Source organism: Ambystoma mexicanum, chromosome 12 (assembly GCF_040938575.1).
Source record: "Ambystoma mexicanum isolate Mex_15411 chromosome 12, UKY_AmexF1_1, whole genome shotgun sequence".
NCBI lineage: Eukaryota > Metazoa > Chordata > Amphibia > Caudata > Ambystomatidae > Ambystoma > Ambystoma mexicanum.
In genome coordinates this window covers 272,953,642-273,025,730 of record NC_090936.1, presented here as the reverse complement: position 1 = coordinate 273,025,730, position 72,089 = coordinate 272,953,642, and positions in this window count along the sequence as shown.

The window sequence follows — 72,089 nt, the reverse complement described above, 5'->3', positions numbered from 1 at the left end:
TTTTTTTGTTGGTCGGATGTTCTTTTTCTCGGTTTTCGGAAATTCGCAATGGTTAAGGCGTTCCTTTGGCCATTTTGTTTGATTAAAAATGCCACAGGAGAAGGGATTTTTCGTGGTTTGTCCTTTATTTTTATTCTGTTTCTCCGGTCCTGCTTTTGTTTTTTTTTAGATGTTCTCCTCTTCCCGGGAGATACATCCGTTTCCTTTCCCTGTTTTTTTTCCATTTGTTTTTTTGTCGTCTCTGTGGAGGATCCCTCCTGCGAGATTTTTGATCCACCCCTGCCAGGTTCTTTCAATGCTTGTTGATCGCATTTATTCACCGATCTATCTCGGGTCGCAGTCGCTTTTGGGGCGAGAAGTTCTTGCAGGCCTCCTAAATCTGTTTGCGTTCCAACTTCATTTGGAGCCTATTTTGCCTTGACTGGCTTCCTCGGAGTGGAGTTTTGTGATTCCCTGGAGTTTGCAACTTGGAATTGGCTTTGATTATATGTTGCAGTGGTTCCCCAACCTTTTGCCATTATGAAGCCTTCGAGGAAATGCATCTTAGTGTGCATCAATGCAGTCATCGTTGTTTGATCTTTTAGTCTATCATTAATGGCTTCATACAGTTTGCTGAATGGCGCTAGCGCAACTGTAACTGTTGCCATTATATTTAGGAGGTCGGGTTTTTTGCCCAGTGTGTCTTTCAACTGAGATGTCTCGCTTTGGCCACGTGTTTTCCTTTGTGGGGAAAATAGTTCATCTTGTCTGTGTAGAACTTGCTGAGCAATTCTCCCCAATGTTCTTGGCCCCAGAGCTGGGGTTAATGGCCGTCCCATTCTCTCCTCTTGAGCTCTAGGCCCTTTTGCCCTTGGATCCGGCAGAGGCCTTGTGTTTTGGGGTTTTATTGGCTCACCCCTTGTGGCGTCTAGGCCCCTCTGTGCTACGTTGCCATTTGAAGTAAGTTCTACTGGGGGATTTTCAAGTGCTATATGTAGTTCGTTTTGCAAAGTGGTCCCGCCTGCCGATGTAGCTATTTGCTCACTTAATGGGGTTGATTGTTCTTTTGGATTTATATAAATTGTGTGAGCCGTTTTCCTTGGATCTTGGCCAAAATGGCAGCTTATCGGGGTCGATGTTGAATGAAGTGTGTTTTCCTTCTGGGTCTCTTCTGGAAGTTTGGTGGCTGAGGTGTCTGGGGATATCTGGTGCATTTTATCTGGTGAGACACACGGTTGAGATATGTTGATATTCTCTAGGATGTCACTGTCTGAGATTTCATTTGCTGTTTTCTCCGATTCTAAACATTTTCTCTTAAAGAATTTTTCCAAAAGGTCATGGTTCGGGGGTTTTGATGTTATTGTTTTGCCTCCTCTTTTATTTTGATGTTTCTTGTTTTTTGCTTCCTTAAACCAATCAATTTCCTCCTTATCTTTCCTGTTTTTTTGATTTCCCGCCTTAGGTTTTTTTATCGGCTTGCTGAGGGATGGGTTTTCGTTCATTATACTTATTGAGGGGGAATTCTAATCTTCTTTGCTGTCCGAGCTCAATACTTCATATGAGCAGTTGGCATGTTTTTCTATTCCTGATGATGTAGTCAGCAAACTCTCTTTCTCTCTGCTCTCACTTGGAGCCAAGGACCACGTTTTATTCAACAATGGTGTTTCTATTTCTTCTCTCTCACTTTGGCTTTGAATTCCTTTTTCTGTGTATGAGAGTCCTGTTATTGGCTGTCCACTTGCCCTTTCAGGAATTGGGATTTTCAGATCTTCTGCTTCAGTTTGCGGATGTACATCGATCTGCACCTTTTTGCTGTGCTCAAGGTTTACTAATGCCGTGAGGTGGGGTGGAGGATTTTCAAGCACAGGGAAAGCGGGCTCTGAGGGCTCTGAGCCTGCTGAGACAGCTTTGATCGAATTTTCTTCCCACATGTGGGTGCACCCCTCAGTAGCCTCTGCCTTCTGGGCGAGTCCCACAGTTGAATCCCCGCCTCTGCCTCCCGCAACGTGCTCCTCCCACCCAGGACCTCCCTCGGTTTCCTCCCCCAGTGCTTCCTGCTGCTCAGAAGACGCCTCAGAAGCTGCTCTGGAAAACGACTGCAAGAAGACGTTGGCGCCCGCAGCAGGTAGGATGTTTTCAGTTGACCAGCTCACCTCCCCCTGCTCGATCAAAGTGGGGCTCCCCATGGGGATCTTCTGTCCTCCCTGCTGGGCTTGCTGGTTATGATGCAGACTAGCTGCATCTTGAATATGGGTCAGTTGGGATTGCAAGTTTGAATGGTCCGAGTGGAGGGGGCAGGTGACGTGAAGGACGCCTCATTCAGAACTTCACACGGAAGCGCGCTGGAGCTTGGGCTTGCATTGTTTTCTGCTAAGGGGGTCTGGACGGTTTTGATAGTTTCAGTAGTCAACATACCTGAATCCTCAGCCCATACCTGGGTTTACATACAAGTTGGATCAGATGTAAGCCGTTTGGCTACGTAGCTCCATGCCCAAATATTCCCGCGATGAACGGCAGCTCCGTAACCATCTGTCTGGTGGCTCACTCATTGTATGGTGGTCGCACCATCAGCGCACCTCACCCTTCTTGCCTTGATGTCTTGAAGCCGCAGACTGCCGCTGACTGCAATTTGCTCTGCAATTCACTCTGTGGACTGCTCCGTGGGAAAAACAGTCTTTAAAGGTTGCTTGTGGGTCCACCCACAACGATTACCACTGAAAGCAGACTCAGAGTCTGGGACTGCCGCTGACTGCAATTTGCTCCCACTATTGGCCATTCCCTTGTAATAAAAACGCAAGTTCTGTGCAGTGAAAGGTACACAATTATCAAGTGTGAGAGTAGAACTGTAAAAGGAGAGGGTAAGTTACATATAAAAGAAATGCAGGGGCACATGTACCTATACCTAAACTTAGGGGTAGGCTGAAGCATGGCAAATAGGCCTTACTGCATTGCAGAACACATGTTTGCTTTTTATTAATCAGCAACGAAGCTGCAGTTGCTGGTTACACATCGCAGGTCCCACAATCCAAGGCTGGTATGGTAAGAAGCAAACAATAGTTATTATTTTCTAGAGGTCACAGATTAGAACCCATGCGTCCCGCCAACAGGCAAGGAGGGCATAATCATTTAATAATTCAAAATTATTTGCATACGTGATTTTAAGATGGAGTAAAAATACCCACAGCGGTTTCAAATTGCCCCTTAGTACATTTTGCCTGGGAAGAAGTTCGAAGAGTTCTTAACATGCAACATTTGTATAGCAGTATGTCCGTGGTTCAAGGTTCTGACAGTGCCATGGTAGAGAGCGTTTCTCATGTGAACGTAGAAGGGATGACCGGGACAGATGAATAAAGTTCTGCTTGTCATTTCAAATGTTTCAATGAATTGTCCTTATAATGAGGGAAGTGGGGGTTGAATTGTGACATCACCTATTATAATTAAGGGCGGTGTGGGAAGGTTTGTGGACCCAATTACAGAACATAATATATGTTTTTCTATAAGTGTATACTGTGTGAGTACCAATCATCTTGGTGTGGGGAGATTTTTGAATGTTGCAAAGTTACTAATGTTAATTAGCTCAAGTGTTATAAATGTTTTAGATTTAGGGGCGTTTCTTTGACAGCGCCATTCATACAGTTCTCTTCGGCTATCTGTTTGAATATAGCTGTGCCAGCTGCGTCTGGGCCCTGAATAAACCTGTGTTACCTCTTGCCTGTGTACACTCCTTGACTACTTTTATAATTTTTTATTGGTGAGTCCCGAGGCGACCCACGACACACCATTCTGGTTTCTACTAAGGCCCAATAGAGACCCACAGACTAAAAAGACAGCACAAAGTTTTGCGTTTAGGCACCACGAAACCGAAATATTTTGCCATTCCACACAACACAAAAGGTTCCAGGTCCCGAAACATGCCGGTGCAGCGCCAAAAGGTTTTTGCGGGTGAAATCTGACGACAGGCAAGGGAATTCTCAGAACCCCAACCAAAACATGCCAGTCTACTAAACATCCCCAATACACCGGTGGCACACAAAATACATGAAAACCCACACAAAACCACCATAATTGAAATATTCTGTTTTGTGCACAAAATTGTGGTGACAGCAGAACCATTCTGCTAATGGTGGGGAACAAATGGATGCGGAAACCAGTGAGAATTTCACTAGCTTCACTTCGCTGGTGGATGTGTCCACCCAGCACTAATAGTTATAATGAAATAAAAAAAGTACTGTACAAATAGAATGTGCAATAACTGCCTTTGTAGTGCTATACGTCCAGCACAGTGCCCGGAACACTTTGTGAGTTGCACAGATGCAGACCTTGATACTGTGATCATGCCAACCAGTTCTCTCATGGGTTTTTTGCAGCAGCTCATCTATTGCCTATGGTTACCACATTACCATCAAACCAGGGCATCCTGTATCTATTTGAGTTGGCAGTGGTTCAAACATAGTGTTTCTTTTCAACTTTTAATTAACGTAAAATATTGGTAATTAGAACATTTTGTCACATATGACAGTCACTGCCCTGTGGCCGGTCTTTTTTGTGTTGTTTTGGAGAATCACAATCACATACTCAGCTAGTAAAAAGACAAGCACTGTCATACAAATACTGCAGGTACATGACAACTGCTCATGTGGAAGCACTGCATGTGTCATCTGACGAGCGAACCCAGATCATAGCGCGTCTTGATCTGGTCCACCACTCTCATGCATCTCAGTTAAGGGACTGTCTGCGGCCCTTGGGGAGTTGGATGGGCAATAAATGGCTTAAAGTGAATTGGGCTAAGTCAGAAATGATGGTGGTGGGTTCTGCTCCTTTTTCCTCTCTGTGGACCTCTTTCTTCTGGCCTTCCTCTATTGGTCCTCTTCTGTTGCCTGTGTTAAGTGTTAACAACCTAGCTGTTAAATACTCAGTCTCCCTTTCCATGCTCAGATTGGCACTGTTTGCCAGGTTGGCCATTTCCAGTTGAAGGTCCTAAGAAATATTTTGCAATTTATTCTAGACATCTGCATGCTCTGGTAGATGCTGCCTTAGTGTTAAGTCATATCCACTATTGTAATTCTTTGTACCTTGCGCAACCCACTTTTCTGATACAATGCTTGCAGATACTCCAGAACTCTGCAGCACAGCTGGCTACTGGCACCCCTTTCAGGGATCATATTTACCTGATTCTTTCTGCTCTTCATTGGCTTACAGTGTCCAAGCATGTGCATTATTTTTCTTTGTTCTTTGTACACAGGGCTTTTCATGCTGTTGGGCTGTAATATTTACAGTTGCACCCCTATGTTCTACCATCCCCTGCACTCTATGATCGATTTCTTATTTCTGTCCCAAGATTTTGTTATGTCCGAATTGATGGCCGGTATTTCTCAGTGGCCACCAAACTATAGAACTCCCTCCTGATTGCTCTGCGTTCCACTGCGGTTCATCTGCAGTTTTGTCATTTTCTTAAAACCTGGCTTATCTGATAATTCGTGCCGGAATGCTGCTGTCTGATCCGTGACTCTTTTTAGCACCAAACTGCCTTCTGGTGTAGGATATGCTGTACTTCCTGCACAAATGGGTAACATGATCGACCGGTTGGTAAAAATAGTAAGCATAGTTTGTTTATGATGAAGGCCATAGGCAGGACAAGGCTGCAGTGTTGAACGATGCAGGTTTCCTCTTTGGGCCCCTTTTTGCTTATTTACTGTACCTGTATTTTCTTTCTTCGACTACTGTTATTTGTACTGCCTACATCCATTTGTTTTTCACTCTTCTCCACATATTCCCTTTGATCACTGTTAATTATCCCTTTGATCGCTGTTCATTTATCTAGTCCTCGCTCTGCCTGGTTTTTCCCTGCTGTGCCCTTCTCTTTCAGGTTCCCTCATTCTGCTGTATACTTGTACTGCCTACTTCTTTATGTTTTTGTTCACGCCCTGCTTAGGTTCCCTTGATTGATCGTTCTGTTCCAGCCCCTGCTCTGCCTGGTTGTTCCCTTGCTGTGTCCTTTTACTTTCAGGTTCCCTCGTTCTCCTCTGTTACTGGTTTGTTTATACTTCTACTAGACTGCTCCTCTTTGTCCCTTGAGCCCATCATTCAGTAAACTTTATTTCACTAACGTGTTCTTGTCTTGTGTGTTCTCGTCTGCTTGCACCCCTCCTCTTGTGCCCTACTCTAGTGTCTCCCACTCCCCCTTACCTTGTCACCTCCCCTCTGCCTCATTCCTCCTTCCCCCACCTCTGCATCCTCTATGGTGCTCTCTGTTTCTCCTATCGTCCCTAACTACTTCTCTATAGACTACCCTGTCCTTCTCACTGAATCTCGTAGGAAGAAGTTCAAAAAGGATATCCTGGTCTCCAACCCAGGCATGCCGCTCGATGATACCTATACCAGCGCCTCCTCCAGACAGACCCTCACTGAAATCCTCTTTGTTGTACCTTCACCAGACCTATGGACTCCACATATGGTCTCTGTGCTCTCTCCTTTTTCTTCCTCTCCCATTAATGGTGGCACTCGGTGGGAGGTCCTCCTGGTCCCTTCCATTCCTCTAGGATCATATTTAATGTTTACTTAAATGGCACTGTCTTGGTCCAAGGCCCTCAGGTCAACCTCCTCCTCTTTGATAGATGCTTTCCGTGCCTTATCAACTTCCTTTCATCACCTGCTGTCCCTTCTCTCCCTTCTCCGGCTCCCTTGCCTCCTTCCTCTGCCAGCTCACTTGTGCCCTCTTCCTCCTCTTTTGCCCACCCTCGGGCTCCTTCTACAGTTCTGCAGGGAGTACCTGTGACTTGTACCCCTCCCCGGAAGACTTTCAAGGGTGGCAACCTTCTCCAAATTGCCACTCTCAACTCTCGCTGAACTGTCAAACACTCCTCTGACATCTACTGCCTCCTGGAAGAACTGTTACAGTGGGGGTGTAGCCTTGATCTTCCGGAGTGGATTCCTGCCTCCATCATTCCTATGCAGGTCTACTCCTCCTTTGAGTACCTGGTCTGCAGGCCCTCTCTTTCTCCTGGCTTTTCACTCACTGTGGCCACTATCTACCAACCACCTGGTCAGGTAACCTCCTTCCTCTCTGAGTGGGTGGACCTCTCCTCTTCCCTCCTGACCTCCACCACTCAACTCCTCCTCCTTGGAGACCTAACCATCCACCTGGAATCTTCCTGTCCCTCTTTTGGACTCTTTTGTGACCTCTGTAACTCTTTTTCTCTCTCTATTCTTCACTCGGGCCCAGCTCACGCTGCAGAGCACACTCTGGATTTTCCGATCTCCTCAGACCTCACCCTCTCACAACTCCTCTCACCTGGAGTGACCAATTTCTCCTCTCATGTCTCTCTACCCCTCAGGCTGTGCCTACCCCACACTTCCACCCACCTTCTCGGTCACCCGACCCATGAAGTGTGTGTCAGTTGAGGATTTCACCTCCACTTTCTCTCCCATTCCTGCACCTCTGGCTGACTCACATCCTGACACAGCTCTTTCCAGCCTCCAGTCTTCTATCTCTGACACTCTTGATGTACTTGACCCTGTCATAAGGATCCTATTGAAGCCCAAAGCCAAGTGCAACTTTTGGTATGACACAGACCACGTCACCCTTATACGCAGTGTAAGGTGGCTGAGAAGAAATGGCTGGCGTCTTGTGCATCCTCTGACAAACTGGTCTGCCACCTGCTCCAAAGGCAATACCGACTCTCTGTCATCACCAAGAAGAGAGCTCACATCCAAGCCTGCGTCTCTGCGGCATCTTACAACTCGGCTGAAATCTGCAAGAAGCTGTCCAATCCTGCAGCAGTATCTACCTCTCCAGTCCCCTCTCAGGCCCTCTGCACAACCTTGGCTCCACAATTCATCTCTAAAACCTAGGATATCCTGCCCACCCTCTCATCCTTTCCTCCTTCTCCCTTTACTTTCTCCTTTACCTCTGGCCACCCTGTGGCCACCTCTCCTCCTCCCTTCTCTGCCTTTCCTCAGTTCACCCCTGATGAGGTTTCCAGAAAAGTACGATCTATGAAAGTCTTGTCAAAAAAGGTTCTTCCCTGGTCATCCAAAACTATTAAGGACCACATTGACACCCTCCCTCCAGCCTTGAACGACATTTACAATCACTCTTTCACCACTGGAACCTTCCCTTCCCCCCTGAAGCACTCTCTTGTGCACCCTCGTCTTAAGAAACCCTCACCCGACCCCTCCTGTCTGGCTAACTATCGCCCGATCTCCATTACTCCTTTCCTGTGGAAACTGTTTGAAAAGCTGGCCATCTCCCAGTTTAATCTTCATAATGGTTCTGTTGGTTGTCTCCACGACCATCAGTCTGGCTTCAGAGCAGCCAGAAGCATGCAGACTGCTCTCCTGGACATCCCTGCAGACCTGCTCTCTAATCTCAATGCCAATCACCCCTCTGCCCTCATCTTACTCGAACTCTCCTCTGCATTTGACACAATCAACCATGCCATTGAGCTCAACCAGCTTCATGATAACCTGGGCATCATTGATCAGACCATGGCCTGGCTGACCTCTTTCATCTCTGATCGACCCTCCCAGGTCCAACTTGGGTCCTTTTTCTCCTCTATCTCACTCTCTACCTGTGGTGTTCCACAGGGATTTAACCTTTCTCCTTGGTTGTTCAACCAATACCTGGCACCTCTCACCCACCACATTGCTTCTCTCTGCTCAAATGTTCAGTGCAAGGCGGGTTACACTCAGCTTGCTTTCAGGCTCCCCTCAGCCGCCTCCTCTCCCTCTCTCATCCCGGGTTGTCTGTCTGCAATCCAGGAATGGTGTGCCGCTAATAATCACTGCCTTATTGCCAGTAAGACGTAGATGCTCTTAATTGGCACACCTGCAACTTCCTTTCCTGTCACTCTCTGGCCGTCCACTCTGGGCCCTCTTCCTGCTCCTGCCTGTGAGGCTAAGAACCTCAGGGTCTTGTACGACTCCAGACTCTCCTTCTCTCCTCGCATCTCTAACGTCTCTAACAAGTCAAACTACCAGCTGCACCTCCTCAGAGATATTCTTCATTTCCTCACCTTCCCCCAGAAGCTCACAGTCTCCAGAGCTCTGGTTCTTTCTAGGCTGGACTACTGCAACAGCCTCTTTCTAAATCTGCCTGCCTCTACTGTTCGTCCTCTGCAAATCATCCAGAACATGACTGCAAGACTTGTCCTTGGCCTCAAGCCTAGGGATCGTATCTCCCAAGCCCAGAAATCTCTCCATTGACTCCCAGTGGCTGCAAGGATCAAGTTCAAGACCCTCTGCATTGTCCACTAGGTCTTCTGGGTTGTGGGACCGCAATACCTCCACTCTCTCTTTGAAAATATCTTCCAATTTGAGCTCTTGGCTCCTCCACCTCCGACTCCTTGAGAGTCAGTCGCATCTCCAAGTAGTGAGTTCTTCGACTGGCGCCACCCTCTGGAATAGCCTCTCTGAAACTTGAGCACAACCATCTCCGGTTCCGGAATCATCTCAAGATCTTCCTCTTTGCTTCTGCATTCTCTCTTCCTATCACCTGCTGTTCCCTTGTCTGATACTGCAAGGGTGACCTGGCTACCCTCTGAACATGGGCCCAGATCCCTGCCTGCCCAGTTGCACTCCTGCACTGCCTCCTGGCAAACCCTGCAATTGTGGTCTGTATCTGTTACCCTACAGTCCCCTTACCTGCACCTAATGACACCTATTGTCTGCACTTTTTACACTCGCACTGCTACCTGTTTGCTGCACTACTTTTTCGTGATCCCGTGTCTGGCACTTGCCCCCCACCCCCACCCCGGCACTTCTCCCGTCCCCTCTCCCCTGCACTTGCGCGATCTCAATGTCACTAGGCCTAGTACGATCGTTGTTTTTGTGTTCCCTCTGTTTCCCCTCCCTTGCCTCGTCGCGCCTTGATACACATCTGTATAAGCACATTATAAATGCCATAGCATATCATATCATAGCAGGCCAACGTAAACTTGTCTTGGTGTTCGTCAATATTTTCTCTGGTGATACACAAACAATAACTGTAGATCTGCAGTGCTGTTAATTGAGCTTCTGAACATTTCAAATCACTATGTTAACTGAGATAGGATCTGTCAGGCTCATCTGAAACGCTAAATTTAACCGGCAACATATTCATAGCCCCTGCTAAAAGCAGGCGTTAAAGTGCCACCCACAAAGGGACCTCGTAATCAGGCGTTAAGGGTTTAACGGCGCCGCCACCTTTTACGGCGCCGTTAACCCCTTAACGCCTGGGTTGTAATGAGGGCCCATGTCTTGGGACTGGAATCGGTTCACTTGCATTTCTTGTCATACATATGTCATGTTATTAAAATTATTATATTGAAATACTCTACTTCTTTAGGGTGTTCAACACACCATGAAGGACACGTCTACTGTGTATGTGAAATGATTAAGGCCCTCATTACAACCCCGGTGCTAAACCATGGCGCTATTAGCACCATGGTTGGTGCCGGTGTTGTGTAACAGGTCAGCCATGGTGGAATGGGGAAATGCCGCCCAATTCCACGGTTGGAGGGGTGGTATTTCCCCATTTCACCATGACCCTTCCCCATTCCCATTTTTGCCCCATAGGGCTCAATGGGACTGGGGAAGGCGCTATGTACGGTACTGCAAATTGCAGTACCGTAATTAGCATCGAGGTCCCTTTGCAGTACCCTACTTTAATGGCTGGTAAAACCAGCCGCTAAGTTCGGGTCCCGCAAAGGGACCTCGTAATCAGGCGTTAAGGGTTTAACAGCGCCGACACCTTTTACGGAGCCGTTAAACTCTTAACGCCAGGGTCGTAATGACCCCCTAAGTCAATACAGTTCATAACATATTTCCAAACCACAGATAGGTCTGCACGTTGTCGCTGTGCCTTCTACTCACAGGCCATGGTGGCTGATGCAAAATGATCGTTGCAGTGCAGCCGCACTCATTATACATTAGTGCACTCATTCTCGCTGGCTCAGCACACGATTCCCGCAGTGCTGTGCAGTACAGAATCATTTCTCACTGACTGCAGGGGCAGAGGTCACGCAGGCCTTTACTTTGGGTGCTGCTCTAAGTGGAGTTCACAAAGGCATCTGTCTCTGTAGGCTGCAGGTGGTGCACGAGGTTACATTGCACAAGAAGTGACAGAGCTTCTATGCATAAGCTCTGCTAGCATCTCCGTGGGTTTTGTGGAGGATGGACTCAGGGAGGGAAGTGTGACAAGGGTCAATCAACTTTCCTCTCAGATTCTTACTTCTTGGGGGCTGTGTCTATGTTGGTGTCTAGAAGGATGAGGCACCATGTGCTAGATCATCTGAATTAGGTAAACATAAAACCCTAGTTGTGTATGTATGCCATCTGAATATGTGTGTCTGTGTGTGTGTATCCGTGTGCTTGTGTATCCGTGTGGTGTGTGTGTGTGTGTGTGTGTTTGCGTGCATGATATGATATAATAGGTTATTTAACCAGAGGTTTCTAAGCACGGACCCGGAAATCGAACCTGCGTTGCTCAGTGTCGTCTTGCTTCCAAGGGGAGCACGTTGCCCCTGAGCTATCCTCCCGAGACTGCAATTTTTATGTGGATATGCCAGTCAGTCAGTACATACACTTTTTATTTGACATAAAGCCCAAAAGATAACAATGAATATAAATTAGATTTTGATACATTTACAATAAGAATAAAAACAAGAAGTAAGTGAACAAATGCATAACATCTACAAATACATAAAATATGACCATGGCAATATACTTCTTCATAAAAACATATTTTAACAATGCACAGCTAGTGTCATGTAATAGCCATGCAATGGTAAATTAGAGATATGAAAGAGTAACTGACATCAAAGTGGAGAGAATACTCTCAGCCCCTTAAAATAAGCAGACCTAGTTCATGCAGTTTAGCCCACGGGCAAAGAAAATATAATCCTAAAATTCACTCAGCTATGTCCCATCTCTCCACCTCCCTAGGCCATTTTTATTTGTATTCCTCACAAGCCAGGCCCGAGGGATATATTTAGCTTCACTATGGACAGTAGCCAGATGCACAGTTCCTCTACAAAGTGCCAATGCTTCTAGCGTGGTTTGAATACCCGCTGTGTTTAGGATTATCTTTAAATAAAGGGTTCTCAGGGCACCTAACTGGATTCAGAAGAACATGAACTGGATCATCGTTTCCTAATTGAAGCCGCACAGGGGGCACATGCCCGTACTTTATTGCCCCATGATTTTGAAAATGACGCTATCCAATTCAAGATATATAGCTCGCTCATGGGGGTGCTTAACTGTGTCAAGAAACTTTTCAAACCCGAAATACGCTTTGCTTAAGAGGTAAATTAATCCCAGCTTCAAACTTTCGTGGGCTTTCTCCTTATTTTTCCAGATAGCGGTAATAATAGCTTTTAAAACTCTTTTAATGATAGCTTTGTTGATGTTAACAGGACAGACACAACCATAGTTCATGCTCATTCAAAGCAAATAGGGTTATTTTCACGTGTGTAACCCATGGAAGGCCCATTCTCAATGGGAAAGGAGTCCCACTGGCAGAACAATGGGCCTCATTACGAGCAAGGCGGTCCGGGAACTACGGTACCGGTAAGCATGCTGGTACCGTAGTTCCCGGACCGCCATACTATGTGCTCTGCTCGCTGGTGCCGTTTCACCCACCAGGTTTTTCCTGGGGGTATAACAGCACCCGTGAGCAGAGCATGTGGGATCCACCGGCACAACTCTGCATGTGCCAGTGCATCCAACGTCCCCATTCCCATTCAGCCCTATGGGGCATAATGGGGATGGGGAGTCCCATGTTACTGACACCCGCAAATGGGCAATTACAGGATCCGCCGAGCTCGGCATGACCTGGTTCTTGCCCATTCGCGGTGCTGGAAAAAATGCAACTCCAGCGGCAGACGTGGTATTTTTAACGGCACGGCTACCGCCAGAGTTGTAATGAGGCCCAATGTGTGCAAAGCAATTCCTGCTCAGAACGCTTATTGTCATGGCAGCAGGACACCTTACCCTGTCTGAATGGTAGAGGTGTTTATCAAAAAGGGCACCTGGTTGATGCCTTGCTCTACCCAGGTGGGTAGTCACGTATTCAAGAGCAAAATTGAGCAAGGTCATAGGATACCTGGCTGATTAACGAAGGGTGAACACACACCTATGGGGGTTGCACCTTGGTAAGTGTGTACAAGTAACTGTGAATGACTTCTGACAAAAATATATCAGGACAGTTCTGAGTACTGCAGTTAGATTTTTAATAAAACTGCAGTTTACGTGTTTTTAGATACACTTGATTGAGAGTAACACAAGATACAACAGTATTTACACATTTTGAAGGTATACTAACCAGTTTGTGAGTGACAAATTTCGAATATTTGTAACGTCTTTTCAATGCTAACACATCCACATAGTGGTCCTGAGTGACCCATATTATGCGCGGCAACAGGCCCTCAAGGAACGGCCACTTCTGGGACCTCGAAAATCCTCCAGTGTACTGCTGACACTGCCACTCCCTGAGCGACTGTGCTCCGCAGTTACGACCTCAAAAGATACTTCCCGCCTTGGAATATCTCGTCCTGATGAAGGCCACGCCATCAGAGCTCATCCAAGCTCACTTTCTGGCTGAAACACTGTCGTGTTGACTGTTATATTGTCTGTGTTGTCCTTGTTCAACCCCTCATTGTTTTGATGTATATGTGCTGACTATTACATGCTATCACCTCACTAAATCCACTGGTTTCCTTCCCAAGAACCACTCAGTGAATTTGTAAGCATTGAAAAGACGTTACAAATATTTGAAATTTGTCACTCACAAACTGGTTAATATACCTTCAAAATATGTAAATACTGTTGTATCTTGTGTTACTCTCAATCAAGTGTATCTAAAAACATGTAAACTGCAGTTTTATTAAAAATCTAACTGCAGTACTCAGAACTGTCCTGATATATTTTTGTCAGAAGTAATTCACAGTTACTTGTACACACTTACCAAGGTGTAACCCCCATAGGTGTGTGTTCACCCTTCGTTAATCAGCCAGGTATCCTATGACCTTGCTCAATTTTGCTCTTGAATACGTGAATGGTAGAGGTGTCCCGCTGCCAGGACAATGGGCCTCATTATAATGTTGGCGGTTACGGTGGGAATGGTGCCAGCAAGGCACCGGCACCGTTCATACCGTACCGCCGAATTACGAGTTTTGCTCGCGGGTGCCTGACAGCCGGCCAGGTCTGACCTGGCGGGCTGTGCGGCACCTGTGAGCATAACTTGTAATTGCACTGGCACCGTTATGAACGGTGCTGGTGCATCCATGCTCCCCACCCCCATTCTGCCCTTTGGGGCAGAATGGGGATGGGGAGCCTGACAATACCACCACCCGCGAATGGGCAATTACCAGCCCATTCAGCTCGTATTGGGCCAGTAATTGCCCATTTGTGGGTGGCGGAGCCGGTAGCAAGTTTGGCGGTAGCCGTACCTGTTTACAGCCACGGCTACCGCCAAGCTCGTAATGAGACCCAATGTCCCAAAGAGCTCCAGGAAGCAGAGGGTCCTCATGTTTCTCTGTGTCAACAGAGCATTACACTGTGCCCCTTAGGCACTGATGGGAGGGAGGGGGCGACTATTAGCAGGAACTTTTGCCCCTTTAGAAATGTGTATGGGAGGGAGTGATCAGAATTGAGAAGGATGCATAATGTTGCATGCTTTATGGAATAATGACTATGGCTTTAAAACCCAAGGCAGAAGCGTTAGGCTCTCGTTAATCTGCATGATACTTTTGTGACTTTGCACGCAGGAATGGGAGAATAAAACTAAAGCCATACTCTTATTCCTCAACACATTTCTCTTACAATGTATATAGTGTACAGGTAGTCTACTATGAAAGATTAGCTTATTATGAAATGGGGTTTGCTTCCAAGGCACTGCTATAATTATTTAAGCACATGAAATGTAAAGCAAAACTTAATAAATATCTATATCAGCTAAACCTGGGAAGATGTGGACAGTTGCTTAAAGGATAGTTCCGGGACTTTTTTTTGATTGTCTCTACGGTTCGGCCATGTGTTTTTAAGCATAACTCGGTAGATCGTAGAAAACTTTCCTATGGACCTTACCCGACTTTTCGTCCATTAACGCACTCGAAATCAGCCGCCATTTTCTGATAATCCTATAATTTCCCCCCATCGCCGTGGCTCACCTGCTTTTGCGGCACTAAATCAAATCCCCCGCCCCTGAAACAGACTTGATCAAAACATTCATATTCCCCGCCTCTATCCGTGACGTGACTGAGCTGCGTAGGCAAACGCGCCCAGGCGTCTTCTACGCGACTCCACACAGAACCCGGAAATCAACACAGATGAGCTCACACAACACAGCGCGCCACATTTGGGAATATGAAACTGTACTTTTAAATTAAACCGCAAGATTGTAAATTTGGTAAAGTACATTTATTTGACATCAAATGTTTTGAGAATATTCAGCGATTTTCATTTTTATTTGCTCACGTTCCAAAAAGTTCATTTTGAGGCACGCGATGTTCCTTTGCTGCACACAGGGTCTTAGATCATCTCACAATACAGCGCCACAATTCGGAATATGAAACTGTGGTTTAAAAGCAAACAGCAAGATTGTACATTTGGCAAAGTACATTTATTGGACATCAAATGTTTAGAGAATATTCAGCGATTTGCATTTATCTTTGCTCTCGATCCAAAATAGTTTGTCTTGAGGCAAGCGATGTTCGTGTGCAGTACACAGGGTGTTGGTTTACGATAAAATAAGCTCTTCGGTCGCACTGATAATCGCATGGCTGTTCCAACAACGAGGCACTAGGCCACCACAACGGTCTGTATGTTGCATCTAGCCGTTAGTACCGCGTAAGGGCATACTTGTACTTGGCGATCGTCCCAGAAAATGGTCAGGGTGGTAACGTTGTTCACGCGGAGAAGCAGCTGGTGGTTAAAAAAGCCATCCGCTGGTGTCTGGTACTCGTGACACATACAATAATGAAGGATGTACCTGTTTTAAAAACATAAAAAATGAAATTAGTCTCACCATCAGATCTTTATTAAAATTATTCATTTTATATATTAGGTCGGGAAATTATTTCATAGCTAGTACAGTGCAACTGGGTATTATACGTCAAGGGGGGGCTGTAGGATACTGAGACAGTCCCCCAGTGCAGGGGTTGACAGGGAGGCAGTGCAGGTGGAGAGTGGAAGGGCCCAGGACCGAGGTCGCAGACAGTGGACCAGTTGTAGCAGGGGAGAGGGAGAGAGAAAGCAGAAGCAAAGAGGAAGGTTTTGAGGTGCTTCCGTAAAAGGAGATGGTTCTCCTCAAGATAGTGCGTGGTACAAAACAATATGCCACATAGAACGAACAAGTACTACTTAACCCGTCTTTAAAGCTACTGTATAGTAATTAAATTGCGGTATAAACTCATCTAAAGAGTTACTTACATTATATTTGCATTTTCCATTGTGTCTGTGCGTAGGGCAGCCCCGAAATACCACTCCTTCTATGCCGCCGTTATTTCTTCTAATGAACAAACATTAAATGGCTTTCGTTTCTGAAATTATATTCATTATTGTTTCTTAGGTTATTGCCTCACACTCCCAAAAAGAAGTCTTTCGGGATGGTCCCGGCCTGTCAAGGTCAAATAACAATAGAACCTTATACTGAGTCGTGGGCCATTCCGGCACCCGAGCAAAAAATCAAAGCAGCTGACCTTCACTTTGAACGAGCACACATTCCTATTTAGCTACATTCAGTGTAAGGCCATCTCACAGGACTTGATATTTACACTCCATCTTTGCATTTTGTCTGCGTGCATTTGCAGCCCCAGAGAACCATAAATACGGAGACATTCTATATTTTTTGAAAAATGATTTATATTACTGTTTGGTTTAATTTAATGCGCAAATGAACAAGGTTGGATAGACACATTGCATGTACATTGATCAATCACTTTTATTTACACAATACATAGTTACACATATTCAATTGGCCTGCAACATGAGGAGACTCCAGAGCAAAGTCACAGGTGACACCCGGGTGGTTCGCACAACTGCACGGTGAAGGGAGGGGCAACGGTGGAGAGACACATTGCATGTACACTGAGCAATCACTTGTGTTTACACAATACATAGTTACACATATTCAATGGGCCTGCAACATGAGGAGACTCCAGAGCAAAGTCACAGGTGACACCCGGGTGGTTCGCACAAATGCACGGTGAAGGGAGGGGCAACAGTGGAGAGACACATTGCATGTACACTGAGCAATCACTTTTATTTACACATTACATAGATACACATATTCAATGGGCCTGCGACATGAGGAGACTCGAGAGAACAGACAATCAAATTACAATCATTTAAACCGTGATGTGTATTTCTCAATGAGCTCTTCTTTAGGTGGACATGGAACAGAGGCAATGTTGGGTGGCAATGCAGTTGTCCCCTGCACAGGTTCGTTCACAACTCCATGTATGTGCCTATCTAGGACATCAACAATAAGTCTCTCAATAAAGTCATATTGCATATCCTCAAACACTGGTTTGATAATCCATTGTTTACTTCTTTTAGTGAAGGCCTTATTGTAGCGAAGCGTCCCTAAAGTTCCGGTCGTCCTACTTTGTTGACGGCCAACATTATGGTTATGTGCCAAGACCGCTAGAAGAGTACGATTTATCATGCCCTCCATGCCAAAATGCAATCGTTTTGGCCTGTACTTTAGGCACATATTGTGGAACACCTCCAAATCTCCTGTGTGGCAGAATTCCATGAGTCCCCTCAAATCTCTTGTTATAGTTTTATCAAATACAATCTTTTCAATGGCTTTGTGAGTGGGTGATGAAGGAATCAACCACTTCTTCCGTGCCTCCTCTGTGGACAAATGGCCATGTTCACAATTGTGGAAATGTTGGTTTGTGTTCCAACGGTGAACGTTGCTACAGTGTAGCATTACTGACCGCCATTTTTCCAGTAGAATTTCCAAAGACCCTCCACATGTTTTTGAGCTCCACCAAAGATGGTTGCTGATTGACTTGGACCACTGTGAAATACCTTGCATATCTTTTTTTTTACCTGCAGCCGACATTTTTTTATTGATTGTTTTTGCAAGATGCCAAAAGTCAAATTGGTGATCTATATTTTTGTACTCTTCTCTCATTGTCTTGGCAATTGAAACGTGTCTGTCCGTGGCTATCAGGTCGATCACCATTCCCCGCGATTGTAGTTCTTGCAATGATGCTACAAAGCCAACTTTCTCCATGGCCACTGAGGATGTACTTTGTGACACCTGCACGACCACCGAACTCACAATTTTCTTACTTTCCATGTCCTGAAAGTGGTAGGTGCAGTACTTGGCTGAAAATCCTGGGCTGTCGCACTGTCCATCACCGGCTAGCCTGAACCGTTTGCCCGCGAATGTACTATCAATAGACATTTTTTCCATTCTCCAAGCTTCGCTAGTGGCTGGAAATAGATAATCGGTTTGGTATTTGTAGAACTGAGTTTTCGCAATGAAATGGATTCCCACAAACTGAAAGAAAGACTCTAACTTTTTAAAACTTGAACCACTAAAAAGTGCAGCCGCTGCACAAAGTAGATTGCCTGCTGGCAGTTGCCCCAGCATGGGTTGTGCAGACCATGAGAAAGGATGATATTTTGTACAGGTGGCATGTATTTTAAGGTTAGTGCCTTGAATTGCACGAGTCACATTAATCAATGGCTCCCCACATACTTCCCCACCAACCGAATGCCCACATTTCATCCGAATAATAATACCAATCAAACAACTATCGAATACAATGAATTTGGCCTCTTTCCTTATACTGTCACTCTGCATCCCAGCTGGTTCTGCCTGTAACGTTGAGGACATGTCACTCACATGAAAGGTAGAATCTCTGATATCGTCTTCCGCTATGTTCAGTGATATTGATGGTGTTTCATTGTCGTCCACTTCATTCTCTTCCACTGCAACATCTGTTCCTTCTCCAGCGATGGGTGTATAAAACAATTTCTTCAACTTTCTCGCGGTCTTAGTTTTTGCGGGTGTGGATTCTGTGAATTGATCTCCGACTGCATCCGAACTACCAGGAGGACATTCACTATCAATGGCTGGTGGTGGTATAGCTCCGTTGTCAATCACTTCATATTCTTCCCATTGGCACGATGCATCTCCAGTCTCAAGTCCCTGCCAAAAGGTTTGACAAGCAACATCTCTCGTTCGCTTCACTGTCTGTGTAGATCTAGTTCGTACACCCACTCGCAACTAGAGGACAGATTGGAAAAGGGATGTTCAGTTTAAACACAACTTACAGTATTGAACTATTAACAGTGAAAAACAACATAATATAGTGACCAGGACACTAACCTTCTTTTGCTTTCTTTTCTTTGAAACTTTCTTGCCTCGAACTTCAACATCAGGACGCTGTTGCTCCGACTCGTGTGTGCATGTCTCCACTTCCTCTTGCGCTGCAACGACTATATTTTCATGATAAGCACATCCATCACGCACTGACGCTCCATCGACTCCCTGAAACATAGAACTTTCATTAGTATGTATAATAATATCGAAAACACAAAATGTACTTGGGGACCAATACCCACGTACATCTCAATAGCAAAACACGAATGAACGCTTTGTGTAGAACATTCAAACGACAATTATTCACGCATAGTTGATCTAGTTAGATGGAACTGTCAAGATCCATACCTCGGGCTCCTCATAGACTTCCATTGATGATATTATTGAAGATGATGCTTCAGTAACTCCCTGAAACACAGTAATTGCATTAGTATGGTTTTCTATTTTGATAAAAAAGAACAGAAACTTTGTGCAGGCGTCAACGGCTCATCTAAATAGACCTGCACAAATGATCAGTTGTCTAAAATAAATAATGGATTTCTAAATATGATTCGATTTGCTCGATCGTTGGAAGTGTCACCACCCAGAGATCTGCATCAACTACTAGGGGTGATGTTCTTGTAGAAGAAGCTCCGTCATCTCCCTGAAACATAGTACTTGCGTTAATAAAGAAGGAAGTATAGCGGATGTAATCACGTCATATGATTTCGCTTGATCGAACTGTCAGTATCCATACCTCGAAATGCATAAGAACATCAAGGGACGATGTAACTGCGGTGCACACTTCTGCAAGCTGTTGCGCCGACCCGTAACTGCATGCTCGCCCTTCTTCTTGGACTAATGCTCCATCGACTCCCTGAAACATAGGACTTTCATTAGTAATGAACACAATATTGAAAAAAGAAGACACATAGGAGGGCGACGACAGAAGGACATATCAATGGCTAAAAACGAAAGAAACATTGTGTGTAACAATCACGCTACAAGAATGCAAGATCTGATGATCTCCATCGATGGAACTGTCCGGAAACGTACCTCGAGCATCTGAGTGACATCAACGGTAGTCGTCAATACGTTGGACTCCTCAGCATCTCCTTGAAAGACAGTACTTGCATTATTTTGGATAACAATAATTATAACTAAAAAGAAAGACTAGAGGACGAGTACAAGGGTGTACCATTAGGTAAAATAATTACACGATAAATGAAAACTATTGATTTACATGCCTAAAACAAGTCAGTGGCAGAATAGCCAAGTAAGATTACCCGATAGGCGCTTGAAGTGGCTGATGACTGCAATAACGACACGGATGGAGAATCTTCCGCCTTCATATTGAGTGGATACATAAATGGGGAAATTATTGTTAGCTAATGCTACACACTACCGCAAGGCCGAGAGTTAAATACGTAAACTTGACTCACCAGTGGAGGGATGTGGACGAATAGAATGGGAATAGCGGTTGAGAGCAATTTTTGCCTCGCTCGCGGTGTGTTCTTCTTTATTAGCAATGATGTGGAGTACATGTCAGAGGTAAAGTGCCTGCTGCAGATGCGGTATCGATCACCCCTCTTGTCCGCAAAGACTTCTAGGACTCTACTTTCAAGCTCAGACGGTGGATATCCGCAATATCGGACCCATTCTCTTATCTGATCTATTGTCTTAGGGAAAACATGCATTATAGTACCTTCAGATTTATTATGGGTCTTCGAAGGGCAACCGCCAATGGAGCAGGCAGGCATTGTGGAAAGTTCTGAAAAGTAAAGATCAACAATTCTCTATGAATACCAATGTAAACTCAGAACATGTGACTAGTTCCTTGCATGTACTGTCTTGAACGAAAAGAAATTGGACGCAAAATGATTATGGTACATGGCGTTACCTTGACGAACAAACAGTTAGATGCAGGGATCAGAGTAGTTTCTTGTTGTAGAACAGGGAGCAGTTCACAGGTTGCAAACTGAGGAGTTTCCTCGAAGTGGTCACGGAAGTTCACAGAGACGAAGAGCAGATAACCAGCACCTTCACGGGTTGACTAGCAAAGCGCAAAAAGTGCTCATTAGAAATATGAAGTGGGTTACAAAGAATTCGAAACAGGGGTGTGTTTGTGAATGAATGACGTGTATATGTCGTGGCATTATGCGGTTTGCAGGGGGCCGTCCAGCGTGAGGGGGGATGCTTGGCAGGAGACACAGGGTCTGGAGGTAGACATGGGAACAACAACCCATGCTCTATAGACCACTTTGAAGTGTACATGGTCTTTGGCACCTCTTGGCCTTTATCGCTCCCTGACAGCTCCACTTGGCAGCGCAAGAACCCCGGTGCGAACTGCCTTTGATAGGGCGGGGGTGGATTGGGGCGGTGGTCGTGCAGACAAGACACAGGAAGACTCGTGAATGGAGACACACTTATGTGGATTGCAGGGGGGCGTCCAGCGTGAGGGGGGATGCTTGGCAGGAGACACGGGGTCTGGAGGTAGACATGGGAACAACAACCCATGCTCTATAGACCACTTTGAAGTGTACATGGTCTTTGGCATCTCTTGGCCTTTATCGCTCCCTGACAGCTCCACTTGGCAGCGCAAGTACCCCGGTGCGAACTGCCTTTGATAGGGCGGGGGGTGTGTGGATTAGGGCCCTGGTCGTGCAGACAAGACTCGTTTGCTGCAGGGCCTCACCAAGGAGAGGCCATCTAACTGCATGTAAGAGGCAGGCTGAAGGATCTAGTACATGGAAGGCAGGGGGGTGAGTTTATAAATACCTCAGCCTCCCAGGAGAATATATGGGTGCAGTTCACCCTGGAGACCCTGGATGCCTAGGCAGTTAGTCAGCAGCAGGCTGGCCTGTGGTGGCAAGGCGGCACGGGCCAGAGGGGGTCATCTATGTACCCGGTGCCCAAAAGGATGATTTATTATGATCAACCATATTGATTATTTACCTATAACCATGTTTTGTATCAATAAAATCCAACGGCCTTCCTTTTATTGCCAACGCTTGAACAAAGTGGTGTGGTAAGTATTTTTGGGGGAGGAGGCAAGGCCGGGAGGCTTGATGACAACCCGCTAAATAACATATGTATGTCTGCTGCATATGGGTTCAACGGTTATGTGGATTGAAGGTGGGCGGCCAGCGTGAGGGAGGATGTTTGGCAGGAGACATGTGGTGTGACAAGACAAGGCACAGGAAGACTATTCAATGGAGACACACTAGATTCATTTAAAAAATCAAAACAACCATTGTTAAAATATATGTTGGGTTTTATTTTAGATCTTAATTTCAATTGTACATAAATAATAAACATTACACATTGTAAAGTTCCGGTTGCAGCACATCAGGGAAAATCTGCGGTATTGTCCACTGTCGCTGGGGAAATGTTGTCTAATGGCAAGTACCGCACAGGCAGGTATTACTCTCCGAACGCGGTGTCCGAGCCTCCCGTGAAGCCACCAAGTGAAGCAACGATAGGCCACCAGCCTGTACCACCTGTGAAAATGAAAGATGCAAACTGTATTAAAATGACAAAACTTTCTTATCACTGTCGATTCAGGTAAAAAATGTCATTCTGCTTTGAAAAAAATTCTATCTAGAAAATGCACAATATGGAACCAATTTACATGCATTCGAATGATATGTAGATGTAATTTTATATGTGGGAGACGACCATGACATAGTAGTGGCACCACTGACATCAAAACCAGAGTATACTTACTCGTTACTCGGATTACGCGGACGAACAGTGCCGCGAAGTTCGTGCATAAGCACCATCATCATCCTCAACACGGTCCGTGAGAGGCAGGCTTCCCTGAACTCTGGCAGCTCGGTGATGCATTGCGGACTTGGCTCGCCTTCCGAAATGTAGGCCAAGCACCCGGAATTTTCACGGCAGCAGCAGTTCTCCTCCTCAGTTGGCATTAGCTCGCACCGATTGCACGTGCACCAGGTGGAGACGCCGTCCATGCGACATGGTCCAGGCTCTTCATCCGTTGACTGGTCCTCCCAACTGCCATCCGAATCCCCATCGTTTTCGCGTGCTTGCCTTTCCAGTAGTTCATCTTCGGTGTACTCGGGCTCGTAAATATACGGCATTATTGTAGCCATTGTGTGGTAAAGAAAGTAAAATAATTTACAGAGATGGTACAGGTGTTCACAAGGCCTAGAAGCGGCGAAGGTAGCTGACCAGAGCACAGAAACGAGTCACAGAATACTCAAAGTAACACAGAGAGAGTAAAGGAATCGAAAATCTGCTGCTGTGTGTTGTGAAACGGTGTGTTTATACTTATTGAGGAAAGAGGCGTCCTGCCATTTCCATGGCGACACTTCATTAGCTGAGGCGCAGCGATTGTTGACACGAAACGTGCTTTGGCGTTGGGAAATGGGCGGTACGCGTCTGCTGATGTCAGGCTCAGGGGCGGGGGATTTGATTTAGTGCCGCAAAAGCAGGTGAGCCAGGGCGATGGGGGGAAATGATAGGATTATCAGAAAATGGCGGCTGATTTCGAGTGCGTTAATGGACGAAAAGTCGGGTAAGGTCCATAGGAAAGTTTTCTACGATCTACCGAGTTATGCTTAAAAACACATGGCCGAACCGTAGAGACAATAAAAAAAAAGTCCCGGAACTATCCTTTAAAATGTCCACATCCCAGTTTCATCATTTAACCAAAGTGTGTGACCCTGGCCAATCCATTTAATCACAATTGGTCTCAGTATGACTGTGCCGGTCCGGTAACAACAGTGCCGATAAGCCTACCGTCACTGTTGTTACCTGACCAGCACAGTACAACTCAGCGGGTGGGTGCTGTTCTGCCCGCCACGGTCAGACATGCCGGGTGGGACGGCACCCGTTCGCAGAGGTCTCACGGGAGACCTGGTACCGTTGTTAACGGTGCCGGTGCTCCCGTATCCCCATTCCCATGGAGTTCTATGACTCCATGGGAATGGGGACTAACAAAATTACAGGCACCTGACTTCCTGGCTGCCTGGGTTGTAATACCCCGGTGTTATCGCGAAGTCAGGTGACAGTCATTTTTTTCAGGTCTGGCGGCAAACCCGCCAGAACCACAATGAGGCACACTGTGGGCCTGATCACGACCTCGGCGGTAACCCTTAAATCCGGCGGTAGCGCTATTACCGCCGGATTTAAGGGTCCGCCGAAAATGTGCGCTATTACCGCCGGCGGGAAATCCGCCGGCGGTAAGAGCGCAAATTTTCCCCATTGAGCCCAATGGGGAATGGAGCATTCCCGAATGGGCTCAATGGGGAATGGGGACTTCCAAGTCCGCCCAACTCGTGATCCCGCGCTATTAGCGCCGAGGTCGTGATCAGGCCCTGTGTCTTATCTGAAACTCTGTACGTCATTCTGATTCACTTTCAAGCTTATGTTAATATATCATGCTATATAGAATGCAACCATTTTTTATTGATATTTGTATGTTAGATGTTGTTGTGTTTCAATCTTGAATGTGCAATGTTCGTTTCTTACTTTACATTTATGTGTTTTCTTTAATCGTCCTGTTAAAAACCTGGTTTTAGGGTTGTTAAATCTGTGTATTTTTTTTAGCACAGTTTTTATGAGAACTATGTCTTTTTTCTAAATAAAAAAAGTATTTTCTTATGAATTAGCCATTGTGTGATATTATCATATTCTCTTTAAATAATAACTAGGTCTGTTTTTCCTTATATACTACCAAAATGAGACAGTGCAAGCCTAGCTGGGTACCTCAGCCAGGCTTGCGCTGTCCAATTACATGATCAATGAATGCGGCAGCCACAATGCGGCACCCCGGCCCTCCCACCAAAAGATGGTGGGAACAAAAAGGCATGCCACAAAAGTTGGGGGGGACTTGTCCCCCATACTCCCCTATAATTAATTAATTGAATAACTTGCCACACGGCTTCAATTACAGAACAATGGGGCAACAAACCCCCCATTCACCATAACTTAACCTGCCTCGAGATGGACCCTCAGGGGCCGAAAAACGTGTCGGCTGACCACTTTTAGACCATGGCCCTCATTAGGACTCTTGTGCTAAACCATGCTATTAACACCATGGTCGATGCCGGAGTCCGCCATGACGAAAAGGGGAATTACCACCCCATTCAGAGGTAGGCGGGCGGTAATTCCCCATGTCGCCATGGCCCTTCCCCATTCCCATTTTTGCCCCATAGGGCTCAATGGGAATGGGGAAGGCGGCAATTAGGGTACCGCAAATTGCGGTACCGTAATTGCCATCAAGGTCCCTTTGCGGGTCCCTACTTTAACAGCTGGTCCAGACCAGACGTTAAGGTCGGGAGCCGCAAAGGGACCTCGTAGTAAGGCGTTAAGGGGTTAACGGCGCCACAGCCTTTTACGGCGCCGTTAACCCCTTAATGCTGGGGTCGTAATGACCCCCCATCTATCTACACTATGGAGAATAAAGAAACACACTTTGAAACACTACATCCAGCGTGCAAACCTTTCTATTCATAAGATTGACCAAAAATGTTTAATTTGGAAGGTAACCAGGACTTTTCACTATTTTCATACAAGAGGTGTGTGTTCACCTCTTCCCACCTGTGACCTTGCACAGAGATATCGAGACCATCAGACCTGATACCAAGCCCAGCACAGGACTGTTCACATCTAGAGCCCACCCTTCCTTCTTCTGGTATCATGAGAGCCTCCTCCCCAATGGGACACAAATTAGTCTCCACATGGATAAGTGCATTTGGAGATTCCTGGCGTAGCATGAGCAGATTCTTCAAGAATTTATTTCCCACCTTGGTCAGGATGGAGACATTAACACAACCCTGAAGTTCCGCTCCAAGCAATGAGGCAGTAATAACTTATTTTTTCTACATTTCCAATGTTTGACAAAATGGCTCCCCTTTCATGACGCTTAAAGAAGCCACTGAGAGCGCCACTATGCTTTTCCAAAGTAGCACAGGCTTTATCCAATTGGGCGGTCCAGAAACTATTCTCATGAAACCTAGTCCCCAAGTAATCGTGAAACAGGGTTTGTTCAAGCTTGAAGACCATGGTTTTGGTGTTCCCAATATTTAGGAACAGTGTCCAATCCCCACATTTCTTCAAGAAAGATGCCAAAGTAGCTCTTTAACCCTGGTGTGAATTTCACAAATGGATGACATCATCCACGAAGAATAATGCTGGGTATCTGTCCAAGCCCATTTTGGGAGGTCCAGACATTCAAAGAGAAATAATACAATCATTTCCTTGATGTATATACAGAACAAGAGAGGAGCAAGGACACAACCCTGCCTCACCGCTTTGGTGACATTAAATGGTGCTTTGACCTCACCCGCTAGCCCATAGCACACCACCGCCTTGTTGTCAAAGTATACAGACTGCACAATCAAGATCAATTGGGGGGGGGGGCATTTTCCATTTAACAAGGACCTGCCAAGGTAGTTCAGGAGGTACTCCGTTAAAGGCCGTCTTGAGATCCACAAAGATGGCATAAAGCTCGGCTTTCATCAGTACAGAATACTTCTGCACAAGCAGGAACAGACGAAAACTTTGGTCAATCATGCTCTTGCCCTTTTGGAACCCAGCTTGGAGATTATAAATTATCTTGTTTTCGTCAGCCCATGCCTGTCTGTGTTTCAAGATTACATTAGCAAACATTTTTCCAGAGCTATCCAATAACAAAATTGGGTGATAGCCGAATAGTCCCTCCCTAATTTTGTATAGATGGGCACGACTTCAGCATGGTGCCATGATGTAGGGACAGTATTTGTGTTAATACATGCATGAAAAAGTTAGCACTGGACAAATCCACAAACCTGTGGTTCATCATTGAAGATGTCAATCGGAACCCAGTCAGGCACTGCCGGCTTTCCTCCTTTTTGCAACTTAATATCGTCAAAGATTTTCTCTAGCCCTATCTGTATCCCACCACCTCTATTACCACTCCCAGATCGTGGAAAGCCACTATGGTCACAGTTAGTACAGGCATCCATACCACCACATACAATTCGGTGAGGTGATTATGACACGCATCAGTTGTAATATTGGTCCACATCACCTTTAACTTCCGCACCAGAAAATGACCTCCAAACTCTTTAGCAATCACGCTTCTCATAAGCTGTTAAAAGGCAATCCCATGCTGATCTTGCAAATGCATCTTTTTCCACCTTGATTATTCTTTTATAATCAGCTCTGCCGGTGCACAAATGCACCTTGTCTACTGGTGAACCAGTGGATAGACTAGCCCCCAATAGTTGTTTTGTCAAGATACCTTCTTGGTCAAACCATCCAGATTTGGTGATTGTGTGTTTTTTGACATCTGACCTGGGATAAGTTACATGAGGAAGGATACCAGTAACCAAACTACCAAACTCTTATAAGACCTCAGGGTCAGCGGTCCTCTCCATGCACATTCTTTCTATATGTGCCAAAATGGTCCTGTATAACCCAGGTTTTCAATCATTCTCCAAAAGCTGTGACCATTTAACTGATCGGCGAGCAGGACCTACCACAGCTATAGCCTGGGTATTACTTGCAACCCCTTAGCCAGAGTTGAATTATGCATAAGCAGGAGAGTTACTGTCCAAGGCATATGATCAAACTCACATTTCTTCAGATCAAGGATCTGGAAAGACCAGTAACCCTGCATTATCATCAAACCCATGGCGCAGGTTTCTTGGAAAAAAGCAAACTGAAATCCCCTAATAATTTAACACCAACTGGGTTCCACCAGGTGTTTATGAATCCAGCAATATTACATAATAGTAATTTGCAGGAATGTATTGAAGTATCCACCCTGTTGCCTGGGTTAGGTCAATTGACTCCCTCGAGGACTTCGCCAGTGACAGGGGAGGTGACTCCTACTTGGTCCGATGTGTGTGGGGGGCTATAGGTGGTCGAATATTAAGCCCCGGTACCCCTCTCCCCCATCCCGTCACTTCCCACAAAAGGATTCTCATCTGCACACATCTAACTATATCCTCCCTAATAACGGAGGCACAACCTTTCACAAACCTAGTCCATTGTGTACATTTGTTGGTCAAAGAGGCTTGAGTTTCATGTACGCTGGCTGTCAACCCGGGAACATTAAGCATAGTCACAGATAGTAATTCTACCCTTTCTGGCCCCATGCCCATGCAGGGGGATCTGCTGGTCCCTCTGTCACCGAAAGTAATTTTACTTATAGGTTGCGGCTGTATTCTTATAACATTTGGAGGGTTGCTGCACACATGCTGATTAATGGTTGCAATGATTGATCTAGACCAAGTTGCAAGTGGCTTTTTGTCTTGCTAGCTCCACTGGATGTTGTAGTTACAGCAGTGTAAACAGGGTTGCCCAATGGTCAAGAAAGAGGGGAGTCAGTATAAGCTATATGGTCTTCTACTCCTGCCGTCTCAATGGGCCTATTATTACCACCCAACGTTACCAAACACCCCGCTTTCTCGCTAACCTTGGTGGAGGTTTTGGGAAACTTATGTTCACTCCATTGTTCTATTTAATTTATTTATTTTATTTATTTATAATATTTGTGTAACACGCAGACCTGGAGGTATCACAGCATTTGTACAGAGATATAGAGGGTTAGGTAGCGAGGGAGACAAAATAGCATTAGTCATGTTTGTGAAAAGCAAGGTTTTTACTAGCTTTCTGAAGATGAGGTAGGAAACTTAATTTCTGAGGATAGGTGCTAGGGTGTTCCATAGGGTTAGTGCAGTGACACAGAAGCTGCCACCCAATGCTCTTTTGCTTTTAAACATCGGAATACTCAAGACAGGTTGGCAGAGGATCGTAACTGGCACCCCTGGTGTCTCAGGGCAATGCTGTCATGAAGGTAGATCGGGGTCTCCTTGGATAAAGAGCAGAGTGCAACAGTCAGAATTTTGAATTCAATACGAACCTTAGATGGGAGCCAGTGGACGCCCTGCCTGGATGCCGAAATGTGATCTGTGCGCCGTAAACCCAGGACTTTTTTGTGGAGAAGTGGTAGTTTAGCAAGGTTTGTAGAAGATGTACCCATGAAATTTGTGTTATAATAGTCTAGCTTGTTATTGATAATGGCCCACGCGAGCGTCAGGCAGTGTCTGGGGTGAGGAATTGTCTACTTAGTGTGATGAGTCTGGAGGTGTAAGCCGTGGAGGTTGATAATGCATGGATATGTTTTGTCATGGAGAGGTCTGCATCCAGCTGTATGGCCAAAGTCTTGATGTGTTTCAGTAAAGGTATGATTATGCTGTCAATGGCAAAGGCAGACAAGGCAGTGTCAAGGTTTTTGAGCTGCTGCAGTGAGCCTACAATGAGTAGGCCTGTGTTTTCATCACTAAGGCATAGGTTGTGGGTGGACATCCTGTTTTGGATGATGCTGTTTATCCTATTGAGGGTGGTGGTGTCCGCTTGGTAGTCTCCTAAAATGGGAATGAGGATTTGGGTATCATCTGCAAAGTTGGTATAGGCGGTGTTGAGAGTCAAAGAAGGTCAAAAGTGTGCTTGGTATATATGTTGTGTAAAGGGTCGGGGAAAGGCAGGAGCCCTGCAGCACTCTTAGGGGAATAGCAATGGGGTCTGTTGCATCTCCCAAGAAGACTCTAGCCCTGCAATTATTGAGGAAAGATTTAATCCAGGAGGTAGCCTCATGGAGAAGTGGAAGTTGGAAGTGAGTTGCTGGCAAAGAGTGTTGTGGTCCACCAGATCAAACGCTAGAGAGGTCTAAGAGGAAGAGCATGGCCAGGTTGCCTGAGTAACGCATGTTGGGCAGCAGAGTATTTTAGTGTGCCAGAATCAATGACTGACCATTGGAAACTGAGTTGGTTGTACAGGAGAGTCCAGTGCTCTTTGGCTGTTAAGCGTATATAAACCAAGGAAATGTGCAGAGTGGGCCGTGGAGTCTGGGCAGCAGAGTCTTTCGGTCTTTTGTCTCTGGGCTCTGCGGGCTCTGCAGCCACTTCGGCGGCTTGTTCACTCAGATCTCCTGCAGCCATTTCAGTTTCATCAGGGTTGCATGGAGGGCAACAAGGAAACAGCACCTCTCCCCCCTGATCCTCCGTTTACGCGGACAACAAAGAGGTTTCCGCGAGGATCCCATTACGGACATCGGAGATAAACTGCAGAGGGTAAGAAGACTTTAAACTTTTATTTTATTGCTGGAGGCTGCAAGGGTTTTCCTTTTGATCCCGCTTGTAGCCGTTATCGCACTGCTGAAATTCCTTGCACTTATTTCAACTGCGAACTGTAAGCTACTGCCATAGACTCATACTGAAGCCCTTTAGAGGCTAGTGGCTACACATTTGGAAGCACCGCTGAGATTGGATACGGCCGAAGGGTGCAGGGTGTGGAAGAACCCTTAGGCTCGATATTTTCTTTATCTGCCGCTTGAGCGAGAGGTCCATTCATTTCTTGATCTTGCCTGCAATATTGCTATTTATGTAATAAGAGGCTAATACTACATCTCTGCCTCTTGATTGCAAATACTGATAAGGTATACCATGAAAGCATCTAGGAGGCTGAGAGAGGCACACCAGAAAGTGCTGTCGAAGCTCAGCCCAACTGGAAAGGCTGGCTGTGAAGCCCCACATGTGAAATTACTGTCCCGAATTTTTGCAGGAAGGCTCCACACCTTGTTTGAAAGCAAAATCCGAGGCCCCCCGCACTTTGTGTCGCTAATTCAAAATGGCAATGAGATACAATCTAAGGAGCCGTCCTATAACGATGAAGTAAGAGCTTTGGAGTGGGAAGAGTCCCCCACTCGTAAAACATGTTGCAAGCAGAAAGAGACAGTCAGCATCTGCAGGGGCCCCAGCAGAGTGTGTCGGCTGGAAAGGTAGTGCACACACAGGCCCAAATTCACACTCTGGCAGTAGAAGAGAAAGAATTTACCCGGACTGCCACGAACAGCAAGGGGAAAATAAATCAATATTTTACTCGTCGCTGAAATAGAAGCTTGAATGATCTTCCATCAGCCCTTCAGACTCTGCAACAATCAGGCTTGGCAAATAAGGATGACATTGCATGCTGCAGATATTCAGCCCCTGGTTTGGACTTCCGGCAACGTCTTACTTTTTCCCCAATACCTCCAAAAAATGTTTCAAATCTGGCCGTCACGCTCAACTCAACAGAGGCTATGAAATAAGAATTTTTGAGATCAGTGCCCCTAGGCCTAAAAACAAATGAGGTCATTGCATCTCCACAACATCCCTCAAGTTAAGAGCCATGCGTAAGTGAAGCCACATTTTCAGCATTGAACTTCGTCCTGACCTCCTTAGTGAAGGTCTATGAAAACATAAAAGGTGATGTGCGGACACATGCAGGCATACTGTTAGAAATGTCAAAAGACATTGAACAACTTGAATTCGCAGTAGTTGGCTTTAGCAACTCAATAAATACTTCGGACAACTCTTCATTATCATCTTTACTAAACCAAATGGCCTCACAGAAATCTGCCATAGAGGACCTTAAAATCTCATTACAAGAGCTAGCTGCAGAAGGAAAAGACACCAAGTCAATGATCTGCAACCTCATTCAAGCTAAGGAAGAACGTTCAAAGAAGATTGAAGAGAATAAATGCGCAATAGAGTCATCAGAAGCTTTTCTCGCCGACGATACTTCTCTTTCACAATCAATCCTTGATGAATTTTGCAGATTGGCCCAGGCAGTAAAATCGATTCCACCAAATTCACTGCCGGTTCAGAGAGAAGATCTGCCCGGGGAAGATCAGGAGGATATACGAGAGGGAGATACATGGAAAGAAGGCTCACAGCAATTGTATCGGAGAAGGAAAAGGCTAAGGAAAGGGAAAGGGGGAAAGGCAATAAAAGGTGTTCAGCCCGCCCCCAAGCAGATGAAGAAAACAAAAAATATGAAGGAAAAGAAACCAGAGAGTTCGGATGTTACCTAACCGTATTTTCAGGTCGAGCAGAGTGGTCTCAGTGCTGTGTTTGGGCCTAAAGCCTGATTGTCTTGTTCCTAGCAAGTGGTTATTTTTGAGGAAGGGTTGTATCTGGGCGTAAGCCTTCCGAGCCCGGATTTTGAGTATGAAGGGGATGGTGGTGATAGGGTGGTAGTTGGTAGGGAGTTTGAGTGTTTGAGTGTGATGCTGATTTCAAGAACATTGCTTTGGGAAACTTGAGTGAAGCTGGAAGTAGAGGTTGGCGAGAGTACAGGTGTAATTGGTGCAGTCGATTGGCATGCAAGTGGGGGTTTGGAGGCAAGAAGGGCTTTTTTAGTGACAATTGTGTTCATCAGCATGTCAGTTTTGTTAGAAAGTGCTGTTTGTATGGCAGTACACCAGATTTTATTGTATCGGGTTTGGGGGCAGGAAGGGACAGGGTTCTCTAGCTACTTGGGGGTGGAAAAGAGTTTTTTTCTTGGAGCTAACAGAGGTAATTCTCTCATAGAAGGAGTTAACCTTTGCAGAGATGATGGCGTTTTTGTATATATTATTGGATAATAAACTATGGTTGGTGTGGGTAGGATGTTTCCTGCAAAGGTGTTCAAGGGCTCTTTTGTGTCTACAGAGGGTGATACGATCATCCGTGAACCATATATTGGCTGGCTTGTGAGGTTTTCTTGTTTTGTCCCTGAGTGGGGTGTGTGTGTCCAGAGCATGGAGGAGGATATGGTCATAAATGTTGGCAAAGACTTCAGGTTAATTAATTACAGTGGGCCGTGGGGTGAAGCGAGATAGAAGGGCAAGCGCAGGTAATTCTTCTGTGAGCTTGCATGTGTTGTGTACCATGATGGAATTGAGAGAGGGTGTGGTATTCATCAAGGGGGGAAAGAACGCCAGGTATATTCTTATACCTTATAGGTATAAGGGAGTGGTCCGACCAGGGTAGAGGGGAAATATTTGAGATGGTAATGGAGCCATTCAAAGTAAGGATCCAATCGACGATGCATCCTTTGGAGTGGGTGGGTGTGGTGATAAATTGAGAGAAGTTCATGTCTGTGAGTGAGTTGGTAAGGGCTGTGGCTTTAGTATTGGATGGGTCATTGAAGTCCAGGTTGAAGTCATCTAACAGTATGAATTTTTTTGAGGGTTTAATGAGGAGGGTCAGCAGCAGTGGGATATCTGATTCTGGGAACTCAATGAGTTGGGTTGCCGGTAGAGTAGCACAAGGTTGTACATAGTTTTGGGTGTTGACAGTATGTTTTGTGAGAAGAATTTCATAGCCTGCTATTAGGGGGTGGGGATTTATCTGATCTATAGGGAAGATTTTGCAATATTAGAGCGACTCCACCTCCTGGTGTGTTGGGACTGCTCTGGAAACAGAGTAGTTTGGGGGAATGACTAGCAATAGTTGTAGAGCCAAGATTCAGTGGTGGCAAGGAGGTCTGGGTGGTGGTCGATAATGAGATTGTGGATAGCGATGGAGTGAGCACTAAGTAAGTGAACATTTACCAGAGCCCGCAGATATTTATGGTCTGGTTAGTAGAGGGGGTGCTGGTTGGTGGATCGTACTGGGCTGGAGGGAATTGGATGTAGGAGGCGGTGGGAGGGATGGGGGATCAACAGGAAGAGAGGTTCATGAAGAGAGCCTTATGCATCTAAGCTTTCCCTCCATTTGTATGGTGAGGCCAGGCAATGGGAGTGTGTCTCCTGATGTTCTAGCTTGGGGTCTGGTTTTTTCGAGGTGGGCCCTCCTGTTGATGCATGAGCAGTGATAGGCTTGGTAGAGTTGGGGTGTCTTCCGCTCTGGTCCTTAATGGGTGATCAGTGTGTAGTACCAGTAAGAATAGGGTGGAGATGTGGCAGCACTGTGATGCCATGTTGTGAGGCAGGTTACTCTGCTGTTGATGTCAGTATCAGGGTGGCTTTGTCGTGTGGAGCTGCAGTCTTGAATGTGCAGGAGGCATGTAGCGGTGGTAAAAAGTGGATGGGTGCCTGGAGGTGCAGCAGCACTGTTGTACCGAGTTGCGAAGCAGGTTGCTGTGCCATTAAACCTAGAATCAAGATGGGCAAGGGTTTGGATACTAACTTTTAAGACCCTTCACTTACCAATTCGTGGAGATCACTGTCAGACTGGAGGATATTTAGTGAACTAATTTCACTTAGCAGTTCTTGGACAACATCTTCTGTCCAGCAAGTGCACATTTGTGGGGTGTTGATTTTCAACTTCAGATGAGATCTGTGAACTACAATTGATGTTTCCATGTTGGGGTGCAACAGCCTGTTTATGTCCTTATTAGATACCCCTTTCTTTTTTACAATACCCAACAGTGATATTTTAGGGTTTCTTAGGAGAGAAAACCTGTTGGTTAGGGCTTTAGTTGGATCAATCACAACCGGCTCCTCAGTCAGCTCCTCTAGGGGATCTTCCGGTACCTTGGGTGCTTGGGCACAGCCCTTCATACTATCAGTTGAATTCACATTACAAGCACTATCAACCGCTTGTTGGGGATATATATTGATGATGTCACACATACTGGTGTTAGAAGTACCTATTGTGCCATCCTGCAGGATAAAGTCACCCCCCCTTTCCTGGCCCAATCTTTACTCCACCTCATAGACCAGGAAGGGGTCCTTAATTGGGCTTGCATTGTGGACAGGCCAAGGAATATTAGAATTAGCAGCAGACGCCTGGTCAGCCAATGAGGCCTTGATGGATTCATTATCCCCTCCTGCTACCACACAATTAGAACCTACACATACTACTTCATTATTGCTCTCACTCTCACAATCTCCAGTAGCCCTCCTCTCTTGCTTCCCATTAGAGTGTAAGCCATCAATATGTTGTATCAGGGCTTTGATTTCAAAGATTACTACTGTAACCTCTTTAATTGGCTCAACATTGTATATAACTTTTTTGATTGTCCTTTGCAGAAATCTCTGTGAGGGCCTTCCTTTTGGACATAATGGAATACAGTATGATCTTGAAAGTTCAAAAGAGATTTGTGAGGTGGTAATATCCTGTACAAACAAAGGCGGGAGCAAGGCACGCCCACCCTGTCTACTAGTTAAAGTGGGGTTAACAAGTTAGGATTACAATGGGTTAGAGGAAAGTCTCACACTTCAATATCGGTTCCAGCTCCAACCGATCCTCCTGCCATGCCGAACAACTGCAGCACCAAGTACTGATTTGCCCTTCTCTGCTTTGGGTTACGCCACTCCGGGCCTCCCAAAAAGCTTTTCAATAGGTGAGAGGCATGGCAGGACACAGAGCTCCTGCTCCCAGCAACAGGCACACCTGAGGTGTCAAACAACGCTTTGCCATTGTCCACTTTGGGAGATGCTGCTCTGCACCTCTCACAGACCGTTTCAGAGAGTGGGGGGTGTGGCAGGACGTGAAGTTCATGCTCCCATCAACCAGCACACCTGCAGCTCCAAACAGTGCTTCACCCTTGTCTGCTTCAGGCTTCCATGCAATAATTATGTGTATATGTACATATATGTGTGGCCAGAGGAGGGGGTTGTGCTTTTGAAGGCAGAGCAGGTCTGGGATATCCTGGCATATTTTGGAAATTGTTATACAAGGCAACAACCTACCAGGCAATGTGGACATATATTACCACACTCAGCATGAGAATGGTTACTTACCATGGAAATATCCACATTATTAGACAAATCACTAATTGCGCCATGGTTACCTCCTACCATTTAATGAGGCCCAATATTGCATTATTGGACACAGCATCAAAAGTGTGATCTTACTGTGATGATGCTGATATTTACTAGCATAACCAGCAATACATTGCCTTCTTTCAGTGGAATTATTGGGCATAGCCAACATGGGTGTCCTCACACTTGAAATACTTCAAAATATCAGCACACCAGGGATGACAATGGGCCTCATTACGAATATAGCAGCATGGGATATAATTGTCTTAATGCAGTGGTAACTCTGTTACCACTACATTTACACCACATTACTACACCGTCATACTACAACTTTGGTGGTAAGTTAAAGGATTTACCTCCAGCAAAATGCTGGAAGTATATCATCCACTTTACAGCCAAAAACTGGCAAAATCAGCAGAATTCTGCTAAAATCCCCATGGAGTCGTATTGACTACAGAAAATGGGGACTTACAGCGCCTACTGCCACTTGTAATCCCACATTAAATTTGCTGGAACAAGTGATGGTAACCGTAATTTAGTTTGGCAGTATATCATCAGATTTACCCCTAAATTACTACAAACCTGTAATGAGGGCCAAAGTCTCCTTAAAGATGCATTCCTGACATTATTGAGCAGAGCTAAGAAGTGTGTGTTCTTACAGTGAGAAACCTGGGTATATTAACACAGCCAGCATTATAATTACTTCTTACATTGTCAATTTTGTCAATGATTTAACTCAGCCAAAATGAGGGGATTCCTAAAATGAAAGAAATGGCATCTATTGGCAGAACCAGCATGAAAATGTGTTTGCAGTAAAGGAACTATTGAACAACAGAGACAACATGTGTTTTCTTACAGTAGCAATACTGGCATATTATGTCACTGCAAGCCTGAAAATGACTACCTACTATGGCAATTCTGATATTATTGGTAACATTCACCATGCAAGCAATCTTACAGTGGCCATACTGGAATATATTGACACACACAGCTTGGCAATATCTTCTTAGTGTGGCAATATCAGCATTATTCAACACAAGCACCATGAAAGTGTTCTTACAGTGGTAATACTGAAATATAGTGGAACATTCATCTTGAAAATGTCTCCTTACAGAGGAAAGACATTGCTGGGCATAGTCATCCTTGGTATGTTCTTGCAATGACAGTACTGGCATATATAATGGAAAACAGGGGGGTCTGGCAAACTCTCTACCAGCACGAACACAGCCCATTGACTTGTTCTTGGGTGGATGGCCCTGGGAGAGTCTCAACCAAGACTTTAGCTCACTGTTCTTTTCACAGAGAAGACATTTCCCCACATGTCAGTCTTTGTCCTGCCCAGGGGCAGTCCAGCACCAAAATGCTAGGCAATTCTCCTCTGAACAAGAGTACCACAGCAACCCCATACACGTGTTTCAACCTTGTTGGGCATCATCAGTGAGGTGAAGCTGTGTCTCTCTTAGAACAGTGAGCAAGGGGTCCACGTCTGGAGTCCCCTGCTAACTTAGGGTGAGACCCAAAGTTACTTGGTATGCAAAACGGGGGGGGTCTGGGAAACTCTCTACCAGCACGAACACAGCCCATTGACTTTTTTTTGGGTGGATAGCCCCTGGGAGAGTCTCAACCAAGTCTTTAGCTCACTGTTCTTTTTACAGAGAAGAATTTTCCCCACATATCAGTCTTTGTCCTGCCCAGGGGCAGTCCAGCACCGAAACGCTAGGCAATTCTCCTCTGAACAAGAGTACCACAGCAACCCCATACACGTGTTTCAACCTTGTTGGGCATCATCAGTGATGTGAAGCTGTGTTTCTCTAAGAACAGTGAGCAAGGGGTCCACATCTGGAGTCCCCTGGTAACTTAGGGTGAGACCCAAAGTTACTTGGTATGCAAAACAGGGGGGGGGGTCTGGGAAACTCTCTATCAGCGCAAACACAGCACATTGACTTGTCCTTGGGTGGATGGCCCCTGGGAGAGTCTTAACCAAGTCTTTAGCTCACTTTTCTTTTCGCAGAGAAGACATTTCCCCACATATTAGTCTTTGTCCTGCCCTGGGGCAGTCCAGCACCGAAATGCTAGGCAATTCTCCTCTGAACAAGAGTACCACAGCAACCCCATACACGTGTTTCAACCTTGTTGGGCATCATCAGTGAAGTGAAGCTGTGTCTCTCTAAGAGCAAAGAGCAAGAGGTCCATGTCTGGAGTCCCCTGGTAACTTAGGGTGAGACCCAAAGTTACTGGTATGCAAAACAGGGGGTGGGGGGTCTGGGAAACTCTCTACCAGCACGAACACAGCCCATTGACCTTTTCTTGGGTGAATGGCCCCTGAGAGAGTCATCCTTAATATGATTTCTTAAAGTGGAACAATACTAGCATTTGGTGTGGGCTCAGACATCATGGAAGTGCTTTACAGCGGTAGGGTGGGCATATGCACTATGGAAATGTGCTTGGAAGTGCTGGCATATACTGCTGGCACAGCCATAGTGAAGTGTATTTTACAGTGGCAATGTTGGCATATATTTTGGGGGCAGGGATCATAACAATTATCTGAAAAATGCTTCATTGGTTTTTTTGTGTTTTCACCTACAGAACCAACTGTAAATTGTTCGGCATTTTTCCCCATTCTGTAGCTAAAGGTGTGTTGTAAAATGCACCATTGCAACTCATTATTTAAAAAGAAAATGGCAGAGAAGAATGCCACAAATATTTTTAGTTTCTTCAGTCTACATTACTACATTGGGTCACACACTGCTCAGTGCTGAGACATCTTTATAACCCGCCAGTGAAAGAAAAAACCAACAACTACTGCTTACAGACAGTTAAAACTCTCTGTGGATCGTTACAGTTTTGCTGGTATTTCAGCGGTAATTGTGCCAAAATACAGACAAACGTAATTAGTGTTACCGGCACTTGTCTGCCGGTAATACCGGCAGATTACAAGTGCCAGTATTCACAGTAAATCCCCATTCAATAGAGTTGCATAGGTTGGGGGAAATGTGCTGCATTTACCAGCACGTTATTACCGTGCCGGTAATGCAGGCAGTTTTTTGCCAGCAGGAGTCAGATTTACCTCCATCTCTTAGCTGGAGGTAAATCCTCCACCCCTACTGGCAAACTTGTAGTTGGTCGGTCCGGTAAAAGTGCCGTAAACGTCATTACAACACTTTTACTGTGTACCGGCCAACTCATACTGAGCCCCTCTGTCTGATTTTGGTGCACGAAAGATTGTCTCTGAAAAGGTTTGGCAGTCTGGCAGGTTTTTGTTCTTGGGAACTAGAGGAGCACAATGTTTTGAGGAGAGTTAAGAATGCATGGAATGGCATATGTTTGGGTGCTGTGTCATCTCACCTTGTATTCTATTTGCAATCAATATGTCCAGAGCATTGAAGAAACAATAGGGGAGGTGACAGGAATCTCCCCGTGAAGAAATGGACAAGAAAAAAAAGTACACACTCACAGGGAGCAGAAGAGGTAGCAGAAAGAGCGGTGCATCGGGTATGTCTAAAAGAATGCCATGGTCAGATGACCCTGGCCCCATTCATGAGGCTTATTTCAATTCATTTTAAAGTTACTTTAAACTACCTGATGTTTTCATTGGCTGTAGTCTAAAAATGAGTTTGTGGCGTATTCTGGCCTCCGGCAACCCTTTTGTGAATTGATAGTCATAATCTTGCACAATTGCTGTTGTCAACTGCCAGGCTATTATCCAAGTCTATGCAAAAAGGACGAGCATACTCGTCATTGGCACTTAAGGGTTCAAAACAATCTACGGATAAACATTTTGAGAATCAGTGTTGAGGCTAACTATCCACTCTTAGCAAACAAGTAAACTGCACGCTGCTCGTCATTTGACTGTTCTTGCTGGTCAATTGTGCACGCATGCTTGCACTGCACTCGTATTCTTCGAAACATATGACTGACGTGCAGGTGCTACCACATGAAATAGAAGATTTCCTGTTCTGTTTTCGATATACTATTTCATAAAGCAAACCCAAACACCATGGCCCGTCCCACGTCCAGCAATACCACACTGATTGCATTTTAAGCTGCCCAGTTATTTTTTTTTCTTAGGTTTTTTTCTGGTTCTCATAATCCGTATATACTTTGCTTTACTTCTTTCTTTTTTCCTGCTTCGCTTAACATAATATTAAGTCATTCTGACTGAACTGAATTTGCCTTTCAGCGAGCGTAGAGCGAGCGCACTGTCCCTGGTGTAAAGCGAATTCCTGTGCAGATGCCAGGAAAGCAGGCCTGGATGAAAGCAGCTCTCTATACATTGACTTCCAGCGCAACAGTTAGAGCCAACAAACGTTGCCTTCCCAGCTTTCACCGAACCCTGAGCAGATTATTCCAAAACATTTTCCCAGTGCTTTTGCGGCAGTTTCTGGTGCCATACTTTCTTCAATGTAAAGTGTCAGCAATCTGCAGCAGGCCCCACATTTCCTGAAGCGGCTCAAGGGGCAGTGCAATTTTGCTCCCACTTTATACCCTGGGCAATGACTGTATCAGTGCAATATATTTGTGCACAAGTGTCTGGTTTTGCTGTATTTGAAATGTTGGTGCAAACAAATACACTGCACAAATAGGCTGTTGAATGGTAGGACTTCTGTTGAGTCACGCAATGAAACCTTTTGTGCTGATTTATTATGTGACATATATATATATATATATATATATATATATATATATTCATTTTTTGGTGACTCATAGCGTGCTTTTTTTTGCTGAACGTCTGACGCTACTAAGCACCTGACAAAGGACTCATGTTCCATGGCGTCATCGTATTTCCAAGTCGAGCGCGTTGCCCCTGAGCCAACCTTCCGGAAATGGGCTTTAATTTCTATCAGAGTAGAATACGTTTCTTGTAGCTGCTGATGAATGAGACGAGGGTGAATTTCATGCTGAAGAGCTCCGTCAGCAATACTCTATGCCACATCAACTTCCACCACTGCTCTTATGAGGGGGGCTATGACGCAAAGCCCCTGAGCAATGGCTCGTTACTAGCCGACAACCCTCCTCTTGACTGCAGAAAGGCTAGCCTTCCGCTATCTGGGACACAGGTGGTTGAATCCCCAGGCTTTGTGTGTGTGACTTTCTCTGGTCTAGCTCAGGAAGGTCTGCAAGGAAATAAGTCGAGATATTGATGAGCATTAAGCCACTGCAGGAGAGCTGGGAACGGCCTGTCCATTTATTCATAGTTACCCAAGGACAATGGAGGACGTCAACATCCGCATCCAGCCAAATGTCTCAAAACTGTACTCTGCTCCTCATTCAAAACGGGCAGACTCATCAAGCTTGTAGCATGGGGAATCTGGAATGGGGATCAGAAGCCCCTTAGCATTTTCTGACAGAACACAGAGGAACAACTTAAAAAAGAAAATAATATGTGATATTAAAATTCGATCCTATTACATGTTACTACACTTTCAAAGTCCTGCGCCACCTTGATAGTCTGTAATCGTTATTCCTGAACATGTCACCTTCCGTAAAGAATAATGATTCTCCCAGTTACTTTTGTCATCACTGATTTCTGGGTCATAGCAAACAACCTAACAAGTCAGGGAAAAATGTCCAAGTAGTTATTTTTTTTTAAGTGTAATGATTTTTATTTATTAAGCATATAACAATTCAAGACAGCAACCTTGTGTAACAATGACTGTGAATACATTTGATATAATATAAATATTATATATACTGTATCAACATATGAAGAACATTAGAAATATTAGTGTAAGTAAAATGAAGACAGTCAAAACAGTAACTGTGCGGCATATAATGGTTACTTAATAAAATATCGTTGTATATGAAGAAGAACTTGTGCACATACAGGGGAGACACACAAGAGACACTACAAGACAGGAAGGGAATGAACGAGAAGGAAGGGAAAGGTGCAAGATTAATGGCCAAATAGGCAAAAAGGATTATCATTCAACAAATGGGGTAATACAACATGACAGTATATGTAGGATCATAATATCAAAAGACATTAATTATGAGCCATGGGCTGACATGTTATGTTAATATAGGTAGTTAATTAATGGGGCCCATTTCAAATTGTACTTGGGTAATTTATCTAAATAGGAAGCCACACAATGCTCGATTCTGTGAGTATGACAAACATTGTTTCACCAGTTCTTACAGGAGATGTTTTGAAATTGTTTCCAAATGGTGGTGACAAGTATGAGGGCAATAGCAATGAGGACATCATATAAAGTGGAGGACAGGAAGGATATTTTCCCTTTGAGTGTAATACTCCCAAGAAATACATTTGCAAAAGTAAGCGGCATCTGAACATCACAGATGATCATCATGTATTTCCAAACATCTTGCCATAATCGAACACATTTTTATATGAACCAGGGGTATCTCCACAAGACCAACAATTCCCATATGTGTGTGCTTGAGCTTTTGTAAGTTTAACAGGGGTGTTAAATGCTCTGTGCATAAAAAATAGAAGGTTTTGGGCCATGTTGGCCGAGGTAGAGACCCCCCCCCCCTAATTCTAGACCATAGCTGACACCATGTGTAATCATGAAATGTAGTACAATAATCAATTTCCCATTCGGTGCGAACATACAATTTCAGAGTTAATGGTTCTCCAGGTTCTAATAGTTTATATAATCTCAGAGTTAGTGGAGTGTAACAGTAATTTCATTGTCTCAGGAGATAGGACCTTGTTGTCATGTGCATGTAATCCATCCATGCATGAGTTCACCAATTTATTATAAAAAGTCAAATCAGATAATGGTAGGGAGAAATTTGCTCTAAGATCCTGAACGGATGTGATGGCGTGATCGTGAACAATTAGGTCTATGGGCCTCATTACGAGTTTGGCGGCAGCCATGGAGCAGTTAGCTCCATGGCTGCCGCCAAACCGGACTCATTTACCGGGTTCCTGCAATGAGGAATAACCGGGTTATCCCAACATTGGAGGACCCGGTCATTCCTCCTTGCAGGAACCATTCCCCATTCCCATTTGAGCCCACATAGGGCTCAATGGGAATGGGGATGGAGGTAACAACGGGCACATTATGAGTGCCCCGTTGTTACCTCCTTCTTCCCCTCGCGGGACCAGGAAAGCAAGCCTGGTTTCACCAGGCGTGCAATCTGGGTCCCGCGATGGGAAGCTTGGAATCAGCCCTGTCGGAATGAAGGGGGCCGGTCCGGTCAACCTTCACTGCTTGAGTAGGAAAGCATGATGATTTTTCTTGAAATCAGGAAAGTGGGCTCCTCCTTGTTCATAGGGGGTTTTGAGTTTATTGAGTGCAGTTATTTTAGATTTGCCTTTGCCCCAGAGAAAGTTATGAAAGATTGTATTGATGGATTCGAACAATGTGGCGGGAAGGGAAACGGGAAGCATTTGTAGCATCTTCTTTCGTCTGCTTCTCACTGAGAGTGAGGTCCTCTTTCCACCCTCCTGGCCATCTGTTGTTCTCCTGCACATGTGGAGTTTGTGCCTGGCTGTTGACCACTCCATTAGGTAGGTGCACTTTCTGTGCATTACTGCACCTCTAGGGGAATTATTGAACCTGAAAAATCGAAATTAGAAAAAAAAGAGAAGAAAAAGAAAAATAACTAAATTTCCATATAATTGTTGGAAAGGACTATTTTATTTGGCATTTTCATCGTGCTGCCATTTTTTGAGCTTTTTATTACCTGGAGCTGCCTTGCTATTTTGAAAGCACACATTTTTTCCCACTATTGCCTGCTTATTTGATTGTTTTTTGGCCCTTCCAAGATGGCCGCCATGGTTTTGTTTGTTTTGTAGGCAGGCTGTGCTGAACCACCTCTCCCTGTGCTGCGCTCCCATTGGTTGCTGAGTGTTTTCTTCCATCCAATCAGGGACTGGCAGGCTTCAGCCGGCCCTTTCAGCAAAGGCCCACTTCTAAGGCCCCTGTCTGCTCCCTGCCTGCGTCCGGAATGCTAATTGGGGTCCTCCCTGCACCTTAACCACAATGATGCTGCCTCCTCACTCCTCTAAGAAATCCGGACTACCTTGACTTTTCCTCCCCCAGAACTATGGGTTAGTTCCCTCCTTATGGACTCACTCCTATCGCCTTTGACTATCACTGTTCTTTCTGCTTGTTACTCCCATGTTGTCATCCTGATGCACAGTGCTTACTAAAACCCTTTGCTAACATCTGATTTCAAGATTGAAAAGTCAAATCTTGCTGTTTTTGCTTTGTTCTAAAAAGTCAAATCTTGCTGTTTTTGCTTTGTGCTAAAAAGTCAAATCTTGCTGTTTTTGCTTTGTTCTAAAAAGTCAAATCTTGCTGGTTTTGCTTTGTTCTAAGAAGTCAAATCTTGCTGCCCATTGTGAAATTCTCTGTATTATTCTTGTATACTGTTTCTTCTCTGTAACTTGCCAGCCCAGTGACCTCACCACTCTATTTTGTCCCACACCTACCTGCCTTAGCATTCCCAGTATCTCCATCCTCTCCTCGCTTCCACCCCAATGGCGATTTCTATTTCTCCTATCTTTTCCAACTGCTTCTCCATTGACTATCCTTCCCTTCTCTCTAAGTCTGGTAGGAAGAAGTTCAAAAAGGATATATTGGCCTCTACCCTGGTCTTCCTATCGCCGACACCTACTCCAATGCTTCTGCCAGATAGACTCTCACCGACATCCTCTTTGTTGTTCCTTCGCCAGATCTATGGACTCCTCATATGATCTCTGTGTTCTTCCCTATCTCCTCTTCCCCCATTAATGGTGGCACTCACTGGGAAGTTCTCATGGCTTCCTTCGACTCCTCTAAAGTCATCCTTAATGTCTACCTAAATGGCACTGTCATGGTCCAAGGCCCTCAGGCCAATCTCCTCCTCTTTGATAGGCGCTTCCCTCACCTTATCAATTTCCTCTCATCTCCTGCTGTCCCCTCCTCTCCCCCCTTGGCTATCTTGCCCTCTCTCTCCTCCTCCTCCTCTGCCCCTCATAGGGCTCTTTCTCCTCCGCAGGGCATACCTCTGATCTGTACCCCTCCCAGGAAGGTCTTTAAGGCTGGCAACCTTCTTCATATTGCCACTCTCAACCCTCGCTCTGCTGTCAAACACTCCTCTGACATCTGCCACCTCCTTGAAGAACTAGACCTTGACGTCCTTGGACTTACTGAGACATGGTTCACGGCCAGCTCTGTCACGATCTTTGACACTCTCCTCCCAGATGGCTACAAGATCCTCTCAGCACCCAGACCCTTCTGGTCCGGTGGGGGCAGGGGGTAGCCCTGATCTTTCCTGAGTGGATTCCTGCCTCTATCATTCCCACTCAGACCTACTCTTCTTTTGAATTCCTTGTCTGTAGGTTTTCTCTCTTGCCTACCCATTCCCTTATTTTGGTTACCATCTATCGGCCTCCTGGTCAAATCACCTAATTTCTCTCTGAGTGAGCAGACCACTTCTCCTCCCTCCTGGCCTCTACCACTCAACTCCTCCTCCTCCTCGGTGACCTCAATATACATTTAGACTCTCCTTGCTCCTCCTCTGTACTCTTCCGTGACCCCTGTGACTACCTCTCCCTATCCATCCTCCCCTCTGGCCCTACTCACTCTGTAGGGCACACACTTGATGTCTTGATCTCCACTGACCTCCCCTTCTCCATCCCTTCGACCACTCCTCTCTCCTGGAGTGATCACTCCCTCCTCCTCTCTCATCTCTCCCTCTCTTCCCTCCAAGCCAAGCCTACCCCAACTCTGCCACCTACCTTCTTGGACATCCGGCCCATGAAGCGTGTGTCAGTTGAGGCTTTTGCCACCACTTTCTCCACCCTCCACCTTTGGCTGTCTCACATCCTGACACAGCCCTGTCTCTGCTAACTCTTCAATTTCTGATACGCTTGATGCTCTTTTGCCCCTATCATGAGGAACCGTTTGAAGTCCAAAGCCAAGTGCAATTCCTGGTATGACTCTAACCCAGCTACACTTAAACGTAAGTGTAGGGCAGCTGAGAGGAAATGGAGGACTTCCTGTTCATCCTCTGACAAACTGGCCTGTCGCCTGCTACAAAGGAAATACCGACTCTCTGTCCTCACCAAGAAAAGAGTCCACATTCAAGCTCATGTCTCTGCGGCATCTGACAACTCGGATGAACTCTTTAAAATCTGCAAGGAGCTGGCCATCCCTGCTGCAGTCTCTACCCCTCCTGTTGCCTCCCAGGCTCTTTGCAATGCCCTTGCCTCTCACTTCATTTAAAAAATCCAGGACATCCTGTCCACCCTCTTCACCCACACCCCTCCTCTCCCCTCTCCATCTGTTCTTGCTGACCCTCCTTTAGCCACACCCCCACCATCCTTCTCGTCCTTTACTCTTTTCTCCCCTGTTGAGGTCGCTAGACAAGTCCGATCTATGAAAGCCTCATCAAAACAGGCTCATCCCTGTTCCTCTAAAACCATCAATGACCACATTGACACCCTCGCTCTGGCCCTTGCTGATTTTTGCAACCACTTCTTTGCCTCTGGATCCTTCCCTTCCACTCTGAAGCACTCCTTCTTGTCAAGCTAACTATCACCCAATTTCCATTACTCCCTTTCTGGACAAACTCCTGGAAAAGTTGGCCATCTCTCACCTTAACCTTCATTCCAATTCTGTTGGCTGTCTCCATGATCACCAGTCTGGCTTCAGAGCTGCCAGAAGCACGGAATCTGCTCTCCTGAACATCGATGAAGATCTGCTCTCCAACCTTGACTTTAACATTCCCTCTGTCCTCATCCTCCTCGATCCCTCTTCTGCCTTCTACACGGTCAACCCTACCATCCTGCTCAACCGTCTCTGTGAAAACCTGGGTATCATGGATCAGGCTCTGGCTGACCTCTTTCCTCTCAGATCGACCATCCCAGGTCCAACTTGGGTCCTTCCTTTCATCTACCTCTCTACCTGTGGTGTTCCCCAGGGATCTAACCTCTCGCCCTGGCTTTTCAACCAATACCTGGCAACTCTCGCCCAATGCATTACCACTTTCTGCTAAAATTTCCAGTGCTACGCTGACGACACTCAACTCATTTTCAGGCTGCCCTCTGCCACCTCCTCTCCCTCTCTCATCTCTGATTGCCTAACTGGCATTCAAGATTGGTGTGTCGCCAATGATCTTTGTCTGAATGCCAGCAAGACGGAGATCCTCCTCATCGGCACACCTTCACCATCCTTTCCCCTCACTCTCTGGCCAGCCTCCCTAGGCCCTCCTCCTACGCCCATCTGCGAAGCTAAGAACCTCGGGGTCATCTTTGACTCCACCCTTTTTTTCTCTTTGCCCACATCTCCGAGGTCTCTAAAAAGTCAAATTTCCTACTGCACCTCCTCAGAGGTACTCTGCCTTTCCTCTCCTTCCCCCAGAAGTTCCTGGTATCCCAAGCTCCGGTTCTCTCTAGCTTGGACTATTGTAACAGCCTCTTTCTAAATCTACCTGCCTCTACTCTCTGCCCTCTGCAACTAATCCAGAACAGGACTGCAAGACTTGTCCTTGGCCTCAAGCCCTGGGATCGTATCTCTCCATCTCTGAAATCTCTCCATTGGCTCTCAATGGATGCAAGGATTACATTCAAAACCCTCTGCTCCTCCACCTCCAACTCCCTCAGGGTCAGTCATTTTTCAAAGAAACGAGCTGGGGGTAGATCTCTGTCTTCGGCTGGGGCCTCCCCCTGGAATGGCCTCCCTGCCACCCTAAAACTTGAAGAGAACCATCTCTGATTCTGGGAGCACCTCAAGACCTTGCTCTTTTCTCTTGCCTTTGTTTCCCCTCTCCCCTGCTGATCTGTTCTCTCTTGGCACCGTACAACTGGCCACCCTCTGTCCTCCGGGCCCAGGTACCTGCTCACCCTGCCACCCTCCCGCACTGCCTCCGGGCCACCCCTTGCACTGGGGTCTGTATCTGTACCCATGCAGCCCCCCCTTTTTCTTCCTGCACTTATCAGACCTACCCTGTCTGCTGCCTTGCAGATTGCTGGCTGGACTCCCACTGTTTGTTGCCTTTATTATTTATTTATTGTTATTTATCTGTTTCTCCTCTGCTTTGCACTTTCCACTTCTCCCCCCTTCCATGCACTTTTCCCCTCCCCCTCTCCCATGCACTTGCACGTTCTCAATGTCACTGGGCCTAGTAAGCTCGCTGTTTTGTTCTCCCCTCTTCCCCTCCCTTGCCTTGTCGCGCTCTGAAACACTTGTGTACGAGCGCAATAGAAATAAAATATTAATATCAATATCAATATACAATATGATAGGGGAGACCATTATCTTGATGGTGTCAAGATGACCCCACCAAGAAACAAATAGGGGGACCAAGTGGAGGTTAGATCAGAAAGCCTATTAAGAAGGATGTCTGTATTGATTTTAATGGTAGTCTTGATAGTGGAAGCAAACTGTATGCCTAAATACTTCACAGAGTTAGCACACCATTTGAAACCAAAAGTGTCAAGTTCATGTTTAAGACAATAAGGATTTAGGGGTAGCAACTCTGATTTGTCTCTGTTGAGTTTATAGCCTGATACAGCCGAAAATGTCTGTAGTGTATCCACTTTGTCCTGAAGGTGTTGTTTAGGGTTTTTTGACAGTTGCAGAATATTAATCTGCATATGCCGCTACTTTAGCTTCATAGTTACCAACCGAAATACCTGGGATATTATTGTCCTGTCTAATGATTTCCAAAAGAAGTTCAAGAGATAATACATACAGAATAGGGGAGAATGGGCAACCCTGTCTAGTACCTCTTTGCAGTGGAAAGGATGATGAGGTTTGACCACTACTGAATATGGAGGACTTTGGATTTAAATAGAAGAGCTTAACTAAGGAAATGAAGCCATCACCGCACCCATGCCAGTTTAGTGCATGAAACATAAAATCCCAATTAACACGGTCAAAGGCCTTTTCGGCGTCTAATGCTATGGCAGCATACCCCTGTTTGTCATTGTTATCTTTGGCAGTAATATGTAAGGCGTTAAGTAAAAGTCTGGCATTGGCTGAGATGTTACTGCCTTTGACATATCTGACTTGATCAGATTTAATCAATTTGGAAAGGTGAGATGCTATTCTATTTGTTAGTACCTTGGCAAAGATTTTACTCTCTACATTAATAAGGGAAATGGGTCTATAATTTTTAGGGTAATGGGGATCCTTCTCTGATTTGGAAAATAGGATAAGAAAGGCGTCAGAGAAAGTACCAGATGAAAATCCTTTCGACAGGAAAGATGAGAATAGAGTTTTAAGTCTGGGGGTAAGCTGATGCGAGAAATGACAAAAAACATCTGAAGAAAGACCATCAGGTCCTGGGGCTTTACTTCTGCTTAATCATTTGATAGCTTGATTTATTTCGTTAGTTGTAAGTTCACCTTCGAGGTGTGTAAGATCTGTTGTAGGATAGGAACTGCTGTCAATATTATTGCGAAAGTTGGAAATATTGGCTTCTGATATGATTGCATCTGGGGAATATAGATCAGAGTAGAATTCCTTGAAAATTTCCATGATGCTCAAAGGATCAGTAATTATTATTTCTGAGGTGTTTATGATACTAGTAATTAATGTTTTTTGTTCTTGTTTTGCTATGAGATAGGATGCAAGGGCCCAATCAGCTTTATTCGAAGTTTGATATATTTTAGATTTATACTTCAATATTGCACCTGATGCTTGTTCCGTAAGTTTTTTTATTGATTTGGAAGCATATGGATAGAACGTTACATAGGTCAACATTAGACGAGGAAAGGTAAAATTGTTTTTCTGCTTGAGTAAGAATCAAATAAAGATTGTCAAGGTCTTCTTTATATTGTTTCTTTTTCATGCTGGAGTAGGCAATAATGTGTCCTCTTAGGGTGGCTTTGAAGGAATCCCAATTATTACTTTTAGAGGTGTCATTGTCAGAATTGTTTTCAAAATATTGATGTTGGAATGTTAGAAAGGATTAAATAAATTCCTTATCTTGAAGGAGACAGTTATTAAATCTCCATCTAGAGGGTGGTCTTTTAATATCTGAGAGGTCTAAAGTGGTGATGACGAGAGCATGCTCCCAGACAATATTATTTAAGATATGGGAGTCTGTGACTGAATTTGTGAGGGATTTGCTAATGGAGATATAGCCAAGGCGTGATGCCATGTGGATGTGAATTGAAGGTATAATCCAGACCCACCGGATGTGCCAGTCTCCATGAATCAATAAAATCTGTCTCCGCTAGACACTGCTTGAAGGCTTTATGTGACTTAGAATTTTTAAATGAACATTTGGATTTTCTATCCAGGAAGGGATCCAACACATGGTTCATGTCTCCACATAGTAGGAGGTTGGGGAAGTTTGATGTGAGAATTATGTGTTTGATAGAGGACCAAAAATCAGTATCGGGAAGAGTGGGACCATGTTTGTTCATGATTGTGATGGTGTCAGGTCCGATTTGTAATTTAACCCATGCCCATCTTCCATTGGTATCTACATCTTGATCCACAATTTTATAAAACAGTTTTTTACTAATAAGAATAGCTACACTAATTCTCTTACCCTCTGCCACACTTGCTATTACGTCTTTAACCCAAAAAGATGTGAGCTTCATGGCTTCAGGGATGCAGAGGTGGGTTTCTTGCAAACATGAAATAGAGGGATCAAGCTTTTTCAAATAGGATAAGATCTTATGTCTTTTGAACGGGTGGTTACAGCCCTTAATATTCCATGTTACACATCTAAGTACCATTATGAGTCACTGAAAATGATACAATAAGTACATTAAGAGACCAAAGAATAAAGGAATCAATAAATATTTTCAAGCAAGATAATACATTCTACCATCTGTGCCCTTGTATAGATATGTAACTGATGCACGATAAGTAGTAAGGGTGCCACACAGGGAAAACACAAAAGGGACATGGGAAGGGAGGTGTAAACTTGACCAAAAGCAAAGTAAAAATGGTTGTAAGCCAAGTGCTGCAGAAGATATCTGTAATATTATATACAGGAGATGAGGCATAAAAAGGGGTCAAGTACCCCTAGGCAGAAAAAAGGGACAAAAAAGAGTTGGAGCAGATGACACCAGTGGGTCCAAAAAGAAAACCAGCCCTGAGAGAATGAGGCGTCAGGCAGTGCCCGGCCCACCACTCAAATAGGTAAATTCTAGAATTGCAGCATTCCTTGATGTGACAGAAAAATAGTCAGGTTCTGGATGTTGATGGGGTGATGGGCAGCGAAGTATCCATGTTTTCCGTTTTAAGATTATGTATGTAAGCCTTGAGATCTGCAGGTTCATCAAATATTGAGGTACGGCCTTCGAAGGTTAACTTGAAGGTGCAGGGATGGTATAGCCCATACCTGACATTTAGCTGTTTTAGCGCAAGGTGATAAGAAAGAAACTTCTTACTGCGTTGAGCCATTTTCTTGGAAACATCTTTTGATATGTAGATCCTATTGCCATGCCAAATTAGAGCATTTTTCTCTTTGGCTTTCGATATGATGAGCTGAAGTTCGCTGTATTCCAGTAAGCAAAAGATCATGGTTCTTGAGGAGCGTTGCAATGTTGAGGAGGTTTTGGAAGGACTAATACGATGTGCCCGTTGGCTATTAAGTGGTATCTCTTTAGGTATTTGTAGAACTACTGAGACTAGATTTTGAAGAAACCTGATGGCATCATTCCCCTCACTGCCCTCTGGAAGCCCTGTAATACGTAGATTATTATGTCTGCTCTGTTTTCTAAATCTTTGTTGTGCTTTGAAAGGTCTTTTACAGATTTTTCTAACAGTAACACTCGAGGGGTGATATCCTCTGTGAGACCGATTCTATTCTCCATTTCTGTCATCCTTTTTCAAAGTTATTCCACCTATCGTCCAACTGTTGTAGCTTTTGGTTGGTGGTTTCTATAAACGGTCGTAGAGACCTTATTTCTTGCAATATGCTATCAATTGCAGGTTCCATGACAGGTTATGGTGGGGGCGAGTAACTGTTTAGCCTTTTATTGGTAGCTACAGTTGCTTCGGTTTTTTTTTAGGCTATGGTAGATTTCTGGTTATTTTTCCCTGAAGCCATGCCAAAGAAATACGTACCAATAATATGTAGGAAATATCCAAAAAAGAAATAATGGCAGCCAGTAGAGTCAGATCGTAGTGCCAATAAGCAGACCTTCCAAGAGTAATAATATGTTTTAACCTTGTGATAATATGAGAACACAACGTTATTCTGAAGAAAAGAGTTGTTTTTTCTTAAAGTCAACAATTTTTATTTAAAACATGCTTGTTAAATAAAAATGTCTCATCACAATACCTTTAAAACAGTGTATTTTCCTGTATAAAAATGAACATCCACTAGATGGCAATGTCGCAGCTGTTTATATGCCGGCTAGGCCCAAGCCGGCCGATTGCGTAATGTTTTCTTCCGAGGACTTCTTCACACGTGATGGAGACACGAAGTGATGAGCGGCCGTGACCTGCAAGAGATGGTGCAGCGGTTCTATAGAACATTGAAACTCCGTTTAAAAAAGGACACAAGGCTTCTTTTATGCCTGCTGAGGCCGTTACAGGATATGAGGTCCCAAATGTTGTGCTGGGTGCTGCAATAAGATAGGATAATGGAGCGGTGGGTCGGAGCAGTCGCCTAAGCCGCCATTCTCGTTCGGCGCCAAGCCACGCCGCCCCAAGTAGTTGTTATATTGTTTGTTTGTTTGTTTGTTTATTTTTCTTATATAGCGCACCTGACCCAGAGGTATCTGGGCGCTCTAACGCAAGTAGAATGTTACAAACATGAGCAGATTTATAGGAATACAGTGAATACAGTAGAATAACATTAGAATACAGAAAGTGCATACATGGAGAAAATGAGCAATTGCACAGAGGTAGGATGAGGCATATAGGTATATAGGCACTGATGGAGAGCTACAGACCTCAGTGTGTAGTAACATGGCTAGAAATAAAGTTAAGGCAGGGGGGGAACAGTAGTTCTGCTGAGAAGCTGACATTTAGGCAGGTCAAAGGAATGGGAACTGGTAGATGAGATCAGGTAGGGTGTGGTCAGAAGGATACTTTGATAGTTAGGACGGTGGCGTTGCTGAGACTGGGCAGGTGCTAACTAGTACTGGCTGAGTAGCCAAGAGATGACACTTCCCCTGAAGTTGGAGAATACTTGGATAGATTTAATGTCAGAGGGAAGGGTGTTCCACAGTTGGGAGGCCATGACTGGGAAACCAAAGCCACCTGATCTTTTTAGATTAAATATTGGGACCAGCAGGCAGGATGATTTGGATGATCTGGTGGTTCGTGTGGATGATCTTAGGTTGAATTTTTCGGTGAGATATGGAGGGGCTGTGTGGTTTAGCGCTTTAAAGGTGAGACATATCGTTTTGAATTCAATCTTTTCTTTTATGGAAAGCCATTTGCATTGTTTTCTGGTAGCTGATATATGCTCTCTTCTCGGTATGTTTAATGCAGCTCTGAGAGCATTATTTTGCGTTATCTGTAGTTTGTTAAGTACAGTCTTGTTGTCGCCTAAGTAGAGATCATTACAATAGTCCACTTTGGACAGTATAAGTGCTCTAGCTAATGTGAGGCAGCTTTCTGTAGACAGGAATGGTTTGCAGGCCCTTACCAGCTTGCCTGTGTAGGCAGTAGCTGAGGCGGTCATATTCACTAGTTTGGAAAGGTTGGAGGTGGCGTCAAGATAAAACCCTAAAGTTTTTACATCTTTGGAAATAGGGATATTGTTCCCGTCTATGTTGAAAGTAGTGTATTTGGGGCTTAATTTGTTTATGGTGGCTAGTGAACCGACCAGGAGGAGTTCTGTTTTGTCTTCATTCAGGCAGAGGCCGTGGACGGCCATCCATGCCTGAATGATAGTGTACATTTCGTTTACACGTTGTACATCAGGGTCATAGATGCATAGTTTGTATACGTGGCACCCAGACGGTCCAGTTCATCAAATAGCGGCTTTGTAAAGATGTTATACAAAGTTGGCGATACGCATGAGCCTTGAGGCACACCACAGGTAATAGGTATCGGGTCAGCTGAGACAGAATGCGAGAAGACTCGCAAGGTTCTATTGTTTAGGAACGATTGGATCCACGTAATGGCTGTCTTGGAGAAGTGTGCTGCTGAGGCGAGGTGATCAGAGAGTACCTTGTGGTCGACCAAGTCAAATGCCACTAACAGGTCCAAGAGGAGCAGGATTCCAAGTCTTCCTTTATCATTAAGTTCGTCAATCTGGCTTTTGAGATCAATAAGGGTGGTTTCTATCCCATGTTGCGGTCTAAATCCAGATTGCTGGGTTCCTAGGAGTTTGTTGGTCTCTAGGTATTCGTGGATTTGCAAGTATGCAACCCTGTCCTAGATTTTTAATAGGAAAGGGACTGTGGTGATAGGTCAATAGTTAGTGGGGATCCTGGGGTCTAGCAGTTGTTTTTTAAGTAAAGGGAGTACCCACGATTCCTTCAGGTTACTAGGAACAGTGCCACTTGAGAAAGATGCGTTGATTAGTTTGGTAATAAATGGGGCCAGGTCTCTGGCCGCATCTTTAATAATCTGTGCGGGACAGCTGTCACCCTGGCAATTAGATGGTTTCAGTGAGGCTATAATTGTTTTAACCTCAGGTTCTGATACATTAGTGAATTTAAAATCTAAGGGCTGTTGGGTAGAGGTAACTGGGGTCTGTTTGGATAAGGCTGGATCATTTAAGAGTCACTGTTTGTCTGCTATTTTAGTCTGAAGGCTGGTAATTTTGTTGATGAGAGCATTTTAAATGTTCATTCACCAGAGTTGGTCTTTTAGGCAAGAGTCAATAGGTTGGTTGGATGTCTCCATTTCTCTCAGAATGTGAAAAGTTCCTTAGTGCTAGATCCTGCTTGGCTAATTCTATTATTAAATGTATCTCGCTTAGTGCGGATGATCTCCTCTATATTTAGCAATAATAATGACTACATTAGTTTTGTTCTGTGCTGAAGGGATATGTTTCCAAAGCGATTCAAGTTTTCTTTTTTCTGAGCGAAGCGTCTTTAGTTCGGGGGTAAACCAGGAGTTCATGTGAGCTCTTTGTTTCCCTTGCGGTTTTTAAGAGGTGCGACTAAGTTTATCGCTTTAGACATGGACGCATTATAGGTATCTACCAGTAGATTAGCGTCAATTGTGTTGAGAAGCACAACTCATGACAAAGCTACAAAGACCTGAGTTATTTGTTGATGATTTCTGTCCAATCTGGTTAATAGACGCCTGGAAGAAGGGAACCTGCATATCCTTCCAAACAAAAGTTTATAACCTGTGTAGTACAACAAGCATCCATCCTCTACACAGCCATATTCAATCACTGCATGATGCCCCTGGGGGAAATGAAGTCAAGTTAAACTGATACGAAAAAGACACACATATCTACGTAAATGCTAACTACATTAATAAAATTCACTATTCTAAGATAGGCCTCCAAATACACAGGGTAGCCAGATACTTGCAGTGATGTTTGTTATATGGGACCGGCTGTTAGATAACAGAGCTTTGTCCACAAGCCCATCTCCATTCACCCCATTATTTGGTCATCTGCAATATTATCCGGGAACGATACTGGGTGCGTTTAAAGAATGGCGGAAAGTAGGCTGTATTATATTTGTATGAGGATTGCAAACAGCAGATAGGCCTCATGGAAAAGGATAGGGTGGAATATTATCAACTGAGACACTGGCTTGCAATGTCAGATGGGTTGGTGGTAGCCGGGAGAGAGCTCACTTCATTTGAAAAATACATTACCATACATACTGGGAATAGACAAATGGCATCTACGTTGTACTTGATACTGATGGAAGAAGAGAGGGGACAGGCCTGGGGATATATGTATGAATGGGAAAAGACTTTAGGGATTGACCTCCCAAGAAATTATTGGGAACATCTATGATAAAATATCCCCAAGTTGACAAGGTGTATTCAGATTAGTGAAGCATGGTATAGAATCATGTACCAATGGCATAATACCCCTGAAAGATTACATAAGATGTTCCCAACCACCACGGAAAAATGCTGGAGAGGATGTGGAATGAAAGGGGATTGGATACATATATGGAGGGATTGCCCAACTATGGAGATATTCTTGGTAGAAGTTACGAATCAGATACAATTGTTGGTCTCCCCGTAATAAAATGTACACCTACGGAATGGTTATGTGGCATATTCGATCCAGGGAATTGTTAACCCACTAAGGCTCAAAACAAAGCTTTTATGTTAATGTTAATAGCGGCATGGCTGGTTATTGCAAGTGTTTGGAAACAGAAAAGATCACATGGGGTGAGAGATTTGTTAGTTAAACTGGCGGGGTTCATTGCATTGGAGTGGATGACATACAACCTTCAAGGGGAGAAAGAAAGATTTCAACAAGAATGGGTGGCGGTCATGGACTTTTTGAACTGTGACTTTGTACAACAATGGTGCCCACACAATTTAAGGATATTGAATAGTATGTAAGCAAGATTATCTATTGTCTATTCGAACATTGGATTATGTATTGCTGACTCTGGCTGGAAGTGGGTGGAGGGAAGGGAAGAGGGAGTTATAGGAAAGGGGGGTAATGACGTTTATTTGAAAATGCTAATAAAAATACATTTTAAAACAAAAACACTATTCTATGTTATGTTCTATGTTTGCAAACTTCTATAGTGGCGGCTCCCATGCAAGAATTTTAGCAATGACCAATGGGGAGCGAGGAAGCAAGTATGAAGACTTAAGAAGATTAAGACATTGTAACTCGGGTGTCTGTAAGGGCCATCTTTTCAGGTTGAGCTACTTCCAAATCTCAAATCAGGGGTTATTCCTGGGGCAGATGGTAAGTATAAGGCCAGACTGCTATATGGTCTGGCGGTTAGAATGGATTTCTAAACTCTGGCCTGGTGGTCACATGTTTAGGAGGCCATCCTTGTTGGATGAACAGGGGACAGTAATCAGAGGTCGTCAATGAGCACACGCAGTGAAACACACACAATTACAATTCAACAGTAGTATACAAAAATACACTATTTATTAATGACCCGATGAGGATGTTGACAACATACTAGTCATGCTGGACCTATCAGCAGTCTTCAACACAGTTGAATTTGGCATCCTTATTTTGGGACTGTCAACGGTGGCCAAGTTGTTCAAGGAATTGTTGGGATGGGGATGAGCCTATCCCACCCACCTAGCCGCTTCCAAATAAGGCAAACCCCATATGAGGCTATATAACACACAAGGGGGAATCAACCCGCAGTCCCGGACATCATATAAAGGCCTTGTAGCACATAGAAGTAGGTGAATAGCACTAGCCATGCCTCTGCAGCGCGACTCCATGTTGTATTAGGCCAAGAACAGACAGGCTGCTGGCCTGCGATGCTCACGTCCCAAGTTCACACTGAGGTGCCAAGCTCAATATCAGCACAACAAGTCAGCTCCGCACGAGCCCTGTTCCCACAGAAGTCCATTTCCCTCTTGTCCCTCCAGTGTTGTGAATATTCAATATTGCTTCTAGGAATGTGCCCCGCACAGAGCGTGAGACAGTACCAGGCTCTGCTCTGCATCCATTCATCTTCACTAACCTGCCAGCAGAACTCTGACCCCCACCCAGCCAGGTCGAAGCCAGCCACACTTCACCGATCCGACCCCCAGGTCCTAACCTCCCCAAGGTGCCCACAACATATCTAAGACTTTTGCGACCATATCTCTCCCTAATAGCAACACACGCCTCCTGTAACATGGGGTACCGGGAAGGGTAAATCACAGATCAAACCCCAGGGGGGGAGACCTTGGGTGTGGGAACTGCAGTATTAAAGAAATCCTGAATGTATGGGGCAGCATGACTGTATTTTATCCTCCCCTCTGCTTGTTACCCCTTTCCTGTGCCTTCATGATGAGCGAATAGTCAGTTTTAGTTGTTTAGCTCAGAAAAAAGATACATTGGGCCTCATTCCGAGTTGGCCGGTAAGGGTTAACGATCACCGGTAATGATGCCAGTGCTGGTAAACCCATACCGCTCTATTCCGAGGTCCCTTAGCGGGTACCAGCTGGAACTGCTGGTCTAACCAGCTGTTCTCTGTGGGTCCCTTTAAGGGACCTTGGCGCTAATAACGGGCCCGCAATTTGCAGGCCCGTTATTAGCGCCTTCCCCATTCCCATTGAACCCTATGGGGGCTCAAATGGGAATGGGGAATGGTCTACAGAATGGGGACTTACCAGGTCCTCCAAGGTCGGAATAACCCGGTAAGTCCCCATTCTGTCATACCGGACCCCGACACCGCAAGAATGAGCCGAGCTGAACGCTGTGGATCCAGATCGACGGGGAAGAACCAGCCAATTACTGCTTGGCATCCCCTATGGAGCAAGCCCATGTGTAGGGTGCCTCCAATCAGCGAGCCCGGAGTGCACCCTAGAGTGTGCCATTTTTTGAAGTTATAAACCACTGTTTTCTAATACAAGACCAGAGCGCACTCGAGCAGCCGAGTTCTTTGCTGGTATTTGTATTTTATATGAGTATACCTTTTTATCCTTGCAAAGCTATCCATTGGCTTCTTTCCCTAGTGGGTTGCATTTACTCTGGAGTGTGTGCTTAGTGAGCCTTGCCTTTAGAATCCCTGAAATGGTTAATTTCATTTTTAACTAACCATACTCAGCAAGTTAAGTTGGGCTCATATCTGTCTGATTCTCTACCGGTTAAATGTGGCGTGTCCCAGGTATCTTCCCTGTTCCTATTATTGTTTAATGTTTATATGCGTCCATTGTTGAGTATTTTCTCTGAATTTGACTTGCAATACCACTCGTAGGCAGACGATGAACAGATTTATATTTGCCTTAAACAACCAGTGGAAGCAATGGATTGAGTAGTATATTGTGCAGGTAAAATAAAAAAGCTGGATGTTGGAGAACAAGATTCAATTAAATCCTTTTGAAAACTGAAATTATTGTATTTCGGCTCAAAAAGAAACTGGCTCATACCATACAGTGTGTCTCCTGTCCAGTACTTTTTTAAGTCCCAACAATGTTTTCATCGAAAGTAAAGAAACTTGACTGCATTTGGCAGGCAAAACTCAATCGAAACTTGCAGGTTAATAAAACTATTAAAACTGTTTATTTTCAGCTTAAATTGTTGAAGCCTCTGTTACCTCTTCTCTCAGAGAGAGATCGCCCAATGGTAGTCAGTACATTAGTTAACTCTTGGTTAGACTACTGTAATGCCCTGTTTATGGGGATACAAAAAAAATAATGCAGTCTATAGGTAGCTCAGAACGCGGCCGTAGGCTTATATTCTCTCTGCCTACTAGAACACCTATTTCCAAGTTCCGCAGGAGTCTGCATTGGCTTCCGGTGCATCTCTTGGTAGTTCCATCATCCAAATCTGTTTCCTGGGGTGACAGATGTTATTCCGGTGCAGGCCCACGGGCCTGCAATCTGCTGCTCAATGATCTTCAGAAAAATGAATCCCTTTGTGATTTTAGGAAAATATTGAAAACGTTCCTTTTTGAATAAAGGACTATGATGACTGTTTGGGTTCTCTGCTTAAATAATGATGCCATCTGCACCCAGATGCAGTCTCTGCTTGGTTTCTATGGAAACTGTGCATTGCAAGTTTTAAAATGAATCAATAACAACACAATTAACAATGAAATGCACTAGTAAAATACCACAAAAGCAACACACTATGTACTATATAGACACTCTGGTGTCAGTGTCAGAAAGTTAATAACTCCACCAATACCTGCAAAGGAAAAAGGGTGAATAACTTTTGTAGCACTAAAGATCTTCAGAGATGGCAACCCTAGTTCATAAGTCCAGCCCTAAAATGAATGGAGCCATGTGCTCAATGTGCAATGTGCTGGTAAAGCTCACAGTTGTGCGTAAAATTCACAAGTATTTCTTAGAGAGCAGGAAAAAGTTAGAGGAAAAATTCTGAAGGAGTGAAACAGGTTCCAAGAGTCAGGTGTGGATCTACTACGATGAACAAAGTGGTTCCTGACTTTCAGAGGGATTTTGATGAAAAATACTACCCAAGCCAACAGGAGGATCCAGAATTAGCCCTGTAGAAATGACTTAACTGCTCACCACCCTTAGCATGGTTTTAGTCCATACTTGGCAGGTCCAGAGATGGTCACCTGAGGTGCAATTGTTCACCCTCCGTTCGGCTTCCAGATGCACAGGCGCTACAGGTGCGGATCCAGTTCCGGTATGACACAGGAGCTGCTACTCTTGATTCCGGCAAGTCGCGCACAGTAAAGACGGTAAAGCTCAGTAAAACATGATACCCATACAAGACAAAGCTACTGCTGCAACCAGTTTGTCTTAAGGCACATTGTACAATCACGAAAAAATACTTACAGGGTGTCTAGGGCCATAAATCACAAAGGCCCCATTGCGCATTACTGTAAGGTACTTTGCGCAATGATAAAATGTTACGACAACAAAGTCGAAAGACTAAGAGAAACAACATTTCTCAGTACTGACGACCTGAAGAACGTGCCAGTTTCCCCATAACAATGAGCAAAAGCCCAGTGGAGTGCAGCTGAAGGCTGTGCTGGACTGTAAAAAGTCAGGTAAGAATACTAAAACAAATGCAAAAAGTTTGGGGGTCCATAGACTATGGAGGAAAAATCAGACCAAGATTTGTGGATTTATCAAGGATAAGTCACCGGGAATTGTGATTCTTTGTGACTTATCCTGTCCTGAATGCAGCCTGCCCATGTACTAGGCAGTATCCTTCTGGTGGGGGCTCAGATGCCTTTGATTGACCACTTTGCAGTAATGGTGCAGTCTTCAGCTTGCAAAGACATCAATTGTACTGACAGACTTCTCTCCAGTGCCACAGGTACTCCGGTACTCCACAATCATTTCCTAGGATCCTTGGCCAGCTGTCGTGCTGCACATTTTCTCAGAAGCAGAGCAGCTCAGAATCCAGATAGTCTGCACCGTATCACACAGTCTCACTGAAATTCTCTTCCTGCCATCACCACACTCTTAACCAGTTTTTGCTGTTCTTCTCTGGTAAGTTTTCTCAGTGTGCTTATTATGTAGATACCACAAGCTGTAGGCACAGTATTTGCCCCATCCCAGATATGTTCTGCTACTTCTCTTTTTTGTCATCCTCTGTACAAATCTTTGATCTGTTGCTGCAACCAGATGGCTGTGCCCTCAGAACAATTATTATTATTATTAATATTATTATTGTATTTATTGAGCGTGGACCTAGCTTCAAGAAGCAACAGAGCGCTTTATAGAGGTATACAATAGTACAGATGCATAACCAAGAGCTTTTCAGAGGTAACAACAGAACATATATACAGATTGAGTAGAATACAGAGGGGCACAGAGGAGGGGTGCAGCTGTACAGGGTGGCCTGGAGGAGAGGGGACGACAGCGTCTAGTGAGTCAGGTGGTGCAGGTGTGATGTAATGCTTTGATGTTGAGGAGTAGAGCCTCCTTTGAGAGGTAACTCTTGGGTTCTTTTCTGAATTGTAGGGCCGTGGGAGCAAGTCTGATGCTGACGGGAGGAGGTTCTATAGCCTTGGGCCTTTGGAAGAGAAGGCTTGTTTTCCTGACCTTTACTTTTTGCAGCGGCAGATTTCAAGTTTACACGTGTCCTGGCTTCTGGTAGTATAAAGTCCGCTGGAGATGCTGAGTTTCTCCACTAGGTAGCTGGGTGACTTGAGGGCGACTGCCTTATAGATGATGCAGCAAGACTTGAAGGTGATTTGTGTGTGCAGTGTGAGTCAGTGAAGGTTGATGGGGGCCTGGGTTATGTGGTCGTATCTGCGTAGACCCTTAATGAGGCTTTTGGCTGTGTGTAGGACACTTATCGGGGGCACAAGGGAGGACGACGGGAGGCCTTGGAGGAGAGCATTGCCCCCATGCAGGTGGGATAGGACCAGTGCTTGAATGGTGGATCTAAACCTGTCCAGAGGGAGGAAGGGCTTGACTTCCACAGGGGGGAGAGCTGATATCAAGCTATCTAAGTTTTCTTAGCTATGCGTGTCTTGAAGGCGAGGTGCTTGCCGATGTGGGACTTGTGAGTCTTGGCTTAGGAGGTGAGCTCGGGTGTGAAGCCCTCAGGGTCCATGGTTGATAGCCAGGTCTGTATGTCTGGGTGTTCAGTGCTGTTGGTGAGGAGTAAGAATTTGGTCTTGGAGACGTTGACGTTGGAGACGTTGAACTTCCGGTATGCACTGGATTTCCAAGATTGGATCAGCGAGAGGCAAGTGTTGAACCTGTGGATGTCCTTGATGGAGTCAATCTTGACGCATAGCTGTATGTCATTGTTTATTGGTGGAGGTTGTGCCTTGCTACAAGGGCTCCCAGCAGCTCCAAGTATAAATTGAAGATCACTGGGGAGAGGATGGAACCCTGCGGGGCGCCACAGGTAACGGGTAGCTTGGATGATCTAGAGGAGTCCATCTGAACAAACGGCTGGCAGTTGGCAAGGTAGGACTTGAACCAGTGTAGGACAAGGTCGTTGATTCCTATGCCCTGATGTAGGGTGTCCGTGAGCGCCTGCTGGTCTACTGTGTTATAAGCGGCCAAGAGGTTGATTAGAACCAGGAGGCAGGGATGGCCATCATCAAGGATGTTGAGGGTGTCGTCGACCACTTGTGGATTGCCGTCTCTGTGCTGCATCTGGCTCTGAACTTAGATTGGTAGGTTTGGAGGAGATGGTTGTTGTCAATGAGTTGCTGCAGTTGTGTGGCTACTGCTTTCTTGATGATCTTACCTAGAAAGCGAACATGGGTGATGAGGCAATAGTTACCTAAGTTGTCGGAACCAGTGGGTTTCTTTAGTAGATAGAGGATTTATCCTTTCTTTAGGGTGGATTGGATGGTGTCTTGAGTTAGGGAGCAATAGATGATCTCCAGGTAGGAAAGGGGAGCTTCTGCAGGGAGTGCCATGAGGATGGATGCTGGGAGGATGTTGCCTGTATGTGATGTGGCTTTGAGGGTGGCTAGGGTTTCCACAAGGTCCTCTGTAGAGAGTGTTTTGAATGTTGTCTAGGGAGCAGATATTTTGAGAGGAGGGACGCAAGGTGGGTCTGTGGATGCAGAGCTAGAGGAAGCGATAAAGTTGTATCAGGGGTGGAGGCATCCAGCCCAGACCTTATGCCAGTAGATTTGTATGAGTATGAAATAGTTGTATAGGGTGCTATTTTATGGCAGTTGTTCAATGTGCTTGTTCACAAAAAAACTGTTCTCCCATCCTGGAGGACGGCAATAATTGTTAACAGCTATAGAAAATGTAAAGGGAAGAACCAGGGAATTAAAGGCCCATATAATTATTGAATAGTGTAGGTAAAATGTGTGCAACACTAATCTTGAACACCTACAGGCTTGGTCAGACATGAATGACATCATCGATCCCATGCAGACAGGGGTTCTAAAAAGGAAGGAGCATGATCGATTATTGCTTCAAATTGCAACTTATAGTCCAAAAGTATGTCACTTTGAGGCAGTTAGGATTATATGCCATCTTCATAGACCTCGAAAAAGGTTTTTGACTGGGTCCCCTGAAAATAAATGTTGGCAGGTGTTGTCGAAAAGGGATTTTCCAAATGACCTGTTTGCTATGATCTAGCAGTTATATTCTTCAAACACGGCATGTGTGTATTGGGACTTGGGGGAGGAGGTACTACTGAATCTTTTTTGGTAAACAAAGGGCTGAGGCAAGGTTTGGTCATTGCCTCCCTCCTTTTCTAGATATACACTGGTTTCATCAGATGGATGTTCACGAACAAGGTTGGCAGGGCTGGAGGAGAGGAGAGGAGAGAATGGTCTGACCAGGAGAGAGGGGTGATCAGTAGGGAGGAAAGTGAAAGATCAGAGTGGATGAGGGCATCAAGAGTGTGTCCAGCTGAATGGCTTGGACCTGAAGGAAGAATGGAGAGGGAGAGTGAGGTGCAGAGGTCACGGAAGAGTGTGGATACCGTGAAAAAGGAGTCTAGATGGATGTTGAACTTTTGTCCACGAGAAGGAGTTTAGAGGTGGTTGTGAGGAGAGAGGAGCAGAAATCGGCCCCAATTTTGGAGAGGAGCAAGGTGGTAGAGCCATGAAGAAAGGGTCCCAAGAATGTCCCTCCTCACTCCCATATTCATGATGAAATGAAGAGCCCGAAACACTTGCAGCTGCCCACCTTATTTCGGACGAATCCTGAGTGCACCAATGACTGACACGTACACTAAAAGGTACCCTCCTAGCCAGCCATACAGACCAAATCCAATACACGTCTTCACAGGTATAGGAGAAGAAACAGAGATTGTGGATGGAAACACCTATATGGACAGTCTCGACTAAGCACCAAGAAGCCACGATGCTGATGTCATTAGTGACACCATGATGTAGCAGCGTTAGACATGAAGCATGTTTTCAGTCCTGCACCGCATTACACAGACACACACCTTGCATACACAAAGAACATACTTACACAGTTCTAGTTAGAGGACAGATACATATGCATACTGTCAATGCTTTTATTGTTTTTTTAATTAGCCAAATGCAGTAACGCAGAACCACAAGGCACAAGCTTTCAGATGCTTTAACGTGAACAAATATAAATAAACAATTACAAACCTTTGGCACTACAGGGATACATATAGAACCTGATAGGGCCAGGTTTAACTAAAATATAGAGCACTTAGAATAACATGAACGTGTAGAAATCATATTAAACGTCTAAGGAAAATTACAGAAGGCCCAAAAGCCACAGAGCCTGAGATGAGGAGAGCTGATTCAGACTGCACAGAGCACGAAGCATGCTCACAGCCAAGGTCAGATATATGCAGACATATTCCAACCGTCAGACAACAGGGGACCAGCTGCAGAGAACCTGAATAAATCCTCATAAATGAAAGCTGAAGAGCTCGATTTTGTGGTCCCTAAGCTTGTGGTACAACCATATGAGACAATGGACATTCACCCGTGGTGGGAAAGCAGAGCTGATCCCAGAAAGTCAGATGCAGACAGCAACAAGTGTTGCATTGTAAGGAGTGCATTCTCATTGGCAAAGGTGGTGCACACTAATTACAATGCAGACACATAATCATTCCCATCACCTTGAAGAGGTGCACAGAGGGCTGACAACTGAATCGTGCCCCAGGCCTGGGGAGATCAGGCCTATCGAATCACATATTAGAAAGTCAGGGGTGGATAGCAAGGGATACGAACCAATGTTAAGCCCATTACTCTGCAACAATATAATAGATAGTTTTTGGGGATGGATGCAAATCAGGCTCTAAAAAGAAGAGTAAGGCTCGGTGGGTATGAGGGAGGAAGGGACACACTCAGGGAAAATCAGAGATAATCGGTTAAGACGACGCTCGGAGATGATCTTGTAGCCATCAGGGAGAAGCGAGTCAGAAGCAGTGAATGGGCTGGCATTGAACCATGTCTCGGTAGGAGCGAGGATGTCGAGGTCAATGTCTTCAAGAAGGAGGCAGAAGTCGGCAGAGTGTTTGATGGCTGAGCGAGCTTTAAGTATGGCTAGATGAAGAAGGTCTCCACCTTTGAAGGTTTTCTGTGGTGGGGTACATGGGCATGGTACAGCAGTCGGAGAGGGGACAGAGAGAGTGTAAGAGGGAGTAGCAGATGTGGGAAGGAAGTTAATGAAGGACGGCAGGTGCTGGTCAAAGAGAAGGAGGTTGGGTTGAGGACCCTGAACCAAGATAGTGCCAGTGTGATAGATATGAATGGTACACCTGATGTGAAGCCCGCCAAGAGGACTTCCCATTTGGTGCCACCATTAATGGGAGAGAATGTGAAAGGGGAGAGAGTAGGGATGAGATGAGGAGTCCATATATCTGGGGAGGGGCCAGACAAGAGGATATCAGTGAAGACCTATCTGGAAGTTGCACTGACATAGGTGGCTGTGATGGGTAGGCCACGGTTAGTGGTCAGGATGTCTTTTTGTGCTTTTATCTTCCAGACTTCGTGTGGTAGGGGAGTAGGTGATAGTGTAGCAGTTAGAGAAGATAGGGGAGATGTTCAGTGCCATAAGGGCGGCAGAGGATAGTTGAAGGAAAGGGGAGTGGCTGCACAGCACAATCCTAGCCCAAACTCACCAAGCGGCCTAGTCGTTACAAGGAAACAAAATGCAATGCAAAATGGGTGCAAACATTTTCAAAGACACACACCTAAGTTCGAATTTTCAAAAAAGGGACTGCAAATGCAATGCAAAAAGGGTTGCAGAGATGTTAAAAAACACACACCTAAATTCAAATTTCATAAAAGGGACACCAAATGCAAAGCAAAAAGGGGTGCAGAGATGTTAAAAACACACACCTAAATCTGAGTTTCAAAAGAGGGACTCCAAATGAAATGCAGAAAGGGGTAAAGAGATGTTAAAAATCACGCACCTAAATTCGAATTTCAAAAAAGGGACACAAAATTCAATGTAAATTGGGGTGCCAAGATGTTAAAAAGCACACAAGAACACACACCTAAATTTGAGTTTCAAAAAAGGGACACAAACTGCAATGCAAAATGGGGTGTAAAGATGTTCAAGAACACACACCTAATTTGAATTTCACCAAAAAAAGGGACAACAAGATGCAGTGAAAGAAGAAAGTGAATTAGGTGCTTGAAGAAAGGCAAAGTGAGATAGGCAGAGCTTTGGTTCAAAAGTTGTTGGTGGAGGAAGCAGTGGAAAAGTTCAGCCATTACACACTGGTAGATCTGCAGAGATCGTAGAGGTGCAGAGGCCCAAGTTCGGGAGGTATCAGGCTGTATATCAGGAGGCTGCTTCATAATTTGAAGCAGGGAAAAGAGATGTGGGCCCATTCTCAAGATGACTTGAGAATGGTCTTTGGTCAACCCAAATTGACAAACCTGGCCTTAGCCTCAGCAAACAATGTGGGGCAATCTCAGAGTTCTTGACATCTTATGGGAGTGGGGCGGTATCACCAGCACTAGCTTTATATAGGACTCAAGCATGTGCTTCCTCCCTCTATGGTGTAGAAACTTGGGAACATGCTAAGCTTGAGAAGCTTGGCTCTATTGAAAACTCTTTCTTGAAGAAATTGCTTGTCCTTCCGCCTATGCATTGCTCCATTTGGGGTTGGGCATTTGCCCAATTGCAATTGAGGGCAGCTTTATACCAGCCTTTTACTCATTGGGGATTTCGTGTACATCGTTGCTAACAATGTAAGGGAAGCACACATTCATGTAAAATCAATCTTGTTCGAACTGGGTTATGAATCTTTGTGGATAAGCCCATTCACCATCAACAAACCATACTTAGTGAGTGTTAAAAAGCTAGCTGTGACTCATAGCTTGAGGAAATTGATCGGTGCATGCAGTTTACTTTGCACAGGCCCAGAATATTTAGCATGCAAAACTGAATTAGACCTTGAAAAATATCTGGACGAGGCCAAGCCCCCACTTCCCCTTAGCACAAGCAATTATTTTTTAAGTTGAGATTTAATATTTTAAATGTTGGCACTTTTACTAATTTTTACTAATTATTGGGATTGATGATGAACATTAAGATATTCTAGAATTATTGTATTGATTTTCATCCTACAGATTTTTAAAGCTTAGTACATGTTTGCATTTTATTGATTTTCTAGTACTTTCTTGTCGAATAAAGCTTGTTTTGATGATGATAATGAGAGCTGGTGTCTATTTGCTGGCGAATCTTGCTGATTTTTTCAACGAAGAAGGTGTTGATGGCAGTTGATGTTTCGATGGAAAGTGGTATGGCAGGGTAGGGTAGCGGGTTGACGCAGTGCTTGACCACTTTGAAGAGGACTTTGCTTTTGTTGTCGACTTCTGCTATGGTGTTCTGATAGTAGGAGGCCTTGGCTGTGTTGATTAGTTATCAGCGGATTGCTTGGAGTTCCTTGAGGTGCACCAAGTCGGATGCAGTCCTGGAGCAGCGCCAGGCTTTCTCTTGTTTCCCGATGACTCTTTTGCTGAGGTTGAGTTCTTGCATGTCCCGGGGTGCTGATGGTTTTGGTTTGCAGATACGTTGTTTTAGAGCCGCTTGTCGGTCAATGGAGACAGAGAGGGTGGTGTTGAGTGCTTCCAGTATTGAGTCGCAGTTCGGTTGGGAGTGTTCGGTCCATGTGAGGTGGAGGTTGGCAAGGCCTTCCATGAGGGCTCCCACCAGGAAGTTCTTGAAGGACCTGAAGGTTTGTCTTAAGGGTTTCTGCTACGAGTGCTTGACTGGTGTGGTGTGCAGGGGTTGCCAGTCAATTCGTCGAAAAAAATTGGTCGACCAGACAAATGGTCGAAGCAAATTGGTCGAAAACCATTTCGTCGAAATTTTTTTTTTTCTATTTTAACCCTTTATTTTTTTTTTTTTTTTGGGGGGTCCCCCCCAACTCCCCTTTTTTGCCTTAAAAAAACTTTTTTTGCCTAAACGAACACCCAAAAAAATATATATAATTTAAAAAAAAAATTTGACGAAATGGTTTTCGACGAAATTGCGTCAACCAAATGTCATTCGACTAATTTGAGGTCGACGAATTGACTGGACACCGTGTGCAGGATGATGAAAGGCACGGCTAGGTGGTCAGACCAGTCAAGTGGGAGAGGCGAGCTGTAGTGGAAGGAAGTAAGTGCAGTGATGATTAGGTTGAGGATGTTACCTTTCTCTTGTGTTAGGTCTTTCGTGTGCTGTGTGAGGCTAAGGCTGAGGGTGTCGAGAAGGCCATGGAGAGCTTCCTTCATCAGTTTGGTGGCCTTGTTGCCTGGGAACGATTGGGCAACTGTGCCGTTACATCAAAGGCAGACAGAGGTACGCTAAACATTTTGGTGGCTAATGTGGCATTCCAAACAATGTATCTTTATCGTGACTTATCTATGCTGGTTACGTTATCATACCACAGTGACTGTCTTCATACGTGAGTGTTTTTCATGTACTCCATGATCTTTACTGCTGGATACATTGAAGCATACACTTGACTTCTAAGTACTAAACTTAGCATCTAGAACCATCACAAAGTAACTGTATTACTTTAATATGCCTTTAAAATGCTACACTACTAACATGCTTGAATTTTCAATTCTACTCTGTCCTGTAGTCCTGGCACTATCGTGCTGTGCATTCCAATAGGCCAGTTTACTGCTTCAGTGGCCCATGTCTCATTACCACCTTATCTTTTATGTCTCATCACCACTGCGGTACCTCCTACTTGGGCCTACCAGTATATTGTCTTCACATTATGTATCCTCATAGTGCATAAAACAGGATAACAATAATTTGTCAAATCAGAAACACAGGAAGGTTCTGGGTACATTTCAGAAGATTCAGAAGCTTGAAATGGTTTGCTAACTACTGCTAAAACTATCAGTTTTAGTGAGTGTTACAAAGATTGGTGTGTAGCTAACATCTCAGGTAACATGATAGCATCCAACAAAGCTTTCACATACTGCCCATTTTTAATGGGAGTCCCTGTTAAGGTTAGGAACCCTCTATGTTTCCAGAGCTGACCAATGTCGTGGCTTACCCCAAAAGAATAGCATGAGTTTGTGTAAATGTTACCTGACTGCTCTGCTGCTACACTATATACTCTGGTAAGAGCCACTAACTCTGCCACCTGTGCAGAGGTGACTTAAGACAACTTTCCACTCTACACCATCGCCCCAGGTTTTACCACGGCATACTCCACATTAATCTCCAATTTTAATCTCAATAACACAACCCTTCAACACAGTAAGTCAGATCTGGCTCTGGGAGAGGTGTGTCAGTGAGCTATGTACAGGGCACGTGATGGATACACAGTCATGCGATGTACTGTCATTCCGTTTACCTTCTTGGAGAGTGAGGATCTGGGGAAGCTGGGGTCAGTACAGCACAACTACTAAGGGTAATATTTGAGGAGCTCGAAAGTAGCATTTAATATTTGCTATCTTTGGAAATAGACATTTGTTGCATCTTAGTTTTCTATTGCAAGGAGACCCACCACATGGGGTACAACTTCTTTTAAATGGGATTCCAACACAATATTTTCACTTGGCTGTACCGCCGATGATGATGGGGTAATAGATCTCAAACAGAGCAGAATTCTGGCAGCTACAGAATCCAATTCATTAACACAACATGCAATAGGTCTATAGTGAATGCAATGCTGTTGACTGAGGACAGCCAGTGCAAACCCATTCTTCTCATGACAATATAAAGTAAATTCCCTTTTGTAAAGTGGGAGTTCCAGAGCTGGTGCTTCAGCTAGACATACCTTTCTTCCTGTCACAACTTCCTCATCCTCCGGAGTCCATTGTAAGGGCTCTGCAGTATTGACTCTGGTATATTGCTGAAGAGGTTTTACTATCTCTGAATAACCCAAAATCCACTATATGCAGTCACTGATTATTCCCAGGAATTCTCTCATCTGTACACGTTCTGATTCTTTGGGATTTTATAAAAGCCTCTTTCCTGGAGGGTGATATCAGTCAGTGACCTTTCATAATGTCACGCCCCAAATAATGTACTCTCTGAATGCAAAGTTTCAACTTTTGTTTGGATAGCTTATGCCTTTTCTAAGACAGAACAGTCAACAGCACCTTTGTTTCCAGTTTACAAGCCTCTTAAAAGGTGATGCTATCATCAAGTCATCCAACACTGATTTTCCATGCAACCTTATGTCATCCAAATCTCTTTTCAATTGCAGGGAAAAAAGGATAGTGGACTCTGTATACCCCTGGAATAATGTTGTCCAAGTATACTGGAATCCTTTGTGTGAAAATGCAAATAAGCAGTTACTACCTGGGTGTATTGGGACAGAGAGTTCCACTACGTTATGTTATGTTATGTTAGGTTATGTTATAGGAATTAATTGAGCGCACGTACGCCAAAGGCATCATGGCGCTAGAGGCAGCTAGCAGAAACAGAACAGTGAGGAGAGCCATTAGAATAATAATGATTTCAATTTACGTCGAAAGCAGAAATGATCAGCAGTTCTCCGCAGAGCATGCAGAAGTTTGTTCCAGGCATTAGCGGCTACAGTAGAAAAGGCGTGACCACCTGAACGAGCAAGCCTGTGCCGGGGAACCACAAGAAGAAGGGCTGATTGAGAACGTAGGGGGCGGGGAGGGAAGTAGTGCACACATTTGTCTTGAAGATACTCAGCTCCAATACCGTAGAAAGCTCGGTGGACAATACACATAGATTTAAACATGACACAGGCCTCTACGGGGAGCGAGTGCAGTTGCCTCAGTAGCGGGGACATATGAGTGCCGAAGGACGGGCAGAGGATAGATCTGGCAGCTGCATTTTGAAAGAGCTGCAGACGTTTAGTTAAATAAAGAGGTTGGCCCAGATAAAGTGAGTTACAGTAGTCCAAGCTACTTAATACCAAGGCAGCCACCACAGGGGCTTGGCAGGCTGTAGGGATAAAAGGGAGTACCTTCCGTTAGATCCGAAGTTTGAAATGGCCAGCCTTGCATACTGCCGCCACTTGTTCTTCCATGGCCAGGGAGGCAGAGAGTCTAGCCCCTAGATTTCTGACCAATGATACTGGCGTGGCGAGAGAGCATAGGCAGAGTGGCCAGTAGTCAGAGGTCCAGAACCGCTGGGGGGAGGATGTACCGACAACCAGTACCTCAGTCTTGCCAGCATTGAGTTTCAGCCAGTGCCCAGATCCTCCAAGCATTTCCGCAGACGGGCAGCAGTTTCAGGCTCAGTCAGGTCAAGCCGGACAATGATCTACGTGTCGTCCGCGTAGGAATAGTAGCAGAAACCATGAGATTGAAGAAGAAGAAGTCTAATGTAGACACTGAAAAGAATAGGGGAGAGTGCCGATCCCTGAGGAACCCCACAAACCAGGGAAACTGGAGAAGAACCCAAAGGAAGGAGAGAGACCGACTGGGAGAAGTCAGCAAGAAATGCTGTGAACCAGTCGAGGACATGATCGGCCAAGCCGGCAGCGGACAGACGAGAGATCAGTGTGAGGTAATCCACTACCGTGAAGTGAGTGGCGTAGGGAGGAAGACATGAAAGGATAGTGGTAGGGCTGCTACTACTCACAACAGTGGAACTACCACTGCATTCAAAGCTCTATAATCTTGCACAAAAATATAAGTTGACTTTCCAGGATTATTTACAGGTAATATAGGAGTGTTACATGGGCTGGTAGTAGGGATAATAATACCCTGGATTAGGACTGACTCAATAACATGAGCAATACCCAATTTAGCTTCTGGTTTCAATGTGTATTGAGGAATATGGGGCAGTCTCTTGAATGGGTCTGCCTTAACTTTGACAGGGTCTGCTGTATGAATATACCCTACCTCATTATCATGTGTCGACCATAGAGAGAAAGGTATAGTGTCCGGTAATACCTATAAATAATCAGACAATCTTCCATCCCTTTATTTTGACCATTCCCCTAATTCTGTTTGGAGTGTGGTGAGGACTGCTTCGGTATTAACAGAGGAAAAAA